The sequence below is a fragment of the Salmo salar genome, chromosome ssa06 (genome assembly GCF_905237065.1).
Source record: "Salmo salar chromosome ssa06, Ssal_v3.1, whole genome shotgun sequence".
Lineage (NCBI taxonomy): Eukaryota > Metazoa > Chordata > Actinopteri > Salmoniformes > Salmonidae > Salmo > Salmo salar.
The window spans coordinates 45,866,890-45,938,978 of NC_059447.1; the positions used below are offsets into that span (position 1 = coordinate 45,866,890).

A 72,089-nucleotide genomic window follows, 5' to 3' on the forward strand; every position below is an offset into this window, starting at 1 on the left:
AGTTTGTGTTTCTTACATCTGGAAACAGCTAGTTTGTCTTTTCTTAGCCTAAATCTTGTTAGCCGCTTAATGCTAATCGCTAGCTAGCTAATAAAAGTACTGAGTCAGAGCAAACATAATTAGCAATACAGCCTGATAATACCAGCCACACAATACTCATGAAGCACATTTACAACTTGTATTATTCAAAAACATACAATACTGTCAAATGCCATACAATTGTTTTTATACCTTGATATGATCTTTTTGGCCATGTCGCCCAACCCTACTTCTACAATCGGCAAATACCTAGGCCAAGATACATTTTCGTTCAAATCAAAAGGGGTGTAGTCAAAAAGTGATTGAAATCATGTGGAACGACCCAGAGAGGAAGGGAAGCAAGTAGTTGTGTGCACTTTTAATTGGGCCATTAGGCCATCAGGGAGCACAGGCCACAGCACACTGAACTTTAGACTATTGGTCGGGTTCAACCCGTGGGTATACTCACTCCTCTCCTCATACACAGTACAGCGCACCTGGTTTTGTAAACACTGTGCCAGTGGTTTCTGCCTTTGAAGTCTCTTAATCGTTCAGGTTTCTCCACGAGAAGGGGAAAAAAGCTATAGAAATACACAACAGAAAATGGGAAAAACACAATTGGGTCTGAAAAGAATTCAGAGTTTCCTCTGTTCCTCTAATCTCAAACGAGATTTCAACCAGCTGTCTGAGGTACTACCAAGCTGGGGCAATTAGTTGACCCTAGGGTTAAAAAAAAAAACACAAAAATAAAATCTAGTGTCTGAATAGGCTAACTGGCATAGAGAGAAGTAACTCTGAGGAACCAGAAAAACAGTGGTGTGTTTCTGTGTTCCACAATTCACCCAATGATATATGATGCATATGGTTCCACTTCTAGACTGGTTTGGTGGCTTCAGCACAGGAGCGAATGGGGGCCCGTGTGTCAGTCGAGCCACTCCCTGCTGAGCCTACCAGTGGTCAGGCTTCCTCTCGACCCTGTCCTGACCTCTAGGATCTGGGCAACTCACTTGTCTGAAGTTAGGCCTGGAGGGATGAAACACGTTGGCCTTTAACATCCTACTGAGGAGCCATGACAAGTTCAGGCAGGAGTCTGGTAAATTAGCCCATTGCCCTTGTCCTTAGCCCATCTTTTTTTCATCAAAGTTTATTTGGGGATTTGTAAGTACTTTTCTCCTCTGGTTTCTCTTCAGGACATGTACATTGTTGAATGGGGTTGATTTATTTTTCATGCCTCTCCCACATGGCTGGCTGGTCCATGTTTCTCTTATGTGAGGGGGCAGGAAGGTAAAAATACTTTCAGGAATGGAGCATTCTGGGAGGAGAGTGAACGAAGGGATTGTTTCAGGTGTGTTCCGAGCAAGGTTAAGTTCAGAGGGAGGCACTGCCCCTTGGTTTGAGATGGGGGAGAGATGGATTGAGGTGGAGGGAGGGGATGTTGGCTTGAGGGCATGAAACGGGAGGGTGGGTGCGTTTGAGTGTACTTGGCCTTGGCAGACTAGGCTTGCACTATCAAAACAGCCAGCAACGGTGTTGTTTTAGTGAGCCAAATGTCACCCTTCAGCTCTTCCTCCAGTCAGGATTCCAGGAAAGAGACTAGTGTGTGTCCACATAAGCGACAGCTCAAGTATATGCCAAACCAAGTTGTACAATACCTGCAACCCAAAAACATGAGCGACAACAACTGCTTCTACAGAAAACCACAATAGCAGATCATTTAGAAGTATGAATAAAGCTGTGATTGCTCAGACAAATTTCAAGTGTCTGACTGGAGCAGATTAATTCATCATGAGCTGAAGTCTTCAGAGAAGCCAGACATTAACCGCCTGAGGGGGTCTGAACAATACCAAGTAATAACATCAGTAATACCAACAGGTTCTGCTTTCAACTCGCCAACTCGATAGTCTGACAGGATAAATCCCAAACTCAGTCCACCTATGAAAACACACCGCAGATCCGAACATATAGATTTGCATAATCATCAGAAATAGGCCTACATTTAGGCCTAACCAGAGAAACAGATGTTTCTTTATGCACATTATGGTCTGTAGCCTACAGCAGTAACCAGCCATACCTCTATTGGTTGTTTCCTGGTTTCCTGGCAACTTGGCCTCTATATTGATTGGTTAGATGCAAAATTAGGACATAGAAGGATCTAGAATATTGGCTGAGGAAATTGCCATATGCTCCAAGTGGCTAGGTACTAGGATAGCCTAAATCAAGGCCAAGAATGTATACACATATCTTTGTAATAACTTACAGCAGGACTATTTCTTAGTCCACAATATGCTCTTGCACAATGCAACATTTCTTACTTAAAATGCAAACAGCAAACCATAATCATTTCATACTTTCAGTTGGTACTGGCAGTATCTAACATTTGCAACAATGAGCCAATTTTCTTGGAGTGGAATGCCCTGGAAAACTGATTAAAGTGGGGCACTGTGCCCCTAAAATAAGGATATCATTTCTGGGAAGGACAAAAGCTAAGTGGGTGGCTTTTATCCATGCTGTTTTCCATTCATGTTATTGAGTACCCTCCTCTGGGTCAACCAACGGCCTCCAAATTCATAAACTAGATACTTGTTGTGTTAGCCTCCTAGGGTTGCTCCAATACCACACACATACGTCTGGAAGAGGGCTGATAGGATTCCACCCAGATCTACAGGGTCAATGGAGGGGGGGGGTCTTGCTTTGTCAAGTGTATGGCATATCAAAACAAATAAGAGTGAAAACAGGCAGTGAGGACTCACTTTCAGCAGCACATTCTCCCAGTCCTACACCATATTATACAGGCTAGGGAGGGGCCATGTAATCTGAGTGAACGGCTCTCCATTAAATTGGGTATAACATGGAGCCAGGCCTGAGCTTGCCGAGCCATCGGTCCAACTCGGCAGCAGGCAAGGCACTCATCACCCTCTATTCATAAAATGTCTCTTTGACTCCAACATGTGGGCTGCAATGGGGACAGGGGCGTGGGGGACCCTGTCTGGCCAATATGTGTAATCAGTAGGCTTTTTTCCCTCTATGCTCCAGTCAGGGCTAGTCCCACTTATGTGTATTTAACCTCCTGAAACCATTTCCCAAAAAGCACGTCACCCAGACCCCGAGCTCTCTTGAAATTCAGTCAATGGATTTGCAATCTGCAGAGGCCCCAGTACAGCAGCAGAGCACAACAGTCAAGGCCTCACTATCTCAGCTACACCAAGAGTGTACTGTAGTGTAGAATACCCACCCATATTGACAGCAAACAATCATCAGGAAGATAAACTCCCCCCCACCACAAGATGAACATTGGTGAGATTATTTGATCTTGGAGCAAGTTCACACATCAGAAAATGACAGCATTGAAGTGCTGAGATCACATAAGTTGCATATCCTTGCATCATAACACATTATATAATAGAAAACCTACAGATCTTGTAACAGACTAACCAGGGATTGAGCAGGTTAGTGTGCAATTAAAGGGATTCACATGAACACAGTTCCTGGTTGATAAAGGGATGGGACAAAATGACAGTATCTGCACTGACGTTAGACAGTATACAAGCACATAGGAGACGGTTGAGCTCATATATGGCAAAACCTTGATGTGTTGATAATGAATACAATGATTATATTGTTCATAGTTTTTTCTAGCGGCTTGTGTATATCGCTAAATCACAATTTAGGCGAAATTGAAATTTTACAATTATTAGCAAACTAGCTTGGTTGGTTTCTGCTAAAGAAATGAATTTTTTTTTGTCAAATAATTAGTAGAAAACGTGGCGCCTGCAACTGCCAGTGGCTGCGCCATTATGAAAACCTCGCCATAAATTACTAAATTGGAAATGTATCCAACATTATTACAATGTAATCTATGCGACAACGCATTTTCTAGGTTAACGTTGAAGGATTGCGAAAATGGTTCCCCTCTCACACCATTGCGATCATTCGATAGAATTGCCTGGGTGTGTACATTATGCACGATTAAGTTTAGAATGCGGTGGCGCAGAGATGCATTATATAGTGTGCAATACAGCAAGCTTGCAAACTACGTTTTTAGACGGCCTATGCCAGTAGACTGACTAGGGGTAATTTGGATACATAATCAAGAGCTTCGGTGAATAAGGGTTGACATTGACACAATTCTATCTGGTACAGTTAAATGTTATTACCAAGGTTTTATGATTATGTCTCGCCAGCTGTATTTTCCCTCGCACGCTCCCATCATTTACGAATATCATGGCTCATCTTGACTGGCTAGTTGTAGATTACTATAATGGTGTACCCTTGGCAGCAGAACATTCAGCTAATGCAGTAAAAGAGTAACAAACCTAGCGTTACCTACACTGTCTGTAACTAACGTTAGAACTTTGATTTGAAATTAAGGTAGACCCGGCTATGGAACATTAAAAAAAAATATCACAAAAATGTTGTGCATTACTATGACTGCGAGATGACTGGTGTGTAGGTTACCTAACAAGTTAAATGCTAAATGATGTTGCATGACTTCAAAGTTATTTTTTACTACGGAGTTAAAAGTAACAAAGAAAAAAAGGAGGAACCTACCACGTGATGAGGAGCCGAGTCCGGGGCAAAAATTTTTTAGAAACAAATCCCGCACTTTGATAGTAATTTCATCAAGGAAACAAAATATGTGGGAAAACAAATAATTCGAGAATGCCCCTTCACAAAATCCGTCTCGTGCGTTCCAAATTGGGTAACCCCGTGTTGCTCCCGGAATCACGAAATGGGCGAAACAACGAGTAGTTGAGGAACCGAGTCAGCTTGCTCTCTTCTCTTTGCAATTATTAATGCTCAACCTAGTTTATTGCAAAGGCGGTTTAATTCAAATCGAATTGGTCTTGTCATATTTCCCAACGCCATTTATCGACGACTTGTTATGTATTTTCCCCGGTAATCCGTTTTTATTGTTGCCGTTTTAGGGAGAGCGTCACACAGAAAATGGCGGCTCGCTCCTCTCCCTCGGATTTCAAGTCTGACAAACAGAACCCGAGAGCAAAGCAGCGGCGGGAGACATTCCTCACACTTGCCACTAGTGGAACTTCATCCTGTCTCCGCTTGAGGGAGCCAAAGTCAAGCGTTCCATTTTGTACATGTCTGAAACTGGATTGCTGTGTCTTCCATCATGGCTCAATTAAATCGTGACTTGCAGTTATTACATTTCACGCAAGAGCCGGAATGGATACAGTTTCATTATAACCCCGAATCAAAACATGTGGTTCTGAAGGATTGGAGAAAGTGAATGGTAATGGGATCATAACCAGGACATGGACACACAGTTAGTTATAAATATCTATGATGCTACCCTGCAATATGATAGCATGTGTGTCAAAGAATTCCCCTATGGGAAACACTCTTTTCACACCAATTCGATACCAAAGTGACTTTCATAGCAAGTTAGGAGAACGTACACAGCAGGTTAGGATAATTAATGTAGCAGGTTAGGAGATTGAGGTTAAGAAAATAGTTTGAGAAAATGGTTTCCTAACCTGCTACGTAAATCACCTTGTATCTAAGTGTCATTAAAAGAGTGTGTCCCATTCCCCCCATAGAGGAAATATATGGGTTTGTATAGAATTCTAATGTAAGGCCAGGGGGAACCGAAGAACACAACACCATTTCTGCAATGCAACAGAGAGCACAGATGGGCAACATAGGCGATTCTGAAATTGTTTGCTCCAAACGAAAACTAGAGTTTCTTCTAGAAAAATTCAGGTAAGTCTCTCCCCGTTTGGTTCTGTTTGCTTCCGTTTGGTTCTTAAACAGTAAACAATTTTTGTTGCAAGACAATGAATACACCCCTGCCTTCTCAACAAAGCCCAATATGAAGAAAAAAACCTTCCCCTGGCCCTATACAATTTTTGTGTGCAGATCTGAAGGTAACAGATTGGTTACAGTTACACGCGTAGCCTATAGAGAGCAATAGTTTTGGTGTCACTTTGTAGGCACTAACTCTGCCATGGTTCATTGGACAAATCTAATTACAATCCTTCACTATATTACTTACAAATCCCGTTACTTTCATTTGGCAAACGAAAAACTACTTACGGTTTCAGACAACAATCAACATCTATATATGGATGTCACATCCCCTGCCTTATGATCCCTGCCATTGATATTCCACCTGTTCTGCAACTGTTCACTCTACTAATGTGATATTCTGCCATCTAGTGGTCTTTAGTAGAGTTAACACCCCCTATATTGGATAAACCACCCCTCCACCTGTGTCAGCATCTGACTCCAGCACCATATTTCTGTAGCAGTCTTTAGGTTGCTATGCCAGACAGTGACACAATATTATAGTGATACATCATTTCAGATTATAGTGAAATGTCAACCATAGTCATTTATGGAACAATGCACTTTGGCAATCTGTCCAAAGTTATTAAACCAAGCTCTATGCATGATAATGACACATAATCAATACTGTATCATGAAACACATGTTGTGTATACATACCTTGCAACAGCAAAGCTCACCTCCCACCAAATCCATCCTTAGGGGAAAAATATCCACTGTGTATTCCAGGTACAGTGCATTCAGAAAGTATTCAGACCCCTTCACTTTTTCCACATTTTGTTGCATTACAGTCTTATTCTAAAATGTATTAAATCGTCCCGTCCCCCCCTCAATCTACACACAATACTACATAATGACAAAGCAAAAAAATTTTTTAAAAACTCTATTTTTTGTACGTTTATTTTTTATTTTTATACATTTGCAAACATTTCTAAAAATCAGTTTTCGCTTTGTCATTATGGGGTATTGTGTGTAGATTGAGAGGAAAAAATGATTTAATACATTTTAGAACAAGGCATAACAAACGTAACAAAATGTGGAAAAAGTGAAGGGGTCTGAATACTTTTCAAATGCACTGTAACTTCCACAAGGTAATCAATCCCTCCAGTTCTTTGTCCAAAGGACCTGTACACACACAAACAAACTGTATTATAAATCAATAATATACCTATAAATCATATGACTGATATAGGCCTACTTGGTATGGCACTACAAAGAATATCTAAAAACACTTTGTACAGAACATTGATTTATTTTTGTTGTTCTGAGTCTATATGACAATCATACTTTATTTATAGAATGACCTGGCATTGTGCCATATTCTAAAATTATTCTGCAAATTATCTTGTTGAATTTTGGTGAACATTTACGTGCAGCTACAGTAACACTAGACTAGGGCACAATCTCCCACAGTTTTTTAAATTAAGAATAAACTGTATTGATTTCAGACTCAATACTCTGTTAGCTTGACTGATTTTATTGTGGAAATGGGCTGTAGCCCATAATCAACTATGTTGGCTAGCTAATAGCTAGCGAACTGGCTAACAAACTCCACGGCCCTTGTTCTAAGTAAGTTAGCTAGCGCGGCTAGCATAACTTGCTAGCAATCCTTGCGCTAAAATCTATTACTACTTTATAAACGTAGCAAACCATACACAATATCACACACTGACTTACTGTGCGAAATTATACTGTAAATATTTCAATGTTATCACAATTATTATTTACTATATAGTGTATATAATTTTGCAAGTGTGTGCGCCTACTGTACGACACCCGAAGAACGATAGCTAGCTAACGTTAGCTAGATACACTATTTGGCCTGTTGACTGCAACCCCACAGTAACGTTCGCAGTTTTACCTTTGCATTTCAAACTGGATCATTAAATAAATAAATAACATACAAGATAACACACTTCAATCCCATCTCTATTCATTTTATCTTCTAATATAATCCGTTTGTAAAATTACCTGAGATAAACTGAGTTTTAACATGACAGAGTCAAGACTTCATGTTCACTTACCTGCACAACTCAACCAGTCTTGAACCGGAATTACCCGCCTGCCTAGCCCTGTGATTCGTCAATTTGGTTATGCAGCGATGGCGATTGGTTTATTTATCTTTTAGTCTGCACGGATGGTCGTCCAGTTGAAAGTAAATAAATGGAAGTTTACCAGTTGTTGTCGTCATTAATATACAAGCTCAATAACTGTGCAATACTTTAAAATAAAATTATTTGGTTAGACTAAATTGTTGGCCAATTACTCTTCAACGTCAATTTGACCAAATGATCCCGGTCTCCACCAAATCATTTGCCACAAATTACTTTGTATTTAGTCTCCAAATTTGAACCCATTAATTGGCTAAACGGAGCATAATTTGTACCTAGTAATAGCCACTGAGAACAGTCGAATCTTTTTAAGCAACCTAATACGGTGTTAGATGTGTTGACAAGCCGATGCTGGGTCACAATTGAATCACTGTCATTTGAAAGGGCTTTTCTTCAGGCTGCTGTAGTGTAATATTACATTGCTGGACTAAAATGGCATTATCCAGAGATAATGGTGTGTATGTGGAGTGGCCCAGTTGTTGAGGACCTGAAACCTGACTAGGTGTATTGTCAGTTAGTCATCCCCCACTCGCAGAGGTCTTTCTGTCCTACATGATAAGACTAACCTTAAAATAACCTTCCTAACCTCCATACACTGGTTCCAAGTTCCTGCTTGTATCAGATGCAATGTCCTGCTATGGCAGTGAGGGCAAGGATACATCAGATGCAATGTCCTGGTATGTCAGTGAGGGCAAGGATACAGCAGATGCTCATCCCAGTTCTTCTCTGTTCCAGGTCCTCAATTGTGAAAATATCCTCCCACTGCTGTCAGAACCACTGAGTCATCTTCCTTCATCTCCTGTCCTGAAACAATCTTGGTTTCCCCCACTTATAAACCATTAACTAATCATTAGTGTTCTCAATGCAATTAATTGAGACTTGTGATATAAATCCATACTTCAAATTTTAACTAGGCTATAATCTGTTGTTCAGTCCCCCAGTCATTAGCCAATTTGCTCTGATCAGCATCTACTAAGATACATTGTCTTATCAGGTCTTTGTAAAGGTAGATGCAGCCAACAAGTCTTACATTTACTGACATTCACAGTTTGTGGGAGTACATGGCAGTCAAATAGAGCACATGTTTAAAGTAGTTTATTCTATCATTTCAAATATCCTTAAAATGAATAGCATATATATATATATATATATATACACATACACACACACACGAACAGACATTATCCCCAAAGACAGAACACATTTTAAATTAAGACCCCAACGCACTTGCAAAATGAGAACATAATATTTTGACCTGGCTGTGCAGAGGACACATTTTAAGTTACTTGTATCCATACACTATGCCTTAGAAAAAATGATCAGAACTTTAGGAAAGGCATTTCAACTCCTTGATATGGGGCAAAATTTCTGAATGTGGCATTGAGATATTTGCCTTTCCCAACTGTACGTTAAGAAGCACATCAAGAAACATTGTGTACATACACACAGAATCAATGTGAAATTCCCCAAACACACTGGATATTTGTGTGATTAATTCTAGGGGATCACATGCATCCAAATATTGAAACTGTGCATTTAATCCCCATCATCATACCTTGTATTAATGTGGTCAGTGAGAACCAACCTGTGTTAGCCTTGTCCCAGATCAGTTTGTGCTCTTTCCAACTCCATTACTGTCATTGTCAAGCCAAACATGTTTGGCACGACGATGAATGAAAAGTAGTTGGCATGATAGACAGACTGGCACTCATTCTAAACCTGTGGATGATTATCATATTTTAGCACATTTGTTTCTAAAAGTATTTCATGATGAACCACATCAAAAGAACTGCACATCGAATCTTGTTGACAGGTTGGATGAACCAGTGGCTTTTCACATCGTTGTCAATAAGAGGCACTTCTAAAACAAACATGGTTAAATATGTCACTTTTATTTATTTATCTGTGATCGAGACATCGATCATTGCTAGATCTCAATGAGACTCGACGGGGCCATAGCCATGGTTGGATCACCTTGGACGTCCCAACGCCTCGGAGAAAAGGCGAGAAATGTGCTTGTCCTCAATCCTCTCCCATACATTTACTCACGGACCAATCAGCAGAGAGGAACCAAAGAGTTACAGGCTATAACACAAGTGTTTATTCAGGGAAAAGCTGCTAAAAAGAACATTAAAAAAACTAAACATTAAGACATGAACGTCCATGAATGTTGTTTATTTTTCTTCCGTGGGCATGAACGCAGCGCTCCAAACCTAAAAGAAGCGAAAATGATGTCTTTCAATGATGAGGGGCGGGACATTCAAAATCAGCACTGATGGGGCGATGTGGTGCTGATGAGGTATTCTAGGAAAAACAAACCAAAGAAATAAAAAAATAAAACGCATCCACACATGGCTGCATGGGACCTGACGATAATGATAAGCCAGTGAGGACTAAGGCATGACAGGAGAAGGACGAGGATGGTGGGAGTTGGGGGTAGAAGAAAACGAAACCAAGAAATAGCAGATGATAAAAAAAAATATTTAAAAATCGGAGGTACTGTATTAGCAGCAGTTTGTTTTCCTTTTTTTCCCTCTTCCTCTTTAATACTGGAGTCCAGAGGTTGGCTCCAGGTTGGCATGGTTTTTAAGTCCAAAGGAGGGGCCTGTGTGAAGGGGTAGGGTCTGGGGGGGTTACAGGACCTCATCGCTCTCAGCGGTGTGGAGCTGCGTGTCGTCTGCGTTGGTCATACTGCTCTCCTGCGACTCCTCCACCTCAGCTGCTGGGGACAAGGTGGAGGTCAGAGGTCAAAGCATGGCTCCTGACAGTGACTTTTCAGCTTCCTTCTTGACCATATTGGCATTCTCGCCCTAAAATATGTACTTTAATGGTAGACCACTTGGCTACACCTTTCTGGAGTGTTTCACATATACTATTCAAATTCAGAAGTATATTAACTCAAAATGACTTACTACTAGTACTCAATGTTTAATTTTAATTCTGTCAAATAATTTGCATTCCTAAATGATCATGTAACTCATAACAAATGTACAGGTCATTGCCGTCATTAACAGGGAACTAAATGGTCATAGCTATGCATCAGTCTGTCATGGCAGTCACAGTGGTTGTACCTGAGTCATATGGGTAGTCCTCAGTGACAGGCTCCTCGTCGTCAGGGAGGTACCTCTTGTCTATGGCCTCTTTGATCTGATTGTTGGCTCCTTTGGGATCCAGGTCCATGGCCCAGGAGAAGTTCATCAATGCCAAGTGTGTCTGGCCCAGCTTTTTATACACCTGAGGGGAGCAATAGGGAGGAAAGCATATGATTAGAGCAGGACACACCATCCATATGAATACATTCGTAAACTGCCTCAATTACCTCAACTTACCCATACCCCTGCACATTGACTCGGTACCCCTTGTATATAGCCTCGTTATTGTTATTTAATTGTGTTACTGTCTCTTCTTTATTTAACACATTTCTTACTTTTTTAAAACTCTGCATTGTTGGTTAAGGGCTTGCAAGTAAGCATTTCATTTCGTATTCGGGGCGTGACATAAAATTTGATGTAAAAAACATAGCTATTTAGTGCATTGCACAAAGTCAGACTGTATGATATGAGAGGTGAGTGTAAAGTGGTCTATTATTGAGTACAAATATCAAAGTGACAGTAAATTCTTCACTTATAGTCGACTCCTTTCCTCGTAATCCCCACAAAGAAAATAAAGTTTACCTTTCCTATTAAAAAGTAAACAAGGGACTCTTTGGGCACTATTTGTTTCAGCTCTTCAAGCTCTTGTAGAGCCGCCTGAAAAGGGAACACACAAAAAACAGTTTTCTTAGACTTAACCAGTAGAAAATGCAGTGAATAATGATAATATTAATATGGAAGAAGAGGAATTGTGCTGAAAAGTAGGCTAGTCAGTGTTCGCTTGTGAAATGCCATACGGACCTACCTTGTACTTTTCATTTGCGAAGAGGATGGAGGCCCTGTGGAATTTGCATAGAGGGTTCTTGGGGTCTAAGTTGATCGCTCTATTCAGGGTTTCCAAAGCATGGTCAGACTTCTTCAATGCATGCTGAACCTGTGTGGAAACAGGCAACATGGAGCGAGTTAGTGTGCCATAAAGAACATTGGAAATATGACTCAAGTACCAAATGTAAAATACTACAGGCTTTGAAAATAGTAACAATAATAATACATATAATTGAATAAGTATTTTTGTAAGTAATCTGACTGAGTGAGCTGAAATAGACTGAGTGTAGCAGGCCACTCACCACTCCGATGTGGCAGAGGAGCACAGAGCTCTGAGGGTTGATGCTAAGTGCCTTCTTGAAGTGAATCTCTGCCAGGTTGAATTTCTCCTGCTTATAGTAGATCATCCCCAAGCCATACCTGGAGATGGAGGGATGGAGAGGAAAACGAGATAAAGGTGAAGTAAGTGTCTCCCATAATAAATTAGTCAATATCATCAAAATATTACTTTAGCTTTAATTCCTTAGAGACTTTAGATTATTAAGGTAATACAGTGTTGTGTTCGGGAAAACCTAAAGCGAGACCAATTCAAGACCAACACCAGATCGAGTCCGAGTCAAGACCGGAGGGGGTCCGAGACAGAGTCAAGACCAGAAAAATGTGAGTCTAATTCAAGACCATGATTGTAATTGTCAAATCACCACCATAAGAGGTCAAAATGTCCAGTATTTTGGGGTTCATATTTCAGAACATATGGATTCTTTAGACATTCAGAATAGTGAAAAAATGCATGCTGAGGGAAAATAGAGCCACTCTACAAATTATTACTAACCCAAACACAGTGGGGAACAACGGGCCTTCTACACCTTCAGAGAAAGGCTAAGGATTAATAAAATAATTATAATAATTTCAATGGTGTTCTGATTTAATAGCTTCAGTTTTTGTTGTAAAGAAAAGGGTTAACGCTGCAGAGAAAAAAAAAGATCCAACCAGGATTTTTCTTTGCTGGTCTCTGCGGAGATAAATCTAGCTAACTAAGTCAGCCATTGGCTAGGCCATCAGAAGCTAGATAAATGCATCTGCCATTCAACTGTAATAGGGCAAAATGTGGAGAGACAGTGAAATCAACCAATCACATTGGCTTATTAATGAGTGGGACCGTTTTTACAAAAACGTATAGAAACTGCAATTTTTTTTAAGGCCAACAGGTCACTGCGCAATAGCGAGCAGTAGATTTCCCACGGTCTAGCTAGCTAGCTTTTGTTGTCGTCTAGTTTGCAGCAGCAGGTGTTATATAAGAGGATGTTGTTGCTAATTTGTTAGCTTCTCCCTTTTCAAGAATAACTTTCAACAAGTTACGTTTCAAATAATCATCCTCTGATGAGTGGAACTGTTTATTGCAGTGCGCTTGCTGTTAGCCAACTCTATGAAAATTGTTTTTTATTTATTTATTTTTATTTAACCAGGTAGGGTAGTTGAGAACAAGTTCTCATTTACAACTGCTACCTGGCCAAGATAAAGCAAAGCAGTGCGACACAAACAAGAGTTACATATGGAATAAACAAACCTACAGTCAATAACACAATAGAAAAAAAGTCTATGTACAGTGTGTGCAAATGAGGTAAGATAAACGAGGTAAGGCAATAAATAGGCCATAGTGGCAAAATAATTACAATTTAGCAATTAAACACTGGAGTGATATATGTGCAGAAGATGAATGTGCAAGTAGAGATACTGGGGTGCAAAGGAGCAAAACAATAAAATAAGTAACAGTATGGGGATGAGGTATTTAGATGGGCTATTTACAAATGGGCTATGTTCAGGTGCAGTGATCTGTGAGCTGCTCTGACAGCTGGTGCTTAAAGTTAGTGAAGGAGATAGCTGGAGACTCCAGCTTCAGTGATTTTTGCAATTCGTTCCAGTCATTGGCAGCAGAGAACTGTACGGAAAGGCAGCCAAAGGAGGAATTGGCATTAGGGGTGACCAGTGAAATATACCTGCTGGAGCGCGTGCTATGGGTGGATGCTGTTATGGTGACCAATGAGCTGAGATAAGGCGGGGCTTTACCTAGCAAAGATTTATAGATGATCTGGAGCCAGTGGGTTTGGCGACGAATATGAAGCGAGGGCCAGCCAACGAGAGCATACAGGTCGCAGTGGTGGGTAGTATATGGGGCTTTGGTGACAAAACGGATGGCACTGTGATAGACTGCATCCAATTTGCTGAGTAGAGTGTTGGAGGCCATTTTGTAAATTACATCACCAAAGTCAAGGATCGGCAAGATAGTCAGTTTTACGAGGGTAAGGATGCTTCGTTGCGAAATAGGAAGTCGATTCTAGATTTAATTTTGGATTGGAGATGCTTAATGTGATTCTGGAAGGAGAGTTTACAGTCTAACCAGACATTCTAAGTCAGAGTAGTGATGCTGGACGGGCGGGCAGCGATCGGTTGACGAGCATGCATTTAGTTTTACTTGCATTTAAGAGCAGTTGGAGGCCACGGAAGGAGACTGTGTGAAACAGTGTTGCATTTAAAGTGGAACTGACAGCATTTTAGCAATATGAAATCTTATACACATCTGTTCATATACACACCAGGAAGAATGACACTTATAAAAAATAAAAATTAAACTATTCTGACAAATTATTAGAATGTTTTATTAGAACGTATACTAAGGCATTTGTGAAAATTATATAGCAATATAAAGTGGGAAAGCGGCCGTGCGTTTAGACAGACCGGTGCGCAATAGCCAATCAGAACTACAGTAGACCTTTATACAAACAAGCCATTTGCCACATGGGCCTGCAATCCTTCACTTTGAACTGGTCTGTGTTTACAGGCAGTTGTAACAGCGCAATTTTAGATCATTAGAACACATTCGCCAAAAAATACACCTGAATGGATTTCTGCAAATATGTAAAACATCACGGTCATAACGTGGCATTTGGGAACTTTAAATTTCTATTGATCAAACAACCATGAAAAGGTAGGCTCTCTCTACCTCAGTTATGCACATCAACAAGATCAACAACTACTGCTAGCCAGAGCAAGATAAAATCTAACGAAGGAACATTAGATAAACACTCAAACGTTTTCAGCTAAACAATGGGGAATTGTGCTCTCGTCCTTCTGCAGCTTGCCTGCCAATGCATGCTTGTACCAACCAAGCACCTAAGCACACCTCACTGACCATTTTACTCGACATAGCAGAGCTAGTTACATGTTATCTAGAGTGTTCTTGACTAACTATGACTTTTTGCCTACGTTTACTGACACGTTCATATTCAGCAGGTGTTGTGCGTTCGTAAATTCAGTTCCACGCTCTGGCACACTCAGACGAGAGTGCTCTGAAATCGGAGTAGAAAGCCAGGGTGAATTTGCGAATGCAAGAGATATGGTAACTATGCTAAGTCGTTCAAGTTCTTGCTAGCTAACCAAATGACACCTGCATCTCTAGCTTTGTATAGCCACGCAAAAACGATATTAATGGAAAATATTGTCACTCACTCCTCCGATGGCATGACATCCTGCTAGCTGTGTTCGGCTCCATGTTTTTAGCTTGCTACATAAATAGATACGCTAGCCTATTCGCCACGTTATGACTGACTTGTGATCCTTGCTGGTTTGATTATATTGACATTCCCTACCTTAGTTACATTCATCCATTTTTATATTGAGTCATTGAAACAATGCATCCCAAATGGAGGCAGCAAACAATGTACCAGGACAGCTGTGATTTACTGCCTGATAAATATTTTTGGGATTACCACGAAATGCATTGGTGAATTATATGAATCATGCATTGAACTGTATCCAACTATTCTGCCAACAATGCCTTATTTGACTTGACATTCCATGACGTAAACTATAAGACATTTTTTAAAACCTCTTATACAGTTGGTTTTGTAGCATAAACTGGGAATTAGATTTTTTTTTACTGATATGATTGTTTCATATCTGCAAAGTAGTTAAAACGCTTTTAGTCCCCTTTAAAAACTTTAGGTTACCGGTTGGTTACTTTGTGTGCTAAACGTGAAATGTTTTTTGCAGTGAGAAATAGTTGTAGTAAATTTTGATTGAGAAAAGCTTAATGGTTGTGTTTTTGTATTCTAATGATTGGGACCTACTGGCTTATTATGGCCGAGTTTATCCTTTAACATCATGTTGCGTGACTGCTGTCTTTCCATCAGCCCTATGCAGTGTGGTAGTGGTGCCTGGAGAAGTCAGTATACTCAAATTTTGCCAAAACGTTCCCAAATGGCCCGCCCAGTGAAGGAAAGGCTCCCTTTGTGAAAAATCTTGTTTTCCTATAGATTTCAGATTCTCTCTCAAAAATCACACTTTTTTTGTTTGTTGAAAAAACAAACAAAAATATGATGTCTAAGTCCACAACAATGCTTAAACCACATCAATCTGATTGGATGGGCCTGTCAGGGCCTGGCTCCCCAGTGGGTGGGCCTCTGACAACCCAAGCTCATCCATGTCTACACCCCGATGCAAACAATTGCGCATCACAAATAGCCAACTAACCAACACTTCAGACTAAACCTTTTCAATACCTGGTTTGCATACCTATTGTTGCCTTAGTTAGCATGGTTTGCATACCCATTGTTGCCTTAGTTAGCATTTACTAGTAGATATGTTGAAACGTCTGTCCTACCCTACCAGCTACCAATGTCATTCTTCTGTGAGCTACTCCATGCCAAAACCAGTTGACAGCTTCACACTCTTGCTGCCTGCAGATGATATTCCTCTGAAACTAGGCATGTGCGGCGCGCATGTGAATATATTTCACGTGCTTTGCGATTGTGTAGGCTACTTTTTACATGATTTCTCTATTGTACTATATAATTGATAAGTCTTAAAATCGCCACTACACTACTTTGATAGGCATCAGTAGGGATTAAGTAGTGAGTATAAGCAATGCCCACTGAAAAACAACTGGGTATAGGGTTTAAACCTGCCTATACCCTCCACTACACCACTGGCCCTTTGTGTGTACAAAGACTGCTATAGTATTACAGTTGCTGTCCTTTCAGAATCACGAACCTGTCACACACTGAAGGCCTATAAGTCCGCCACTGCTCAAACATGTCTATAATAGATATAAAGGCTGTTAAGATATTAATGTTGGCCTGGCGAAGCGGTTTTATGCGCTGGCTGAACGGAAGCTGATAATTATGAGTGTTTTACTCTGCTGGTCTTGGGAAAAAATTACAGGTCCTCACTGTCCGAGACAAGACCGAGTACAAATGTATCCGACACAAGAACTCAATATGTGGTCTCGAGATCGGACTGGAGTACTACGACATGGAGGTAATAAAATAACATAGTATGGTAATATAATAAACATGAGCATTTTCATCTATTACGATTGTAGTTCAGATTTTGTCACATCCACTATCACTCCAAGGTTGTCCACTAACTTACCAGGCATTGTAGTGGCGTGTGTTGACTCTGATGGCGTTACGGAAGCAGGCCAGAGCCTTCTCCAGCTCCTCTGTGAGGACAAACTCATGGCCTAGCAGCGTGTAGGCGTAGGCAAAGCCCGGATTCACCTGGATGGCACGCTGGAAGAACTTAATGGCTATGTCATGCTCCCTCTGCAGACTGAAACAGTTACCAGCCACGCACCACGCCTAAGGGGACAGAGAGAGTGCGTTGGGGAGGAGGGAGGGAATATAAGGAGAGAAAAGGGTATGAGTAATGATAGAAATAGGAGCAAAAGAAACAAAAATAGAATCACTTGTAAGCATTTCCCAATGGAAAAGTCTCAATTGAACATACTTTTTAGTCCAGGACTAGACATGTGGATACAGTACATGCAACTGTTTGTCCCAGTGTGTTATTTAACTACGTACCTCTGGTGAATTCTTGTCCATGTCGGTGAGGTCTTTGGACAGGGCCGACAGGGCCACGTCCTTCTGCAAGTGCCACAGTGTGGTGGAGTAAATCTCCATGCCCTCCACCCGGTAGCTCTCGATGCGCCGCACCTCCGAGAAGATCCTCTCCGCCTGCAGGAAGGGGAAAGGAGGCAAAGAGTGAGAAGTTTCTAATCGAGCCATTGAGAAGTAGCAAAAGCCACCATACACAGCCATCGACCACTCTTTGCATCCAATTGACAATCTTCACCCTGTGAAATTGTAGTAAGGATAGGAGTACATCTAGCTTCAGATGCCCACAATCCGTTTTAGGTATAATAAGGAGATGGCTGCCGTATTTTTTTTTTGCGTCATTTGTAACTTATTTTGTACATAATGTTTTTGCCACCGTGTCTTATGACCGAAAAGAGCTTCTAGATATCAGGACAGCGATTACTCACCCCGTACTGGAGGAATATTTTTTCTTCAACAAGTCGGACAGGAAGGATTTACTTCAGACGCCCGACAAGGCCCTCGTCCCAGTCATTTGCAGGAGAAAGAGACGGAGGTATCAAGGACGAAGGTCCGGATGCCTTGTTAGGATCCGTCGCCGAGAGGGTAATCTACCTTTACCATCAGTCCTATTAGCCAACGTACAATCAATCGATAATAAAATAGACGAACTACAATCACGTATATCCTACCAACGGGACATTCAAAACTAATATCTTATGTTTCACCGAGTAGTGGCTGAACAACGACATAAATAACATACAGCGGGTGGGTTTTACGCTTTTCGGCAGGATAGAACAGTGGCCTCTGGTAAGACAAGGGGTGGCGGTCTATGTATATTTGTAAACAACAGCTGGTGCACGAAATCTAAGGAAGTCTCAAGGTTTTGCTCGCCTGAGTTAGAGCATCTCATGATAAGCTGTAGACCACACTATTTACCAAGAGAGTTTATCTGTATTTTTCGTAGTTGTCTATATACCACCACAAAACAATGCTGGCACTAAAACCGCACTCAATGAGTTGTATACCGCCATAAGCAAACAGGAAAATGTTCATCCAGAGATGGCGCTCCTAGTGGCCGGGGACTTTAATGCAGGGAAACTTAAATCTTACCTCATTTCTACCAGCATGTTAAATGCGCAACCAGAGGGAATTTGTATTTTTTAATAACTCTACACCACCTTTACTCCACACACAGAGACACGTACAAAGCTCTCCCTTGCCCTCCACTTGGCAAATCTGACCATAATTCTATCCTCCTGATTCCTGCTTACAAGCAAAAACTAAAGCAGGAAGCACCAGTGACTGCAATAAGAAAGTGGTCAGATGAAGCAGATGCTAAGCTCCAGAACCGTTTTGCTAGCACAGACTGGAATATGTTCTGGGATTCTTCCGATGGCATTGAAGAGTACACCACATCAGTCAATAAGTGCATCGATGACGTCGTCCCCACAGTAACTGTACCCCACCAAGAAGCCATGGATTAAAGGGAAACATCCACACTGAGCTAACGGGTTGAGCTTCCGCTTTCAAGAAGCGGGATTCTAACCCAGAAACTTATAAGAAACCCCGCTATGCCCTACGATGAACCATAAAACAGGCAAAGCGTCAATATAGGACTAAGAAAGGCTTCTTGACAGCTTCTACCCCCAAGCCATAAGACTCCTGAACAGCTAATCAAAGGACTACCCAGACCCCTCTTTTACACTGCTGCTGCTCTCTGTTATTATCTATGCATAGTCACTAACTCTACCTACATGTACATATAACCTCGACTAACCGGTGCCCCGTACATTGAGTCTGTACCGGTACCCGCTGTATATAGCCACACTATTGTTATTTTACTGTTGCTGTTTTATTATTTGTTACTTTTATATATAAAAGTATATTTTTTACTGAACACTTTTTTCTTAAAGCATTTCACTGTAAGGTCTTCACCTGTTGTATTCGGCGCATGTGACAAATAAAATGTGATTTGATTTGAAAAGGTGAACCTAGCAAAAGAAGGTCCTCCCTTACCTGCATGTATTCGGCCAGCTCAAAGTGGGCCCTGCCGATCTGTCCCAGGACCCACCCTGTGTTGTAGTGATGGGAGGGCAGCTGGCTCAGGATGCTAATGGCCTCTTTACAGTTGTAAGAGCAGAGGGCCAGGTACCCCCGGCCGATGTCTCGCATCAGCGACATCAGGCCATCTGGAACACAGAGGGGAAAGAGGGGTTGGAGATGTGAAGGCATCTTTGTAAGGACATTGTTCCATTGTGTTTGTCATAGCTAAAGTATGACAAGGTGGCTAAGACTATAGAAATGTATTACTATTATAACAGCAAATCAAGAAAAGTCAGAAAACTACTGCATTACTTTGACATAATTTGTTTAATGGCAGTGTCACTGCTGCTGAGCTACGTCTCAGCGTCTGAGCTCAACATCTTGATATGGTCAGGTAAAGACTCATTGAATTGAAAGTCAATGTCTGAGAATTCATTCTAACAGTGTCCCAAACTCACCTGCAGCAGCCTTCTGCAGACTGAAGGCTTGGAACTGAGGAGAGCCCATACTGACTTTCCCCTCTGTCATGGACGAGTCCAGCTTGAGGATCTCAATGCTCTCGTTCAGGTTGGATGGGGTGATGCCTCCCTTGCCCGTTTTTGACTTGGTCTTCCGGTTGGGGATTTTGGTGGGGAACTTCATTTTCAGCTTCTTGCTGTTCTCCTGTTGAGGAATGCATGTTTGTTTGTGTTTAGCATCTCAAAGACCTCTGCTAACGTCAGATACATGTCTGCCCCCCCCTCGCTTTTGATATTTGGTACTGACAGAGTACTAGGAAAAATAACGTCTTTGCCAAGAATCTCAGCAGCACAGCCCAGTGCCAGTCTGTTTTGTGCCAAACTATTCTATATAGAACAAAATAATACATAACTGCAATCTCTGCTCATAAATATCATTACACTACTTAAATGCTAGACTTGAGAGCGAACTGAGGTTTTTGTTTTCCTGGTTAAAAAGATGCACCACAAATCCTACTGTCCATCTCAATCCCAGTATTTGGTTATTTGTTTAAAGTAAAAATCCACTCAAACTATATTTTGGTATTTGTTTCATTAGTCCACTGTTGATAATACCATAATAGTCCCATAATGTTTTGAATATCAGCAGTCAAGTTTTCAAGATATTGGAAAGTGTCACTTGTCAGATCATCATGATGCATTTTGAATTAAAAAAATTCCCAAAGGAGTCTCTGCTACGTTACCTTGGCAGTAGAGCTGGCACTGGTGAAGAGTCTGGAGCTCCGTCTGGGCTGCACGTTGGGGGGAGCAGCGATGGTGGGGCTCAGCACTTGAGGCGTAGTACTACAGTAGGCACAGAAAAACGGTTATCAGGCCTTCATACTTAGACAACCATAAGCACAGAGAACACTAACGCCATGAGTGACATTTCAAGTTTAAAGCACAACACTTAACTCAAAACAAGTATGGATCACAATTTCATAACATTAACACAATTTCACCTTGCATGAATTCTCACTGAAAATGAACAAGTATTGTGAGTACAGCTGTCTTTTTTGGCAACATCTCTGCATTTCCATACTGTAAACATGGGCCTTGTAATGAGCACATACCTGGTCTGTGGGGGGGCAGTGGTCTGAGTCTGGTTGAAGGGGATAGGGATGACCTCCCTGCTGTTACCGCTCTGTGCAAACACTGACTTCGTCCCCACCTGACTGATTCTCGCGACAGACTGAAGAGAGAAAAGTGGGAACAAGCTGTTAAAAAAAATGTCCAACAAAACATCTGACCGCCTTCATTGTTCAATCCATCACTGAAATTAAAAGGAATCTCCTCTGAAGTTAAAATGTTTTCTACTCAGATTGCATAGATCCATTTTTACACACAGCATGTTGCTCTTCGATCAACACTCCAAATAGGAGAGCCACATAACAGTTGGCATGTTGTCTTCATTATAGCGATGACATGTGCATACCTTCTTTGGTGGGACTCCGGGAGGGGGCGGCTCCATCCCCGAGCCACTGTGAGAGTAGTTCTGAAGATATAAGGGTTCCCCTGGGCTGGGCTCCAGGGGCAAGATTCCAAAACTGGGAATAAGATCAAATGGATTCTCAGTATAAAAATATACATTGTTGACTTATTCAGCTCTGTATAATTTTGCATATCATCCAGAAGTCCCCATGGACGCCATTTACATCCAGTTATAGTACCAGAGAAGCCTGTAACGGAGGTAGAAAAGACCACACAGAACAAAGCCGTCGTAGAGGACAAAGGCTGGAAAGCAGTAACCAACAAGTCCTCTGAAGCCAGTTATCATTACAGTCTCCCTAATTACAGACTAGTGGACAATGGAGCTGGAGGATGAATGAATGAGAGACCAAAACGCATGTTTCTATCATAATCCATTCAAAAAAGTTATTGGAGTTTTCACCCTTGTAGGTTGGCCAAAATTAGGGTGACTAAAACAATGGAGGCCAGAGAAGAAGTGGTCAAAATACAAGAAAATAGCATTGCGTCAGCTAGGCTGGATGCTGTGAGAATGAAGGCAAACTGAAAGACCCCACTGAAAGATTCAGAACATTAATAATCATATTTGTCTTGGTAAAATGTATTTTATATCAAGTGAAATTTCATCATCAAAGCACCTTTTTCACCCCACTCGACACCCTACATAATGACACTGTAAATGTAGTCGAAGAAGGAAACATGTGGGAGTGCCTCAACACAAAGGGAATACACGCCACACTCAAAATACTGTGCCACACGACACGTATGAGCAGATTGACACAGGCACGCGTCATCTAGCCACTTATGATAAAAACAGCCCAACACAATCGAGCCTCTACTGAGAAAAAACACCTCATATGTGAGTGTACGGGGTGAGACCAGTACCTGGGTGTGAGGGGGCTGAGTGCTGCCGGTCCTCCCAGTAGACTGCGCCCACTCTTGGGTTTGTTCTGCACTTGTTTGGACAGCAGGGAGCCCCCTGTCCCCAGAGGCCCTACGGTGTCCGGGGAGATGAGGGACGAGTCGATGTAGGACATGGTGGAGTCTGTGTTCAGAGACGAGTACTTGGAGTTGGAAGACTCCAGGTTCAGTCTGTTTAATTCCTACAGGGGAGGGAAAGGGAACGAGACAAGGGTTGTCAGTTCTTCTGTGCACACATTTGGTTAGACAGGTTATGGGGGGGTTTAATTGGCTCATCGCGCTCTAGCGATTCCTTGTGGCAGGCCGGGCGCCTGCAGGCTGACCTCGGTCATCAGGTGAGCGGTGTTTCCTCCGACACATTGGTGTGGCTGGCTTCCGGGTTAAGCGGGTGGAAGACACATGACTCGACCTTCGCCTCCCGAGCCGTTGGGGAGTTGCAGCGATGAGACAAGATCGAAATTGGAGAGAAACACACACACACACACAATACAAATAAGAATTGGAGGTCCACAACAATGCTTAAACATCAGGAGACATGGTAGAATAATAGTAAAGACATGAAAACTATGAAATAACACATGTTGAATCATGTAGTAACCAAAAACATTTTCAACAAATCTAAATATATTTTAGGTTCTTCAAACTAGTCACCCTTTGCGTTGACAGCTTTGCACACTCTTGACATTCTCTCAACCAGCTTCACCTGGAATGCTTTTCCAACAGTCTTGAAGGAGTTCCCACATATGCTGAGCACTTGTTGGCTGCTTTTCCTTCACTGTTCAGTCCAACTCATCCCAATTGGGTTGAGGTCGGGTGATTGTGGGGGCCAGGTCATCTGATGCAGCACTCCATCACTCTCCTTCTTGGTCAAATTGCCCTTACACAGCCTGAGGGTGTGTTTTGAGTCATTGTCCTATTGAAAACAAATTATAGTCCCACTAAGCGTATCGCTGCAGAATGCTGTGGTAGCAATGCTGGTTAAGTGTGCCTTGAATTCTAAAATCACTGACAGTGTCATCAGCAAAGCCCACACATGGCGGTTGGAACCAAAAATCTCAAATTTGGACTCATCAGACCAAAAGGACAGATTTCCACTGGTCTAATGTCCATTGCTCGTGTTTCTTGGCCCAAGCAAGTCTCTTCTTATTATTGTTTTCCTTTAGTAGTGGTTTCTTTGCAGCAATTCGACCATGAAAGCCTGATTCACACAGTCTCCTCTGAACAGTTGATGTTGAGATGTGTTACTTGAAAATGTGAAGTATTTGTTTGGGCTGCAATTTCTGAGGCTGGTAACTCTAATGAACTTATCCTCTGCAGCAGAGGTAACTCTGGGTCTTCCTTTCCTGTGGTGGTCCTCATGAGTCAGTTTCATCATAGCGCTTGATGGTTTTTGCGAATACACTTGAGAAACTTTCAAAGTTAATAATTTTCTGGATTGACTGACAACTGAAATGCATACCAGGTGACTACCTCATGAAGCTGGTTGAGAGAATGCCAATAGTGTGCAATGCTGTCATCAAGGCAAAAGGTTTGTTGAACAATTTTTTGGTTACTACATGATTTCATGTGTTATTTCATGGTTTGATGTCTTCACTATTATTCTACAATGTAGAAAATAGTACAAATAAAAGAAAAACCCATGAATGGAGTAGGTGTTCAAATTTGACAGGTCCCCATAAGAATAAGTTTACCGTTACACCCAGAGTGTTCACAGATCACATTCTTCCACAGTTCCAACCCCTGACCAAAAACCAGATCAAACACTCATCTTGATACCAATGCAATCCAAGCCATCATTATAAAGAGAGCCAAACCTGGCTGTAGATAAAATATGGATGACAGGAATACTGGGTTTAAATGGACAGGGGGAGGGAGAGTCGAAGGGACGTACTAAGGTGTCCTGGGGCGTCTCCATGAGCACCGTGTCCACCTGGCGGTGGGGCATGTTGTGGCCTGGCGTGTGGGCGGGGCTGATGGGGAGCAGGGAAGGGGCTCCACTCCCGCCGCTGAAGCACTGCAGGGACGTTAGTCTGAAGATCTGCTCCGGGTCCGGACGATCGCCTGACAAAGATACAGGGTAATATAATCAACTTAAGAACAGGGGGAGGGAATAGAGAGTGGATTTGAGCCTGAGCACTGGTCAGGGAATTAGATTTGGTTCTGCCATCATGCATGGGATTAGGAACCGTGTAAATTTCCCTTTTTTGTCTTACTATGACAAGTGAATCAAACTATTGTTCATGCAAATACATATTCTATCATCTTCACATGCATTATATAACTAACTACCCCCACCCACCCACCCACCCACCCACCCTAGCTGATTGACTGACTCACCGATATGACAGAGGGACTCAAAGGGAGACCACAGGAAAGGATTCATACTCAGGCTCTTCTGATAACATTCCGAACCTTTGGCCAGACGATCTGTTTTGCTGCACACAGAAGAAAATTATTCTCGATATTGACTGATGCATGTGGGTGACAGGCACACACGTGCAATCACACAACAAAACACATTGCACCTGGTCACGTTAATCTAATTTAAAACATTCCAGCTAATATCTTTGCCAGGATTAGCTTGTTTCTGTACCTCAAATCTAATGTATAAGAGGAAGTAACCACTCACTGGGCATTTATGGTTCTATTACAGTTACACATGTTAGATACCAGAGCAATTACTTTTGCTTAAACGCTACACTGGTTTTCTTGACATCACACAGTAATAATGCAACAGCACTGTGAAATATACCAGAATACTACGTTGTTGTTTAGAGTCTGATTTCTGAGATGGATACACTTTAGAAATTGAGACAACAGCAATTTGATTGTGATTCATGCATGTCTAAATTGTAACATGATGTTCATGACTAAGTGATAAATGCTCAGACATTCTAGCCCACTGGCTGAGCTTACATCATGTTCTAAATACAGTATCTCTGTAGAAAGGGACACATCCTCTGCTTAGGAGGCTGCTGCAGCCCCTTGCTGCATTCAAATAGTCCATTTGAATTGACCAAGGTAACATCCAAATATCATTAACAGACATGCCTCCTCTCCAATTCATTAGCAACACCATGGGAAGCTGAATAAACAAAGTTTTCTTCGGGATACAATAAATGTGTCCATCTCAACAAACAAACATCAAGGCACTGCTACGCCTAACCCTCTTCACTAGGGTACAATGTCTATCACTCAGTTGCATAGTAAAACATTAGGTATTGCTATGTGATAGCTAGCACACAAGTAATCAGCTCTCAATTGAAAACATTCCCAGAACATGCTTTAGATTGTTAACCAATGAAGTAATGAACATGGTCATCCTACCAATAAATTTGCCCCAACAGGGATAATGTGAAACAGGCAGAGTCTCCAAACTCTGTGACGATATCCTCCTGGCTCTTCTGTTTGTTCAGGACCCCCCCTGTCAGGATCTGCTCTCCCTCTGCAAGCCTGGGAAGAGAAGAGGACCGGACCACTGATGTGAGCATACGGGGGTCAAAGAGGAGGGGAACTATCCAGGCCTCTTGTCCTCGGACTGGCCCTCTTTAATCCTTGTTTGAGGAAATATTGTATTCAATTCTTGCATGACAGAAGAGCAAGACCCTAAATCCATTTGGCTGCAGTATGCAGCATGGCCAAGAAAATAATATGTTGGCACTCTGGATTCAAAGCATGCACAATGTCATAGCTAGGAGGCCTAAAACATCAGAAACAAAATAACATCATTACTTGCTCAGTTCTACACAGCACTTGGCGAGGAGGTATTTGCATTGTGGCGTTGTGCAGCTGTGCCCCTTGAGAAGGCGGTATGCCTTGTAGGCCTTTCCCGAACGATAGTAGCATGTGGCTAACAGAAAGAGGGCCTCCTCCGAATGCACTGTGAGGAGGATAAGAGATGCATCCAAATAATGCATAATTTAAATGAACATGCATACATACAGATACATACCCTGACACACACAATCTCATTCCCAGATGACTAGGAGTTATAAATATAAATGTTATTCATTTGGCTCTGACATTTTCAGACTTGCACTGACAGCATTAGATTCCTTTTGGCATGTGACGAAGGTTCATACCTGATGTGTTATTTTGAACGACTCATGTCTACGCTATAGCCTAATAGTCCACTGCAGTGTTGTGCGTTCCACATTAAAGCAACATCAGCCTACAGGCTATTCTATAAGAAATGACAATGTCTTCTAAAACCTGTTTTGCATGTGTCAGTCAGGCCCCACAAGCCACCATCATGTCAAACCCTTTTAGGAGTATCTGTATGGATTAAAGGAATCAGATGGAACTGTACAGCTGTCAGCACAGCAAGCTGGAACAGGAGGTGCTCAGGTCTGCTGCAGCATGGACAGGATCTTCTCAAGACAAGATGGATAGATTTCATTACCTTCAGCATAGAGTCTCTCAGCCAGGAACACGGCATCTCGGTAGGCATAGTGGTTTAGTGCATGCCAAACAGCAGCCTAGACACAGGGAGAAAAACAAACACATAATGCCATGTCTCCCATTTCCCCTATCTGCATCTCTACATATTGCCACATAGCCTACTGTGATTGTCTGATCTGGTGGTGGCCTAATCAGTCATTAAGCACATGCGTTGATAACATTCTTTGAATACAAAGCTTGCAGCTTATTATAGCAGACTATTCCATATTATGGCTGGCTGTTAGCTAGATGGCTATGAAATGTTGACACAGCAAATAACCATTAGCTAGCTACATTCGACTGGCAGGCAATGCTAGTGAAAAAAAAAATGTGTCCAGGGTTTAGGAGAAATCCAGTTTTTCGTGGTAAGTGTCAAACATTTAGCTAACGTTATTTCATCGTTCGAAATCAATACCAACATATGTGGCCATAGGATAACGTAGCAATGTAACTAACTATGTTAGTTGCGGTAACGTTACTTGGCTAGGTCAGATCTGAATATTTAAGGTTAAGGTAGCTGGCAAGTGGCTAACGTTAGCTGCATCAAATGTTCAACAAACGCCATGTCAATGCCGGCAGCAGTTATCCATGTAGCTAGCTTTAGCTAACTACTCAGTTCAGCTGTCAAATGACCATTTACTATACAACCTGAAATAACTGTTACACCTTGGATGACATGTTAGCTAACTTACTAGTATCTAACTTAGCTTAACGACTTTAGCGTTAGCTAATGTTATGTTGCAGAGAAAGAACGACATTGGAATAATGTTAAACATCAATCTGATCAGCTGTAATGTTTAGCTAACTAACTTAATTTAGATAACGCTATCTGGAAAAACTCACTTTACTGTCATAGTTTAAGTTAGTAATTAGCTAACGTTAGCAAGTTATTATGTCTAACCATCTAATAGAGTTTGCCAGTAGCTAACTAGTTTGCTAAAATTAACCAGATAATTCAAGACAAGCCTTGCATAACTAACGTTAACTCACTAACGTTAACGTAGCTAGTTAGCTAAATATGGCTAATGACTGAGCACCTACTTCAGTTAAGTTACCTGGCACCTACCGCTATCTAATTTCGGATACCTGGCTGACAGTGGCAGTTCGAAAGAGTACCCCCTGTGTAGTAACGTTATATATTGAATAACAGGTACTAGTTTTTGACAACGAAGCAACTATTCGGGGAATGCTAACTGGCTAGGCCAAACATTTGTTTTCAGGCCTCGGTGTAGCAGTAGTGAATCTTTCTGGTAGGGAGGGAACAGTGCAAGCCACAATACATCCCTCTTGTCCTGCATGTGACAGTTTTCTTGGTATAGCAAACTGCTTCGTTACCTGAACAGGTTCCTGCAGCACCGTCATTCCGTTGTCAGGCTCCTTCTCTCGTCCACTGTTTTTTGTTTCTCTCTTTCTTCAGTTCCTTTCTTAGTTCAGTATCCAGGCCAGAAGTAGCTCTGAAGATTTGAACACAACGACCGTTACCGACCATGCCGAAAGTTCCCGAACATATCCGAAACAGATGCGAAAGTATCAGCATACGAATAGAATCGAAGACTAGCGTAAATAACCGAAACAGTCCTCGTGTATAAACCATAGAGACAGATAGGACTCATCTTTATAGCTGTGCCATTGCAACCTTGTGTCAGATAATTTCGTATAATTCTGTAAGTAAAACCGAGACACTACATTTAGTATGATATGTTACGTTTCATATGGTATGTATTAATTTGTGATGTCATGTTACGAAATGCAATTCCTATAATATGTCACTAATTTTGTAAACGTATGGTATGTTACACATTCCAATTTGTTGTTGCTAACGTTAGCTAGGCTAGGGGTTGGGGTTAGGGTTAAGGTTAGGAGTTAGTTAAAAGGGTTAGCTAACATGCTAAGTAGTTGCAAAGTAGCTAAAAAGTAATAAGTAGTTGCGAAGTTGCTAAAATTCTAAAGTTGTCCATGATGAGAATCGATCACACAACCTCAAATCAAATGTTATTTGTCACATACACGTGTTTAGCAGATGTTAATGTGGGTGTAGCGAAATGCTTGTACCTTTGGGTTGCTAGACATTCACGTTTACCAATCACACCCCTTTCATTTTTGCCTTAACAGGGCTTGACATTAACTTTTTTAGCCACTTGTAAGTAGGACAGATTTTATACTTGTCTGAATGCTCAATTCAAAAAAGTTATGTAATACCATGGGCCAAAAAGGTGACTGGAAATTGTGTTGTATGATGCAAGGAACCACTTCACAAAATAACCTTCATTGTTGTCACTGGTATTGATAATGGAAGGCTTCTGGTGTATGATACTATGTATTATATTTTCTGCTGTTGTGGCCTTGAGCAGCAAGGCATATAAACCCCCACAAAGTCAAATACTGCACGGATAGGCTACTGTATAAAACACGTGGTCCTTCAACCCTCCATCTGGAGAGCTACTTGATGTGCAGGATTTTTATCCAACCCTGATCAAACACACCAGAATTAGCTTTTCAAGGTACCCGTTTTTAAAAGTAAAAAAAAAAAAAAGTGGTGTGTTCGAGCAGGGCTGGAGCAAAAGCCTGCACACCCAGTAGCTCTCGTGGACTCCAGGAGGAGGGTTGACCACCTTGCAACATTACAATTACAACCAAATACTTCTTATGTTTTTATAAAATAATTCCCTCATTCAATGAACCAGGGATCAAATTGCTAAAGTGGGTGAAGTAGCTAACTAAGATGATTATCTATTTGTAAGGTTAAAATATTCAGCGTTCAGGGGAGATCTTGACTAGAGGTCGACCAATTATGATTTTTACAGCGATACCGATTATTGGAGGTCCAAAAATAGCCGATACCGATTAATCTGCAGATATATATATATATATATATACACACACACAGTTGAAGTCGGAAGTTTACATACACCTTAGCCAAATATATTTAAACTCAGTTTCACAATTCCTGACAATTAATCCTAGTAAAAATTCCCTGTCTTAGGTCAGTTAGGATCACCACTTTATTTTAAGAATGTGAAATGTCAGAATAATAGTAGAGAATTTTTTATTTCAGCTTTTATTTCTTTCATCACATTCCCAGTGGGTCAGAAGTTCACATACTCAATTAGTATTTGCTAGCATTGCCGTTTCGGGTAGCCTTCCACAAGCTTCCAACAATAAGTTGGGTGAATTGTGGCCCATTCCTCCTGACAGAGCTGGTGTAACTGAGTTAGGTTTGTAGGCCTCCTTGCTCACACACGCTTTTTCAGTTCTGCCCACCAATTTTCTATAGGATTGAGGTCAGGGCTTTGTGATGGCCACTCCAATACCTTGACTTTGTTGTCCTTAATCTATTTTGCCACAACTTTGGAAGTATGCTTGGGGTCATTGTCCATTTGGAAGACCCATTTGTGACCAAGCTTTAACTTCCTGTCTGATGTCTTGATGTTGCTTCAATATATCCACATAATTTTCCTGCCTCGTGATGCCATCTATTTTGTGAAGTGGACCAGTCCACTCCTGCAGCAAAGCACCCCCACAACATGATGCTGCCACCCCCATGCTTCACGGTTGGGATGGTGTTCTTCAGCTTGCAAGCCTCCCCCTTTTTCCTCCAAACATAACATTTACATTACATTTAAGTAATTTAGCAGACGCTCTTAACCAGAGCGACTTACAAATTGGTGCATTCACCTTATGATATCCAGTGGAACAACCACTTTACAATAGTGCATCTAAATCTTTTAAGGGGGGGGGTTAGAAGGATTACTTTATCCTATCCTAGGTATTCCTTAAAGAGGTGGGGTTTCGGGTGTCTCCGGAAGGTGGTGATTGACTCCGCTGTCCTGGCGTCGTGAGGGAGCATGTTCCACCATTGGAGTGCCAGAGCAGCGAACAGTTTTGACTGGGCTGAGCGGGAACTGTGCTTCCTCAGAGGTAGGGGGGCCAGCAGGCCAGAGGTGGATGAACGCAGTGCCCTTGTTTGGGTGTAGGGCCTGATCAGAGCCTGAAGGTATGGAGGTGCCGTTCCCTTCACAGCTCCGTAGGCAATCACCATGGTCTTGTAGCGGATGCGAGCTTCAACTGGAAGCCAGTGGAGAGAGCGGAGGAGCGGGGTGACGTGAGAGAACTTGGGAAGGTTGAACACCAGACAGGCTGCGGCGTTCTGGATGAGTTGTAGGGGTTTAATGGCACAGGCAAGGAGCCCAGCCAACAGCGAGTTGCAGTAATCCAGACGGGAGATGACAAGTGCCTGGATTAGGACCTGCGCCGCTTCCTGTGTGAGGCAGGGTCGTACTCTGCGAATGTTGTAGAGCATGAACCTACAGGATCGGGTCACCGCCTTGATGTTAGTGGAGAACGACAGGGTGTTGTCCAGGATCACGCCAAGGTTCTTAGCACTCTGGGAGGAGGGGACAAGGGAGTTGTCAACCGTGATGGCGAGATCATGGAACGGGCAGTCCTTCCCCGGGAGGAAGAGCAGCTCCGTCTTGCCGAGGTTCAGCTTGAGCTGGTGATCCGTCATCCACACTGATATGTCTGACAGACATGCAGAGATGCGATTCGCCGCCTGGTTATCAGAAGGGGGAAAGGAGAAGATTAATTGTGTGTCGTCTGCATAGCAATGATAGGAGAGACCATGTGAGGATATGACAGAGCCAAGTGACTTGGTGTATAGCGAGAATAGGAGAGGGCCTAGAACAGAGCCCTGGGGGACACCAGTGGTGAGAGCGCATGGTGCGGAGACAGATTCTCGCCACGCCACCTGGTAGGAGCGACCTGTCAGGTAGGACGCAATCCAAGCGTGGGCCGCGCCGGAGATGCCCAACTCGGAGAGGAGGATCTGATGGTTCACAGTATCAAAGGCAGCAGAAAGGTCTAGAAGGATGAGAGCAGAGGAGAGAGAGTTAGCTTTAGCAGTGCGGAGAGCCTCCGTGACAAAGAGAAGAGCAGTCTCAGTTGAATGCCCAGTCTTGAAACCTGACTGATTAGGATCAAGAAGGTCATTCTGAGAGAGATAGCAGGAGAGCTGGCCAAGGACGGCACGTTCAAGAGTTTTGGAGAGAAAAGAAAGAAGGGATACTGGTCTGTAGTTGTTGACATCGGAGGGATCGAGTGTAGGTTTTTTCAGAAGGGGTGCAACTCTCGCTCTCTTGAAGACGGAAGGGACGTAGCCAGCGGTCAAGGATGAGTTGATGAGCGAGGTGAGGAAGGGGAGAAGGTCTCCGGAAATGGTCTGGAGAAGAGAGGAGGGGATAGGGTCAAGTGGGCAGGTTGTTGGGCGGCCGGCCGTCACAAGACGCGAGATTTCATCTGGAGAGAGAGGGGAGAAAGAGGTCAAAGCACAGGGTAGGGCAGTGTGAGCAGGACCAGCGATGTCGTTTGACTTAGCAAACGAGGATCGGATATCGTCAACCTTCTTTTCAAAATGGTTGACGAAGTCATCTGCAGAGAGGGAGGAGGGGGGGAGGGGGAGGAGGATTCAGGAGGGAGGAGAAGGTAGCAAAGAGCTTCCTAGGGTTAGAGGCAGATGCTTGGAATTTAGAGTGGTAGAAAGTGGCTTTAGCAGCAGAGACAGAAGAGGAGAATGTAGAGAGGAGGGAGTGAAAGGATGCCAGGTCCGCAGGGGAGGCGAGTTTTCCTCCATTTCCGCTCGGCTGCCCGGAGCCCTGTTCTGTGAGCTCGTAGTGAGTCGTCGAGCCACGGAGCAGGAGGGGAGGACCGAGCCGGCCTGGAGGATAGGGGACAGAGAAAATCAAAGGATGCAGAAAGGGAGGAGAGGAGGGTTGAGGAGGCAGAATCAGGAGATAGGTTGGAGAAGGTTTGAGCAGAGGGAAGAGATGATAGGATGGAAGAGGAGAGAGTAGCGGGAGAGAGAGAGCGAAGGTTGGGACGGCGCAATACCATCCGAGTAGGGGCAGAGTGAGAAGTGTTGGATGAGAGCGAGAGGGAAAAGGATACAAGGTAGTGGTCGGAGATTTGGAGGGGAGTTGCAATGAGATTAGTGGAAGAACAGCATCTAGTAAAAATGAGGTCAAGCGTATTGCCTGCCTTGTGAGTAGGGGGGAAGGTGAGAGGGTGAGGTCAAAAGAGGAGAGGAGTGGAAAGAAGGAGGCAGAGAGGAATGAGTCAAAGGTAGACGTGGGGAGGTTAAAGTCACCCAGAACTGTGAGAGGTGAGCCATCCTCAGGAAAGGAACTTATCAAGGCGTCAAGCTCATTGATGAACTCTCCAAGGGAACCTGGAGGGCGATAAATGATAAGGATGTTAAGCTTGAAAGGGCTGGTAACTGTGACAGCATGGAATTCAAATGAGGAGATAGACAGATGGGTCAGGGGAGAAAGAGAGAATGTCCACTTGGGAGAGATGAGGATTCCAGTGCCACCACCCCGTTGGCTCGATGCTCTAGGGGTATGCGAGAACACGTGGGCAGACGAAGAGAGAGCAGTAGGAGTAGCAGTGTTATCTGTGGTAATCCATGTTTCCGTCAGCGCCAGGAAGTCTAGGGACTGGAGGGTAGCATAGGCTGAGATGAACTCAGCCTTGTTGGCTGCAGACCGGCAGTTCCAGAGGCTGCCGGAGACCTGGAACTCCACGTGGGTCGTGCGCGCTGGGACCACCAGGTTAGAGTGGCAGCGGCCACGCGGTGTGAAGCGTTTGTATGGCCTGTGCAGAGAGGAGAGAACAGGGATAGACAGACACATAGTTGACAAGCTACAGAAGTGTTGTTTCTTGTATTATTGTCTCTTGTGTCTTTAGAGAACTGTTTCACTTTGATATCCTTTTTCTTCTGTCCTGATTTTCTATTTCTTTTCTTCTGTTAACTAGATATTCTTTGTTGTTCTTTGTTAGCTAGCTAGCTTCTTCCAAAAGAGTCCCTAGCAACTGCTTAGCAACTGGTAAACAATTCAGCTAGCTAAGATAACTACAATTTTATGAAAAATAGTTATTTTTCAAAAGCCTATCTTCTTTGTTTGTTGCTTGTTTTTTCTCCTATTCAGTCCTATGCAGTTTTCTTTTGCTTTTTTCCGATGTACTTCAACTCTAAAAACCATGTAAATTTCAATATTTGTAGGAGCTCATTTTTCAGCTGCTGCTGCTCAAATTGGAGTTCTGGAAACGATGGTCGTTATGGCCAAACAGTTCTATTTGTTTCATCAGACCAGAGGACATTTCTCCAAAAATGATCTTTGTCTCCATGTGCAGTTGCAAACCGTAGTCTGGCTTTTTTATGGCAGTTTTGGAGCAGTGGCTTCTTCCTTGCTGAGAGGCCTTTCAGGTTATGTCGATATAGGACTCGTTTTACTGTAGATATAGACACTTTTGTACCGGTTTCCTCCAGCATCTTCGCAAGGTCCTTTGCTCTTGTTCTGGGGTTGATTTGCACTTCTCGCACAAAAGTATGTTCATCTCTAGAAGACAGAATGTGTCTCCTTCCTGAGCGGTATGATGGCTGCGTGGTACCACGGTGTTTATACTTGCGTAATAGTGTTTGTACAGATGAACGTGGTACCTTCAGGCATTTGGAAATTGCTCCCAAGGATGAACCAGACTTGTGGGGATCTACAATATTTTTTCTGAGGTCTTGGCTGATTTCTTTTGATTTTTCCATGATGTCAAGCAAAGAAGCACTCAGTTTGAAGGTAGGCCTTGAAATACATCCACAGGTACACCTCCAATTGACTCAAATTATGTCAATTAGCCTATCAGAAGCTTCTAAAGCCATGACATCATTTTCTGCAATTTTCCAAGCTGTTTAAAGGCACAGTCAACTTAGTGTATGTAAACTTCTGACCCACTGGAATTGTGATACAGTGAGTTATATGTGAAATAATCTGTCTATAAACACATTTTGGAAGAATGTCTTGTGTCATGCACAAAGTAGATGTCCTAAATGACTTGCCAAAACTATAGTTTGATAACAAGAAATTTGTGGAGTGGTTGAAAAACAACTTTTAATGACTCCAAACTAAGTGTATGTAAACTTCTGACTTCAACTGTGTGTATATATATATATATATATACACACACACACACATATATACATATATATATACACACACACACACACACACACACATATATATATATACATACACACACACACACACACACACACACACACATCTATACACACACACACACACATAAATACACATATATACACTGCTCAAAAAAATAAAGGGAACACTTAAACAACACAATGTAACTCCAAGTCAATCACACTTCTGTGAAATCAAACTCTCCACTTAGGAAGCAACACTGATTAACAATAAATTTCACATGCTGTTGTGCAAATGGAATAGACAACAGGTGGAAATTATAGGCAATTAGCAAGACACCCCCAATAAAGGAGTGGTTCGGCAGGTGGGGACCACAGACCACTTCTCAGTTCTTATGCTTCCTGGCTGATGTTTTGGTCACTTTTGAATGCTGGCGGTGCTTTCACTCTAGTGGTAGCATGAGACGGAGTCTACAACCCACACAAGTGGCTCAGGTAGTGCAGCTCATCCAGGATGGCACATCAATGCGAGCTGTGGCAAGAAGGTTTGCTGTGTCTGTCAGCGTAGTGTCCAGAGCATGGAGGCGCTACCAGGAGACAGGCCAGTACATCAGGAGACGTGGAGGAGGCCGTAGGAGGGCAACAACCCAGCAGCAGGACCGCTACCTCCGCCTTTGTGCAAGGAGGAGCAGGAGAAGCACTGCCAGAGCCCTGAAAATTACCTCCAGCAGGCCACAAATGTGCATGTGTCTGCTCAAACGGTCAGAAACAGACTCCATGAGGGTGGTATGAGGGCCCGACGTCAACAGGACGTTTGGCATTTGCCAGAGAACACCAAGATTGGCAAATTCGCCACTGGCGCCCTGTGCTCTTCACAGATGAAAGCAGGTTCACACTGAGCACATGTGACAGACGGGACAGAGTCTGGAGACGCCGTGGAGAACGTTCTGCTGCCTGCAACATCCTCCAGCATGACCGGTTTGGCGGTGGGTCAGTCATGGTGTGGGGTGGCATTTCTTTGGGGGGCCGCACAGCCCTCCATGTGCTCGCCAGAGGTAGCCTGACTGCCATTAGGTACCGAGATGAGATCCTCAGACCCCTTGTGAGACCATATGCTGGTGCGGTTGGCCCTGGGTTCCTCCTAATGCAAGACAATGCTAGACCTCATGTGGCTGGAGTGTGTCAGCAGTTCCTGCAAGAGGAAGGCATTGATGCTATGGACTGGCCCGCCCGTTCCCCAGACCTGAATCCAATTGAGCACATCTGGGACATCATGTCTCGCTCCATCCACCAACGCCACGTTGCACCACAGACTGTCCAGGAGTTGGCGGATGCTTTAGTCCAGGTCTGGGAGGAGATCCCTCAGGAGACCATCCGCCACCTCATCAGGAGCATGCCCAGGCATTGTAGGGAGGTCATACAGGCACGTGGAGGCCACACACTACTGAGCCTCATTTTGACTTGTTTTAAGGACATTACATCAAAGTTGGATCAGCCTGTAGTGTGGTTTTCCACTTTAATTTTGAGTGTGACTCCAAATCCAGACCTCCATGGGTTGATAAATTGGATTTCCATTGATTATTTTTGTGTGATTTTGTTGTCAGCACATTCAACTATGTAAAGAAAAAAGTATTTAATAAGATAATTTCTCTCATTCAGATCTAGGATGTGTTGTTTAAGTGTTCCCTTTATTTTTTTGAGCAGTATATATATATATATATATATATATATATATATATATATATATATATATATATATATATATATATATATATACACACACACATATACAGAATGAACAATGAACACTTATTTTAACTTAATATAATACATAAATAAAATCTATTTAGTCTCAAATAAATAATGAAACATGTTCAATTTGGTTGAAATAATGCAAAAACACAGTTATGGAGAAGAAAGTAAAAGTGCAATATGTGCCATGTAAAAAAGCTAACGTTTAACATGAGAACAAGTAAAAGTAGGTGGTTCAATATTCCCTGTTCTTCAATATTCTCAGTTAAGAAGTTTCAGGTTGTAGTTATTATAGGAATTATGACTTTGACTATTTCTCTCTCTACCATTTGTATTTAATATACCTTTGACTATTGGATGTTCTTATAGGCACTTTAGTATTGCCAGCCTAATCTCGGGAGTTGATAGGCTTGAAGTCATAAACAGCGCTGTGCTTCAAGCATTGCTAAGAGCTGCTGGCAAAATGTGTCAGAATTACATGGCCAGTATTCAAGAGGAGAATTCTAGCCAATTTTTAACGCTTGAGAGTTGGTTTTACAACCGGTGTATGCAGCATTGGTTTCATCAACTGTGTGTTGGCCATTTGCGGTTATACACGAGTGCCAGCGGAAAAGTTATTTCAGGACATCAGACATGACAATTACATTAATGCATGCTAATAGCTAAATAGTTAAACTAGCGATATAACTAGCTCAATATGTTTAGAGTTGGCTATCTATTTAGTCTGTTGTACATCATTATTTTACCTGCTGTGAAAATGTCTCTCTCTCCTCTGGCAACCACCCACTGGCACACACGCAGGTGATGGACACACCATGACTTTCCAAGATTTTCATTGCTTACCAAAAATTTGCTATAGCTGGTCAAATAACTGGCAATTATTATCAACTAATGTGCAAACGCAACAAGGCTCGCTTTGATGTCAAAAACGCATCTTGCGACTGCATGATTGAAAGAGCGCTCATGCCTACAATAATTATACTCCGATGAGCTCTGCAGAGACTGGGAGGACAGTGAGCAAAACATTGCATCTGGAGGACGCAATGATCCAATTCTGATTGGAGTAGCCTAATTGTTTGATATTGTGATTTTTGCTTCATTAACTTATACCTATAATCTGCTTGTTCTACATTTTTGTTTTAACTTGCCCTGAGGAAGCGGACAAGCGTTTATGTCAAGCCCTGCTTAAGTAACCTGCTGTCTTATGTACTGTAATCATACAAAATGTAACATATACTAATTTGGAGTGTCACAGATTAAAATGTACTATGCTACGTCTAGTCTATGAGACCAGGCTGGCCGTTATAGTGTCTGTGACAGCATGGGCAATAATACCATTGAGGCTATAACCCATAGGAATCCTCACTCAGTTGACTACTTTGACTACTTTAAAATGGTGGAAGCTCTCAATGCCGCTACCCATGCTAAAACAGACTTTTTGGCCACTAGAGGCATTTATCATTCTCTATGGTACCAATGTTTCATATAGTCCAACACAGTGGACGCATCATAACATCCATAATCCCTAGTAGTAAAACCAGGTAATGGTTCCAATCATTTTTTCCCCATTAATTTTTGCATCTTGAATTTTAGAACTACTTCATACTAGGTCTGTGTTTCGAGTAGACTTACCCTGGCGTGATCCTTTGATAGCCATGTAATTCTCTCTCGGACAAGGTGAGTTTTATCAATATATTCTCATCAATTTACTCTCACAAAATTTTAAATGCTAAATAGCAACTGAGAAGACCTCAGCCAGACAACAAAATTCCTGCAGGAAACTCCTACACCATCTCTAGCCCACATTGTCGGCTACCGTTCACCAACGCGATCAGAGACTTGTGTCCAATCGATTAACTTCTTCCGTCCCCTTTCTCGGTATTAGCTAGCCACTGACTATACTTTAGTTAGCAGAGCAGTATATTTTAAAAAACAACATGGTTTTACTTAACTGCACAAACAATTGTCTAGGCTTTGTCGGCGTTGGTGTCTATTTCAGACCTTATGGCATTTTTCAAGGATGATTATAAGAGCATTAAAAGGGAAGTCTGGCCATGTGGAGAAGTGCAGCTAAATTGAGGAGTAATTTACTTACATGTTTGGTCAACATGAGGGATAGTTTATCCTGTGTCAGTGAGTGTAGCTATTAAGTTAAATTTGAGCATCTTAGCAATACAATGTTTTCTATACAGCTGTCAACATTCTACAAGGAAAGAGCCACGTAATCAATTATATAATCATTAACTAGTTTACCCCGGATACCAGACGCAGAATGTAGTCATTGAGGAGAATTAATCTAAAAATCTATTGACTTTCAGAATGGACTTTGTTTAGACATCCAGCTTTTATTGTAGTTTCATCACCAGAGACAAGTCTTCAAATGCACAGTATTAATTTATTTGGGGTGGTACATGCATTCACACAGTCTTGATTTATAGGATCCTTCCCACTATATGGTTGATATGTCAAGTGATCAAATCCCAAATTATCAATTAAAAGTTTATTGAAAAACTGCACTTGTCCTCAAGTGAAAATGACAGTTTATTAAATATTCTACAGCTGTAATGTCAATCAAATCAAAGTTTATATTTATATAGCACATTTCTTACAACAACTGCATTTCAAGGTGTTCAAAGTCATGCATTGAAAGGCATGTGGCACTTAACATCCTTCCTCTTGACAGGTCTCTATAGGTAACCAGGGGATTCTCTCTACCACATGTGAATGCCCTCCATGCGGCTGCATTGGCTATTTTTGCGGTTCACAATATTGGTTGTACAGATGTGGAATGTGAGTGGAGGAAGCCAGCCATGCCCAACCAGGTGCAGTCATTGTAGGACCTGTACCCAGCCGAAGACTACAACCCTTTGTCCCGAGAGACCACAGAGGAGGCTCTTCAGTGGCAAAGGAACCGTCTCTGGGGCAGGTTCAGTTTAATGGCATGGCTCTTCGAACCTGAGACAGAACAACCGCTACCCTCCCTGTCATCCCGGTCGGTACCAGACATTTATAAAAAAACAAGGGCACCTGGGGCATGCAGGCATCCTGGCTGGCATGGCGCTGTTGGTTTTACAGCAGGAGGCTATACTTCAGGCAACAGTTGGACAGCGCACCAACCCAAATGGCACACCATGAGGAGAGGGAGGTTGATGGCCAGCAATTTTGGAGCAGTGGTTAGGGCCAAGCGTGTTACTCCGTCGCTGCTTAAAAGGGTCCTCAGATCAATCGTTGGTTGGCGCGTTGTATGTAAAGTGGGGCACAGAAGAGGGCAACAGATGGTCTAGTCGGCACTACAGCAGTGGTGGAGGTCAAGTGTCCCTATAGTGCAAGGGACCTTACCATTGAGAAGGCAGTGAAGTCGAAGGATTTCTATATCCAGGAGGAGGCCGGGTCTTACCACCTCCGTGAAGACCATCCTTACTGGCACCAGGTCCAAGGGCAGCTCCACATCCCTGGAAGGGACACTTGTTTATTCGTTGTGTGGACCACCAGAGGCTCCATCACCATCTACATCCAGCGTGACGACCTCTGGCAGACACATATTGCTGGACTAGAGGACCACATGCTCCCAAAGTTGGCACTGCAACAGTGAACATCTGTAAATATTTTTGTAAATATTTTTGTTCTTATTCTAACTAGGTGGCTAATGTTAGCAAGAGTGCTCGTTTTAGCTAGGCTACGGTTTAGGGTTAGGGTTAAGTTTAGAATTTAGGTTAAAGGGTTAAGGTTAGGGGAAGGGTTAGCTGCAATGCACCCTGGACTGAAGAGGCATACAAATAGGAGAAATGTGGTGGACCGTCTTTTAAATTACACATTTCTTGATGTAGGTATATTGCAAAAATATGATCAATGGCTCATTCAACAGAAGACAACCTCCCACGTTATGACATCGGCCAGTTTTGAAATCTAACTTGTATGATACACGTTTTTGCAATCTAAAAGTCACGTTTTTGCAATCTAAAAAGTGAGAGCAGCTTTAATCGCAGTACTACGTCATACCAGCCACATTTCTGCCTGCTTGAACGACAATAGCTCAGATACACATGAAAGCATGAAATGACCCCAGCAATCAATAGAACATCGCTCAGAGATGCACAAAAACAATATAACATTAAAAATGGGTGAATCTTTCCTTTAAGTACTTTACACCACTTAATGTTTGGGCACCCATTCTAATATCAATTAATACATCCCAAAGAGCTTCTCTACCAAATTGTCTATCTACTGCGTAACGGTTTCATCACTTTTTGATGCTAAGGCCCTGGATAGATGGTTAGCTAAAAGAGTTAAGGTTAGGGGAAGGGTTAGCTAACATGCTAAGTAGTTGCAAAGTAGCTAAAAAGTACTTCAAGTTGCTATTTAGCTGAACAGCTAAAGTTGTCCGTGATGAGATTCAAACCTTTGGGTTGCTAGACGTTTGCGTTATACATCCACCCTGACCTACCACCTGTTTTTCCCTGAAAGGTTATGACCCTTTTTTTTCAATTTTTGCCTAAAATGACATACCCAAATCTAACTGCCTGTATGTTGCTCAGGACCTGAAGCAAGGATATGCATATTCTTGATACCATTAGAAAGGAAACACTTTGAAGTTTGTGGAAATGTGAAATTAATGTAGGAGAATAACACATTAGATCTGGTAAAATATAATAAAGAAAAAAGTGTTAAAATATCTTTGTCCCATCTTTGAAATGGAAGAGAAAGGCCATAATGTACTATTCCAGGTTAGGCGCAATTTAGGTTTTGGACACAAGATGGCAGCAGTGTATGTGCAAAGTTTTAGACTGTTTCAACGAACCATTATATTTCTGTTCAAAATGTTGTATCAAGACTGCCCAAATGTGACTAATTGATTGATTAAATACATTTAAAAGTTCATAACTGTGCACTCTCCTCAAACAATAGCATGGTATTATTTCACTGTAATAGCTACTGTAAATTGAACAGTGCAGTTAGATTAACAAGAATATGAGCTTTCTGCCCATATCAGATATGTCTATGTCCTGGGAATTGTTCTTGTTACTTACAACCTCATGCTAATCACATTAGCCTACGTTAACTCAAGTGTCCCGGGGGGGGATGTTTTCATATAACCTGAGGAGTGTTTGTACCAAATTTCATGTTTTTATCCTCTTTGTAACGTCATTTTTTTTCCCTCGCTAAGGCCCCGGACTTATCAATACATGTATTTATTTTTGATGACCATTAACCAAACTTATTGATAAAGTAAAGGATGGACTATTTATAAACATTTTGTATGGCACTGATATGTTAATGTAACATCTAAACAATGTAAGCATAGAAAGCCAGGATGTACAGTTGTGCTGTTTTCTAGAGGAGAGTGAAGAAATGTATAAAGATGCGTTCATTGCAGCACAATGCCATTCATTTCATCCACGAGGCAGTGTATCAGTCATGAAACACTAGATGGTGCCAAAAGACTGTCGAGATTAGAGCAATGACTACTACTGTACCTCTCTCCACTCAACATATGCAACTTGTATTTCCATGTAGCATTCCTATAGACCTGATTTGACCCCCTGCTGCTATACGCTTTTTTCATATCCAGATAACCACACCCTTGCTCTTCACGTACAAACATAATATCCACATAACAGCAACATACATATTATTCTTGCCGTCGTAACTTCTTAACCTCTCTAGGGTATGTACCTACTCAACAGCCAGTGGAATCCCGTGGCACAATATTCAAATACCTTAGAAATGCTATTACTTCAATTTCTCAAACATATGACTATTTTACACCATTTTAAAGACAAGACTCTCGTTAATCTAACCACACTGTCCAATTTCAAAAAGGCTTTACAACGAAAGCAAAACATTAGATTATGTCATCAAAGTACCCAGCCAGAAATAATCAGACACCCATTTTTCAAGCTAGCATATAATGTCACAAAAAACAAAACCACAGCTAAATGCAGCACTAACCTTTGATGATCTTCATCAGATGACACTCCTAGGACATTATGTTATACAATACATGCATGTTTTGTTCAATCAAGTTCATATTTATATCAAAAACCAGCTTTTTACATTAGCATGTGACGTTCAGAACTAGCATACCCACCGCAAACTTCCGGTGAATTTACTAAATTACTCACGATAAACGTTCACAAAAAACATAAATTATTTTAAGAATTATAGATACAGAACTCCTTTATGCAATCGCGGTGTCCGATTTTAAAATAGCTTTTCGGCAAAAGCACATTTTGCAATATTCTGAGTAGATAGCTCGCCATCACGGGCTAGCTATTTTGACACCCACCAAGTTTGGCACTCACCAAACTCCGATTTACTATTAGAAAAATTTGATTACCTTTGCTGTTCTTCGTCAGAATGCACTCCCAGGACTTCTACTTCATCTACAAATGTTGTTTTGGTTCAAAATAATCCATAGTTATGTTCAAATATCCTCTGTTTTGTTCTTGCGTTCAAGACACTATCCGAACGGTGACGCGCAGATGCGTATCGTGACAAAAAAATTCTAAATATTCCATTACCGTACTTCGAAGCATGTCAAACGCTGTTTAAAATCAATTTTTATGCGATTTTTCTCGTAAAAAAAGCGATAATATTCCGACCGGGAAACCCTGTTTTCGTTCAAAGACTCAATCTAAAATGGACTCTTCGCGTGCACGCGCGTAGCCGTCTCATTGTTCTCAGATCGACAACTTACCAAATGCGCTACTGTTTTTCAGTCTGGGGCTGCAAAGTCATCATTCAACGTTCTGGCGCCTTCTGAGAGCCTATGGGAGCCTTAGGAAGTGTCACGTTACAGCAGAGATCCTTTGTTTTCAATAAAGAGAGTGTAGAAGGCCAAGAAATGGTCAGAGAGGGCACTTCCTGTACAGAATCTTCTCAGGTTTTTGCCTGCCATATGAGTTCTGTTATACTCACAGACACCATTTAAACAGTTTTAGAAACTTTAGGGTGTTTTCTATCCAAATCAAACTATATGCATATTCTAGTTTCTGGGCAGTAGTAATAACCAGATTAAATCAGGTACGTTTTTTATCCGGATGTGAAAGTACTGCCCCCTACCCTAGAGAGGTTAATGTGCTAATGACATTCAAAATAGAGTGATCAGGCCAGAAGAGCAGGATCCATTGCTCTCTTAGCCATCTTGCAGTTATCCCCCAGAGATAACATAACACAAACGTCACGACATATAGCACACATCAGGCCCATCATATCCTGGCAACATATACTTTCTTCACAGCTGCTCGAGAATGATGCTATAGGGGAATGAGGAATGTTTTTAAATGATTGTCCAGTGTCACAGAGTGAAAAGGGTAGCCGAATAATAATCCCACTAAGCGTGAGAGGCATATACGCTACTGCTGGACATGTTTTGCTGAAATATATTCTAATGTATGTCATCTAGATGGTAGAGGAGAGCTATTGCTGTTCAGTTTGAAAATCCAAGTCTGAAATTATTCATGCATGTTTGACGAAATGAAGAGTCACACATTACATTGTTTCCTATCAATCCACATTGTAGGGAAAACACAGCACTAAACTAGGATGATTAACATGCCCCAGGTTCATGTTTATTCTGCCGAGAGACATTTCAACAACAACACTTACATCTATGAATTATGAATAGATTGACCAGATGTCATCATAAAAAAAGCCCATTAATCTGTAATCAAATACAATCTCCAGAATAGATTCAAATGTTCTAGCTTACACCACATCTAAAAAAAAAAAGTGTTGTTCCCAACTAAAAACTGGGTCATTGTGTGTGCATGCTTCTGGATATTTGTTTACCAGTAATACCGTAAAAATCGACAGACAATCCTTACATGGGAACGAGCTTGTCTTTTAATCACAAATCCATTTGCTGTTGGTACAGGGCAGGCTATTTCTGAGGTTCATAAAACTATCCCCAGTTTTCCCACGGGGTGTGGCTATAACACTATAATACCAGCACCAGCAGAGCCACATGGCCTATTAGCTTCTGTTAGTCTCAGACCAGTTAAGGTTCCACAATGTGACATAATACTCCCTCAATGGGCCAGAAGGTTGTTGAATGAGTGAAATGTTGCAGCAAGTGAAGACTGCCGGATGGTACAGTGTTATGACACAGGCTGTCTCAGTATGTTAGACAATGTACAGTATCTGATGCTGTCTGGACCAAAAGAGTATGGCGTGTCATACTATTTCTGTCCAGACAGCAGATACATGGCTGACATATAGAGGGGGCGGCAGGTAGCCTAGTGGTTAAAGCGTTGGACTAGTAACCGAAAGGTTGCAAGATCAAATCCTCGAGCTGACAAGGTAAAAAATCTGTCGTTCTGCCCCTGAACAAGGCAGTTAACTTGTTATGGATAGGGGGCAGTATTTTCACGTCCGGATAAAAAACGTACCCGATTTAATCTGATTATTACTCCTGCCCAGAAACTAGAATATGCATATAATTATTAGCTTTGGATAGAAACACTCCAAAGTTTCTAAAACTGTTTGAATGGTGTCTGTGAGTATAACAGAACTCATATGGCAGGCCAAAACCTGAGAAGATTCCAAACAGGAAGCGCCCTCTCTGACCATTTCTTGGCCTTCTTGATCATCTCTATCCAAAACAGGGGATCTCTGCTGTAACGTGACATTTTCTAACGCTCTCAGAAGGCGCCAGAACGTTGAATGATGACTTTGCAGGCCATGGCTGAAAAACAGTAGCGCATTTGGATAGTGGTCGATCTGAGAACAATGAGACTGGGGGCGCGTCCACGAGACGACTCCATGTTTACATTTTCTGTCTTTGAATGAAAACAACGACTCCCGGTCAGAATATTATCGCTTTTTTACGAGAAAAATCGCATAAAAATTGATTTTAAACAGCGTTTGACATGCTTCGAAGTACGGTAATGGAATATTTTGAATTTTTTTGTCACGAAACGCACCGGGCGCGTCACCCTTCTTTACCCTTCGGATAGTGTCTTGAACGCACAACAAAACGCCGCTATTTGGATATAACTATGGATTATTTGGAACCAAACCAACATTTGTTATTGAAGTAGAAGTCCTGGGAGTGCATTCTGACGAAGAACAGCAAAGGTAATCCAATTTTTCTTATAGTAAATCTGAGTTTGGTGAGTACCAAACTTGGTGGGTGTCAAAATAGCTAGCCCGTGATGGCGAGCTATCTACTCAGAATATTGCAAAATGTGCTTTCACCGAAAAGCTATTTTAAAATCGGACACCGCGATTGCATAAAGGAGTTCTGTATCTATAATTCTTTAAATAATTTGTTTTTTGTGAACGTTTATCGTGAGTAATTTTGTAAATTCACCGGAAGTTTCTGTGGGTATGCTAGTTCTGAACGTCACTTGCTAATGTAAAAAGCTTTTTTTTATATAAATATGAACTTGATTGAACAAAACATGCATGTATTGTATAACATAATGTCCTAGGAGTGTCATCTGATGAAGATCATCAAAGGTTAGTGCTGCATTTAGCTGTGGTTTTGTTTTTTGTGACATTATATGCTAGCTTGAAAAATGGGTGTCTGATTATTTCTGGCTGGGTACTTTGCTGACATAATCTAATGTTTTGCTTTCGCTGTAAAGCCTTTTTGAAATCGGACAGTGTGGTTAGATAAAGTTTTCGGATTTTCGAGGACTTTGTATTTCGCGCCACGCCCATCATTGGATATTGGAGCAGGTGTTCCGCTAGCGGAACGTCTAGATGTAAGAGGTTTGTTCCTAGGACATCATTGAAAATAATCATTTGTTCTTAACTGACTTGCTTAGTTAAATAAAGGTAAAAAGAAATGTATAGGGATGCTGTTTTGCTCGCTCGGGTTCTCCGGTGATATATTTTCTGCAGAGAGGAAAAGGCAAAGTGAGAGGGCTCACTTGTCACCTGCCTTCGGGACAAAGACTCCTATTGTTTGGGTGGAGACATGAGCATCTCGTCATTATATACATATCTCTGGTTTCAGCCTCTTGGGAATTGGAAAGGAAAGTTGGCAGGTGCACAACGCACTGTAAGGATGCTGAATTTCCTGAAAGTAAATTGAAGTTTCGCCAAAATGATATAATTACTGCCGTCTAAATAAACCCATTCAAAATACTTCACCAGGGAGCTTGACTTAGCCACAGAGGATAATTTTTTGCTGTGAATTGTTTCAAATCACAAGTGTGTTTGGGAAGCCCGCAATTTGGGTAGTGCATGTAGACATTTTATTTTGATTTAACTAGGCAAGTTAGTTACATAAATTCTTACTTACAATGACGGCCTCCCAAAAGGCCTCCTGCGGGGACGGGAGCTGGGATTATAAAAAAATATATATAGGACAAAACACACATCACGACAGAGAGACACCACAACACTACATAAAGAGAGACCTAAGACAACACAGCATGGTAGCAACACCTCATGACAACATGGTAGCATCCTTCTAGACCTATCTGCTGCCTTTCGAAACTGTGAACCATCAGATCCTCCTCTCCACCCTCTCCGAGTTGGGTATCACTCTTGGATTGCGTCCTACCTGACAGGTCGCTCCTACCAGGTGGCGTGGCGAGAATCCGTCTCCGCACCACGTGCTCTCGCCACTGGCGTCCCCCAGGGCTCAGTTCTAGGCCCTCTCTTATTCTCACTATACACCAAGTCACTTGGCTCTGTCATATCCTCACATGGTCTCTCCTATCATTGCTACGCAGACGACACACAATTAATCTTCTCCTTTCCCCCTTCTGATAACCAGGTGGCGAATCGCATCTCTGCATGTCTGGCAGACATATCAGTGTGGATGACGGATCACCACCTCAAGCTGAACCTCGGAAAGACGGAGCTGCTCTTCGTCCCGGGGAAGGACTGCCCTTTCCATGATCTCGCCATCACGGTGGACAACTCCATTGTGTCCTCCTCCCAGAGTGCTAAGAGCCTCGGCGTGACCCTGGACAACACCCTGTCGTTCTCCGCTAACATCAAGGCGGTGACCCGATCCTGTAGGTTCATGCTATACAACATTCGCAGAGTACGACCCTGCCTTACACAGGAAGCGGCGCAGGTCCTAATCCAGGCACTTGTCATCTCCCGTCTGATTTACTGCAACTCCCTGTTGGCGGGGCTCCCTGCCTGTGCCATTAAACCCCTACAACTCATCCAGAACGCCGCAGCCCGTCTGGTGTTCAACCTTCCCAAGTTCTCCCACGTCACCCCGCTCCTCCGCACACTCCACTGGCTTCCAGTTGAAGCTCGCATCTGATACAAGACCATGGTGATTGCCTACGGAGCTGTGAGGGGAACGGCACCGCCGTACCTTCAGGCTCTGATCAGGCCCTACACCCAAACAAGGGCACTGCGTTCATCCACCTCTGGCCTGCTGGCACCCCTACCTCTGCGGAAGCACAGTTCCCGCTCAGCCCAGTCAAAACTGTTCGCTGCTCTGGCACCCCAATGGTGGAACAAGCTCCCTCACGACGCCAGGACAGCGGAGTCAATCACCACCTTCCGTAGACACCTGAAACCCCACCTCTTTAAGGAATACCTGGGATAGGATATAGTAATCCTTCTAACCCCCCACCCCAAAAAAAAGATATAGATGTACTATTGTAAAGTGGTTGTTCCACTGGATATCTTAAGGTGAATGCACCAATTTGTAAGTCACTCTGGATAAGAGCGTCTGCTAAATGACGTAAATGTAAATGTAAATGTAGCAACACAACATGGCAGCAGGGATCTCAGATAGGGGGGAGTGAGGCCTAAAAGTATTTTTTTTTTTAAAGCATCAACCGGCGGGTCTTGCAACAGGTATACAGAGATGACCAGTTTACAGAGGAGTATAGAGTGCAGTGATGTGTCCTATAAGGAGCATTGGTGGCAAATCTGATGGCCGAATGGTAAAGAACATCTAGCCACAAGAGAGCACACTTACCTGCCAATCTATAAATTACGTCTCCTTAATATAGCATGGTTATATAGCCTATACTGTAGCGTCATTTCCGGTCACAACTTGCAGACTTGTTTACGTGCTGCTGTGCGTTTTGTTGCTAACCTTACTTTGCTACCTGACAACTTTACGGTTTTTACTTTTTATATTTTTTGTTTTTCCCCTCGCCCAACTTTTTTTCATTCAACTTTTTCACTCCGGACGCTTTATCTGGACGTGGTTCGTCAGGACCTCCACCAGCCGAAGCTAAGTAGTAACATTAACATGAGGCCTTCTAATTGCAGTCACTGTTCTCATAATATACAGGAGAACGATCGCCTTACGGCGAGGATAGCTGTGCTGCAAGCCCAGCTTCAGACGCAATCGTTAGGCAAGGGTAATTTCAGTGTAGGAAAGCATGAAACAGCGTCTGTACCACCAGTAAGTACAGATAGTAGTATAAATCCCCTCGCACAGTCCCCACAGCCGGACAACTTTCTCATGACTTCTGGAGGGAAATGCTGTAGGAATGCTCAACCGGTGTCGCTCATTCAGCCGACAGAAACTTTCAACCGGTTCTCCCCATTAAGCAGCGAGTCGGAGTCAGAGGCCGAGCCTTCTCTGGTCTCTACTCCTCCCGTTACGGGGTCTGAGACGCCGAAGCCTCCCACCATTAGCTCTGACAAATTGAAAACCCTAGTCATTGGCGATTCTATTACCCATAGTATTAGACTTAAAACGGATCATACACTGTTTACCAGGGGACAGGGCCACCAACAATGTTAGAATGAAACAGTTAGAAGTCAGCAAGCGCAACATAGCTTCAGCGTGTAAATCAGCTAGAAAGATGTGTCGGCATCGAGTAATTGCCTCTGGCCCCCTCCCAGTTAGGGGGAGTGATGAGCTCAATCACTGGTTGAAAACTTTTCTGCCCCTCCCAAAAGATAGAATTTGTAGATAATTGGCCCTCTTTCTTGGACTCACCCACAAACAGGACCAAGCCTGGCCTGTTGAGGAGTGACAGACTCCATCCTAGCTGGAGGGGTGCTCTCATCTTATCTACGAACATAGACAGGGCTCTAACTCCCCTAGCTCCACAATGAGATAGGGTGTAGGCCAGGCAGCAGTCTGTTAGCCAGCCTGCCAGCTTAGTGGAGTCTGCCACTAGCACAGTCAGTGTAGTCAGCTCAGCTATCCCCATTAAGACCGTGTCTGTGCCTCGACCTAGGTTGGGCAAAACTAAACATGGTGGTGTTCGCCTTAGCAATCTCACTGGAATAAAGACCTCCTCCATTCCTGCTATTATTGAAAGAGATTGTGATACCTCACATCTCAAAATAGGGCTACTTAATGTTAGATCCCTCACTTCCAAGGCAGTTATAGTCTAATGAACTAATCACTGATCATAATCTTGATGTGATTGGCCTGACTGAAACATGGCTTAAGGCTGATTAATTTATTATGTTAAATGAGGCCTCACCTTCTGGTTACACTGGTGACCATATCCCCCGCGCATCCCGCAAAGGCGGAGGTGTTGCTAACATTTATGATAGCAAATTTCAATTTACAAAAAGAAAACGACATTTTCGTCTTTTGAGTTTCTAGTCATGAAATCCATGCAGCCGCCTCAATCACTTTTTATAGCTACTGTTTACAGGCCTCCTGGGCCATATACAGCGTTCCTCACTGAGTTCCCAGAATCGGACCTTGACATACCCCAAGTGACTTACAGCTGTAATCGCAGCAAAAGGTGGCGCTACAAAGTATTAACTTAAGGGGGCTGAATAATTTTGCACGGCCAACTTTTCAGTTTTTTATTTGTTAAAAAAGTTTGAAATATCCAATACATTTTGTTTCACTTCATAATTGTGTCCCACTTGTTGTTGATTCTTCACAAAAAATTACAGTTTTATATCTTTATGTTTGAAGCCTGAAATGTGGCAAAAGGTCGAAAAGTTCAAGGGGGCCGAATACTTTCGCAAGGCACTGTAAACTGTATTATTTTAATTTTATATACTTTACCTTTTCAAAAGGCTGCTGTTTTATTGCACTCTGTCTGTTGCCCAGATAAGGGGGAAAAGAGAAGAGGATTGTATTGTATTATTGAGGATTGAAAAGGACTGCATTTTATTTCCATGGGGAGGTCCGAAATTACAGGAGGCCTATTATGCACGTTGCACATTTTGTTGTTGTTTTTTTCGAATCCTAAAATAAAAATGACATCAAAAATCTGATTTCTGTATTGTATTTCTATAATTTCATCAATGCAATGAAACATAATACATTAATATTATAATGGAAGTTAAACTGAAAGCACCATCGTACAGCAGAGTAGTCACGTGGTGCGTCATTCTCTCCAGGATGCGCTGCAGGTAAAATAAACGTTTAATCATGAATGCTCATTATGTATTTGTAGCCTACTTATCATTTTGATAGTAGGCTAATATAGCTAATATAGACACTTACAGCATGTGTTGCCTTCATTATAAGGCTTATATAAGGCTTTTAATTTTTTGCGGCTCCAGACAGATTTGTTTTTTGTTTTTTTGGTCCAATATGGCTCTTTCAACATTTTGGGTTGCCGACCCCTGTCCTAGACCTTAGTGCTGCTTTTGATACCATCGATCACCACATTATTTTGGAGAGATTGGAAACCCAAATTAGATCTTATCTGTCGGAAAGATATCAGTTTGTCTCTGTGGATTGTTTGTCCTCTGACAAATCAACTACATTTTGGTGTTCCTCAAGGTTCCGTTTTAGGACCACTATTGTTTTCACTATATATTTTACCTCTTGGTGATGTCATTCGGAAACATAATGCTAACTTTCACTGCTATGCAGATGACACACAGCTGTACATTTCGATGAAACATGGTGAAGCCCCAAAATTGCCCTCGCTGGAAGCCTATGTTTCAGACATAAGGAAGTGGATGGTTGCAAATGTTCTACTTTTAAACTCGGACAAAACAGAAATGCTTGTTCTAGGTCCCAAGAAACAAAGAGATCTTCTGTTGAATCTGACAATTAATCTTGATGGTTGTACAGTCATCTCAAATAAAACTGAAGGACCTCGGCGTTACTCTGGACCCTGATCTCTCTTTTGACGAACATGTCAAGACTGTTTCAAGGACAGCTTTTTTCCATCTACATAACATTGCAAAAATCAGAAACCTTCTGTCCAAAAATGATGCAGAAAAATGAATCCATTCTTTTGTCACTTCTAGGTTAGACTACTGCAATGCTCTACTTTCCAGCTACCCGGATAAAGCACTAAATAAACTTCAGTTAGTGCTAAACACAGCTGCTAGAATCTTGACTAGGACCAACAATTTGATCATATTGCTCCAGTGCTAGCCTCTCTACACTGGCTTCCTGTTAACCTGTTATGGCTAGGGGGCAGTATTTTCACGGCCGGATAAAAAACGTACCCGATTTAATCTGATTATTACTCCTGCCTAGAATATGCATATAATTATTGGCTTTGGATAGAAAACACCCTAACGTTTCTAAAACTGTTTGAATGGTGTCTGTGAGTATAACAGAACGCAGGCAAAAACCTGAGAAGATTCCAAACAGGAAGTACCCTCTCTGACCATTCCTTGGGCTTCTTGGCTCTGTTTAAAGAAAATTGTGGATCTTTGCTGTAACGTGACACTTCCTACGGCTCCCATAGGCTCTCAGAACCCGGGACAAGCTGAATGATGTAATTCCAGCCGCTGGCTGAAAAACTTTAGCGCGTTTGGATGGTGGTCGATCAGAGGGCCATCAGACTGAGGCTCGTGCACGAGGGGATCCCATGCTTTTACTTTCTCTCTCTTTGAACGTAAACACGCTTTCCCGGTCGGAATATTATTGCTTTTTTACGAGAGAAATTGCATAAAAATTGATTTTAAACAGCGGTTGACATGCTTCGAAGTACGGTAATGGAATATTTAGAATTTTTTTGTCACAAACGCGTCGGGCGCGTAACCCTTATTTACCCTTTCGGATAGTGTCTTGAACGCACGAACAAAACGCCGCTATTTGGATATAACTATGGATTATTTGGGACCAAACCAACATTTGTTATTGAAGTAGAAGTCCTGGGAGTGCATTCTGACGAAGAACAGCAAAGGTAATAACATTTTTCTTATAGTAAATCTGACTTTGGTGAGTGCTAAACTTGCTGGGTGTCTAAATAGCTAGCCCTGTGATGCCGGGCTACTACTTAGAATATTGCAAAATGTGCTTTCACCGAAAAGCTATTTTAAAATCGGACATAGCGAGTGCATAGAGGAGTTCTGTATCTATAATTCTTAAAATAATTTGTTTTTTGTGAACGTTTATCGTGAGTAATTTAGTAAATTCACCGGAAGTTTGCGGGGGGTATGCGAGTTCTGAACGTCACATGCTAATGTAAAAAGCTGGTTTTTGATATAAATATGAACTTGATTGAACAAAACATGCATGTATTGTATAACATAATGTCCTAGGGGTGTCATCTGATGAAGATCATCAAAGGTTAGTGCTGCATTTAGCTGTGGTTTGGATTTATGTGACATTATATGCTAGCTTGAAAAATGGGTGTCTGATTATTTCTGGCTGGGTACTCTGCTGACATAATCTAATGTTTTGCTTTCGTTGTAAAGCCTTTTTGAAATCGGACAGTGTGCTTAGATAAAGGAGAGTCTTGTCTTTAAAATGGTGTAAAATAGTCATATGTTTGAAAAATTGAAGTTTTTGTATTTTTGAGGAATTTGTAATTCGCGCCACGCCCATCATTGGCTATTGGAGCAGGTGTTCCGCTAGCGGAACGTCTAGATGTAAGAGGTTTAAGGCACGGGCTGATAAAGGTTTTACTGCTAACCTACAAAGCATTACATGTGCTTGTTCCTACCTATCTTTCCGATTTGGTCCTGCCGTACATACCTACACGTATGCTACGGTCACAAGATGCAGGCCTCCTAACTGTCCCTAGAATTTCTAAGCAAACAGCTGGAGGCAGGGCTTTCTCCTATAGAGCTCCATTTTTATGGAATGGTCTGCCTACCCATGTGAGAGACGCAGACTCGGTCTCAACTTTTAAGTCTGTATTGAAGACTCATCTCTTCAGTAGGTCCTATGATTGAGTGTAGTCTGGCCCAGGAGTGTGAAGGTGAACGGAAAGGCACTGGAGCAACGAACCGCTCTTGCTGTTTCTGCCTGGCCGGCTCCCCTCTCTCCACTGGGATTCTTTGCCTCTAACCCTATTACAGGGGCTGAGTTACTGGCTTACTGGTGCTCTTCCATGCCGTCCCTAGGAGGGGTGCATTACTTGAGTGGGTTGAGTCACTGACGCAATCTTTCTGTCCGGGTTGGCGCCCCCTCTTGGGTTGTGCCGTGGCAGAGATCTTTGTGGGCTATACTCGGCCTTGTCTCAGGATGGTAAGTTGGTGGATGAAGTTATCCCTCTAGTGCTGTGGGGGCTGTGCTTTGGCAAAGTGGGTGGGGTTATATCCTGGCTGTTTGGCCCTGTCCGGGGGTATTGTCGGACGGGGCCACAGTGTCTCCCGACCCCTCCTGTCTCAGCCTCCAGTATTTATGCTGCAGTAGTTCATGTGTCGGGGGGCTAGGGTCAGTCTGTTATATCTGGAGTATTTCTCCTGTTTTATCCGGTGTCCTGTGTGAATTTAAGTATGCTCTCTCTAATTCTTGCTTTCTCTCGGAGGACCTGAGCCCTTGGACCATGCCTCAGGACTACCTGGCCTGATGACTCCTTGATGTCCCCAGTCCACCTGGCCGGGCTGCTGCTCCAGTTTCAACTCTTCTGCCTGCGGCTATGGAACCCTGACCTGTTCACCGGATGTGCTACCTGTCCCAGACCTGCGGTTTTCAACTCTCTAGAGACAGCAGGAACGGTAGAGATACTCTGAATGATCAGCTATGAAAAGCCAACTGACATTTACTCCTGAGGTGCTGACTTGTTGCACTCTCGACAACCACTGTGATTATTATTGTTTGACCCTGCTGGTCATCTATGAACATTTGAACATCTTGGCCATGTTTTGTTATAATATCCACCCGGCACAGCCAGAAGAGGACTGGCCACCACTCATAGCCTGTTCCTCTCAAGGTTTCTTCCTAGGTTCTGGCCTTTCTAGGGAGTTTTTCCTAGCCACCATGCTTCTACACCTGCATTGCTTGCTTTTTGGGGTTTTAGGCTGGGTTTCTGTACAGCACTTTGAGATATCAGCTGATGTAAGAAGGGCTTTATAAATGCATTTGATTTGGGTAGGATGGTCACCTGAATCAGGGTTAGTTTGGCAGCTGGGGTGTTAGAGGAGTGCTTACAACAGAGGAAACCAAGTCTAGATTTAACCTTAGCCTGCAGCTTTGATATGTGCTGAGAGAAGGACAGTGTACCATCTAGCAATACTCCCAAGTACTTGTATGAGGTGACTACCTCAAGCTCTAATCCCTCAGAGGTAGTAATCACACTTGTGGGGAGAGAGGCATTCTTCTTAGCAAACCACATGACCTTTGTTTTGGATGTGTTCAGAATAAGGTTAAGGGCAGAGAAAGCTTGTTGGAAACTAAGAATGCTTTATTGTAGTGTGTTAAACACAAAATCGGGAGAGGGGCTAGCTGAGAATAAGACTGTATCATCTGCATATAAATGGATGAGAGAGCTTCCTACTGCCTGAGCTTTGTTGCTGATGTAAATTGAGTAGAGCGTGTGGCCTAGGATCGAGCATTGGGGTTCTCCCTTGGTGACAGGCAGTGGCTGAGACATCAGATGTTCTGACTTTATATACACTACACTCTTTGAAAGAGGTAGTTAGCAAACCAGGCCAAAAGACCCCTCAGAGACACCAATACACCTTAGCTGGCTCACAATAATGGATTGGTCTATCGAATCAAAAGCTTTGGCCAAGTCAATAAAAATAGCAGCACAACATTGCTTAGAATCAAGGGCAATGATGACATCATTTAGGACCTTTAAGGTTGCAGTGACACATCCATAACCTGAGTGGAAACCAGATTGCATACCAGAGAGAATACTATAGACATCAAGAAAACCAGTCAGTTGATTATTGGCAAGTTTTTCCAACAGTTTTGTTAAACTTGGCCAAATAGAAAATTGGCCTTGATCTCCCGTTTGATTAAAGGGTGCACTGTGGCTGCCTTCCAAGAAATGGAAACCTCCCCAGAGAGGACAGACAGGTTAAAAAGGTCAGAGATAGGCTTGGCGATGATAGTGGCTGCAACCTTAAAGGAGAAAGGATAGGGGCCTCCCGGGTGGCGCTGTGGTCTAAGGCACTGCATCGCAGTGCTAGCTGTACCACCAGAGATTCTAGGTTTGAGCCCAGGCTCTGTCGCAGCCGGCCGCGACCGGGAGTCCAATGGGGCGGCGCACAATTGGCCCAGCGTCGTCTGGGTTAGGGAGGGTTTGGCCGGGATATCCTTGTCTCATCGCGCACTAGCGACTCCTGTGGCGAGCAGTGCACGCTGACCAGGTCGCTAGGTGTACGGTGTTTCCTCCGACACATTGGTGCGGCTGGCTTCCGGGTTGGATATGCGTTGTGTCAAGAAGCAGTGCGGCTTGGTTGGGTTGTGTTTCGGAGGATGCATGGCTCTCGACCTTCGCCTCTCCCGAGTCCGTACGGGAGTTGCAGCGATGAGACAAGACAGTAACAACTACCAATTGGATACCACGAAATTGGGGAGAATTAAAAAATAATAATAATACATTTAAAAATGAAGGATCATAAAACATCTGACCCAGATGTTTTTTGGGGGTCAAGTTTAAGGAGCTCCTTTAGCACCTCAGACTCAGTGATGGCCTGCAGGGAGAAAATTTGTATTGGTGCAGGGGGGAAAGAGGGAGGAGCATCGGGCCTTATCACATTAGAAGGGGTGGGAGATGAGGAACTGGTGGACAGGCAATGAGGCATGGCTGAGTCAAATAGGAATCCTGCCATTTGCTCAGTAGCAACCACATCATCAACATTAAGGGACATGGGAAGCTGGGTTTATTCTCCAGGTCTTTTACCATTTTCAAGAAATTCTTGACGTTAGACCCATAGAGAGAACTGCTCCTTAAAGTAACTCACTTTGGCCTTCCAGATAGCCTGAGTGCACTTATTTCTAATTTGCCTGAACGAGAGCCAGTCAGCCTGAGTGTACGTGTGCCAAGCCTTTCGCCAAATGGAATTCTTGAGGTGGAGTAACTGCCAGATCACGGTCGAACCAGGGGCTGAACCTGTTTTTAATTATAATTTTCTTTATGGTGGTGTGTTTGTTAACAATACCACTGAAAATATTTTTTAAAAGAAGGTCCAAGTGTCTTCGACAGAGGGGATCAAACTGATTCTATACCAGTTTACAGAGACCAGGTCATGAAGGAAGGCTTGCTCATTAAAGTTTTTTTTAGCAAGCGTCTATGACAAATCAGGAAAGGTCATTTCACTGGGCAGCCATTACGAACACAGGCTATAAAACAGTGATCACTAAGGTCATTACAGAAAACACCAGACTGATACCTATCATGATTATTTGTGAGGATAACATCAAGGAGAGTAGCCTTTTCTGGGTGTTTGGAGTCATAATTTGTGGGATTGGTAATAAATCAGAGAAAGATTTAGGGAGTCCCATTGCTTTAGGACTTGGTCAGGTGGTTTAAGCATGTCCCAGTTTAGGTCACCTAGCAGGACAAATTCAGACTTAGTGTAAGGGGCCAGGAGAGAGCTTTTTGGTAGGGTATAGGCCGGTGCTGATGGTGGACGATAACACCCAGCAACAGTCAACAAAGAGCTATTTGAAAGTTTAATGCTTCAAACCAGCAAATCAAATTGTTTGGGGACAGACTTGGTGGAGACAACCGAGCAATGAAGGTGTTCCTTGGTAAAGACTGCCACTCCACCTCCTTTGAAAGATCTGTCTTGCCGAAAAAGGTTATAACCAGAAAGGTTAACATCAGTGTTCAAAACACTCTTCCTTAACCACGTCTCAGTAATGACCAACATATCTGGATTGGAGCTGTGAACCCACACTTTCAATTGATACATTTTAGGTAATAAGCTTCTAGTGTTAACGTGGAGAAAAACCAGGCTTTTACAAGAGCAGTACAAGTCAGAGTTGGGGCTAGCAACAGTAGATGGGCCAGGGTGTACATGCACATTTACAGATATCATCAGCAGTAATACTGTGCATCAGGTGGCAACAAGATCATATTGTACAGCAATTTAACATGTAACATGAACACAAAGCCGGCAAGAGGTGGTTAGAATAGGATGGGAGGCAGAGAGCCAGTGTAGCCAATCGAGAGTCAGAGTCCTGAGTGTGGGAACAAACAGTCTGTCCCATGGTTGGGTAAACAAGCAAGTTCATAGTCAACAAAACACGCAGAAGTCATGAGGCAAATAGCATAAAGTACAAGAAAAAAATACAACGACTTGGGGCTAGCCAATGTAAGTTCAAAGAGTCACTCGCCCCAACAAGATAAAAGTAAGAGATAAAATACATACTAGTTTATCAAAGCATTTCTGAGTAAGCTCACATAATAAGCTTCACAAGTTAAATAGCTCACCTAAAATTCAGATCAGTCCAAAGTCTGCAGTGTGTGTGTGTGTAAGTGCCTTTTGTGCTGGAGGCGAGCGAAAGCTCGGGAGAGAGGGGGCAGTGTGGCGGGGGTACCTGTACCAGACAGGGGGAGACAGGCCAGGGCAGACGGTGAACAGATCGCCAGGTGGAATCCAAGCAGCAGCGCAGCAGGCAACAGGAGTAGGTGTCACACCTTGGGAGAAGTTTTTTCAGAAAGCAGATTCCTTGTAGAAAATCCCAGCTAGCTAACGTAGCTAGCAAGTATCTGCCTACCGTTTTTTTCCACGTGCAAAAGGAGGTCATTGGCTAAATATATCGCATCAGTTTCGGCAAATGGTCCTTTACAACGTCCAAACAAAGTTGTCCTGGGGCTGTTGTATTTTGGAGATTGCGAGGAGGATACGCGCATTGAAGGATCACTTTTGATTCCATCCAGACGTTAATTTGTGTAACACCAAGAAGCAACGTTCATTTATTATGGAAGTAAACTTGAGATGCATCTAATATGTTACGCAGGTAAATAGTCATGTACAGTTTCCTTTCAAGGTAAGTACTATGGTGCATTAGTGCATATACTCCAAAGTAGTTAGCTAGATGACAACTGATGCTAGCTACATTCACCGAAACTAGCTGATTGAGTTGAGGCTGTTAGTAAAAAGCGTCTATAATATGTGTGAAGATAATGTGTCTTGAGTATATAATTTAAAATGTTGTGTCAAGAAGGGGGGGTGTGGCAAAGATATGGTGAGTCTCCAGAATGCATGCATATGTAGGAAAATGCCCATTTGGCAATGTCTTGTTTCTGATTGTCTTAACTCTCCACGTACACGACACGTTTTCTTTGCCTCACACAAGTCAACAAAGTCTGCTTTTGAAACATCCATTGAATGAAAAAATTGTGAATGTAACATTGTGAATGTAACATCCATTGCCTATTTGAAAAATCATTCCAACACTCCCAGCCTTGATAATCAACAAGCCTTGGTGTCAAAGAGCAAAATATCATGATCTGATGATCCCATATATCCAGTGGAAACGTCCAGTGGAAACGTCCCACCTGGGCGAGCCTGAGGGGCCGGCCGAGGCACGGGCGCTGGACAAGCCGGGTGTGCGTAACATCCCGACGAACCGGCAGAGGCGTGGGAGCCTGGAGATCCGTCAGAGGCATGAAAGCCTGTCTGTCCCGTTGAGGTGTGGGAGCCCGATGAGCCGGCTGAGGCGTAGACACCTGACGAGCCGGCTGACGTGGGAGGGGCGCCTGCCGAGCCAACCGGGGCAAGGAAACTTCTCGAGCAGCTAGGGCGTGGAAGCCTGACGAGCCAGCTGAGGCACCCCCGGTTCCATCGGCGGCAGCGCCCGGATCTGACATCACCACCAACCGAAAAGCCAGCACTCCCCGATGTTTCACTTGGTGGCTTCTGCATTCTGTAAGAACCGACGCTGGAGATGAGAAGCAGGTACAGGGAGTGAACATTTAATGAATGGACAGAACAGGAACAGCGTCAGAACAGGGGAAACAAAACGACATGACTACAAATGCAGAACCGGGGAACAGAGCTGGGGACAGAGAGATATAGGGAGGTAATAACACAGGAGATTGAGTCCAGGTGAGTCCATTGAGTCGCTGATGCGCGTGACGAGGGAAGCAGGAGTGCGTAATGCTGGGCAGCCTGGCGCCCTTGAGCGCCAGGGAGGGAGAGCGGGAGCAGGCGTGACAGGACTGGACTCTGTGATATTTTGATACAATGTTGAACTTCACTAGCAATAGCTCAAGTCAAGACAGATGGAAAGGGAGGGAGACAGGTGGAGAAGAGAGATGAATGTGATTGAAAGAACCAGAATTTCATCAGGATATTTTTTACTGTTTTTATTTGTCAGCTTTAGGCCTATGTATTTTACTTAGTTGATGATGGAAGGTATAGGCCTACTGCTGTATTGGCCATCTCTGAGTTCTATATGCTCTTTTCTTTAGCCGCCAATGGACCAAAGTGTATTAATGTGTCCATATGGCAGTCGCTAGTGCTCTCACCACAGTTTAATTTTCACTTAAGATTTGACTTCTGATTTTTATGATTAACCATGTGACTGTCATGTTGTTGTATAATGATCGGAGAGAGGCGCAGGAATATATCTAAAGATTACACGGGATGAGAGCCGAAATAACAAGTGTACAATGCTACAAGGGACGAGACCCATAATAACGAGTACACAATACACGCAGCACGAAAGCCGGAACAACAAATCACAGGTACTCACGAGACCGAGGGACATGTAAACAATAACTGATCAGACAATGGTGAACAGAGGGCACATATATACAATTACTAATCAGGGGAATGGGAATCAGGTGTGCGTAATGAGACAGTTCAGTGACGTCTAGAGGCCTGTGACGTAGACCTCCGGAACTGGTGCACGGAATGAGCAGCAGTACCTTGGGAATCCGTGATAGTGACAATGATTGAGAAACTAAAGCATTTATTATTTAACTGAAATTATAGACTGGGTGGGTCAAGCCCTGAATGCTGATTGGCTGGCAGCCATGGTATATCAGACCGTATACCACAGGTATGACAACATGTATTTTTACTGCTCTAATTACATTGGTAACCAGTTTATAATAGCAATAAGGCATCCTCAGGGGTTTGTGATATATGGCCAATATACCACAGATAAGGGCTGTGTCCAGGCACTCCGTGTTGCGTCATGGGTAAGAACAGCCCTTAGCCGTGGTATATTGGCCATATACCACACCTCCTCAGGCCTTATTGCTTAACTGTTCCCACAAAAATGTGCATAGCTTATATAAATATTCATAACTGGCATGCAGAACGGTAGCAATGGTAGGATAAATTGTAAGCTTCCCCAAACTTGAAATGCACGAGCTGCGTATGGCCTTTACTATTACTATTATTTAAACAATGCGTGCAGGCGCATGCACACAGGAGGTCCCGCCTACGGAAATCAACTGCCCATCCAACTGATTTGTTCTGGCGCGGGGTCTGAGGTTACAACAACCAAACAAGCAAAATAACGGAGAACCAATCTGCATTTAAAATTGCTTTTTAAATCAACAGTTTTAATCAGTGACTCATTTTACTTTGATGGAATTATTCAGACATGGACATCAGCTCCATGACATCCTCCCAGTTTCAATCCATTTTCTTCTATGGTAATGAACATGACTGATTTTCTTTGCAATATGTTTTACTCTGGGGTGTCCTCCTGAACAGGCCCAGGTATTTGTTTGTCATATGTTTACCCTTCCCTAAGCCTCTCCCCACTTGTTTTTATGTTGACTCTAACTAGATTCCAATGAAACACTATGAAGCGTTTTCCCCCTCCAGTCAGAGCTAGTTGTCCACAGTCTACCTGGACTTTAGAACATCACACACACACAAAGGAAATCTAAACATTGCTTCCAGGATATGAGTTCTACTGGATTCAAGATCTGGCACATGTGGGGAATGGTTAGGTTTAGGGTTAGGGTTGAGCCATTGTGTGGACATAAAACTAGGGTTAGGGTTTTGGCAAGGTTCAGAGGTGGAGCTAGGGTTTAACCTACTGCTGATATCCAGCATTGAGCCACAAATACAAACATACACTTTGGCCTATAGCCTGGTCCCAGTGGAATTGGCTGACTGCACAAACAAATAGGACAAGGCTTACTTTCACCTTCCAAATCTAATGTTGTGTAAGGTAAAGGGGATACCTGCACAACTAACTACATTCAACTGAAATGTGTCTTTTGCGGCTAACAAAACCCCTCTGAATCTGAGATGTGTGTGGGGGGTAATCGACATCATCAGCGCCCAAGGGCAGTTGTTGGGTGTAAACTGCCTTGCTCAAGGGCAGAACAGCAGATCTTTCCACCTTGCCAGTTTGGGGATTCGAACCAGCAAACTTTTGGTTACTGGGCCAACGCACTTAACCGCTAAGCTACCTGCCGCTCTACTCTAGATGGCTGACCAATAAATGTGTCACTACACACTCACACAAATGACAAGTTTGACAATGACACTCATTGCTTTCCTGTCAACCTTCATGTAGCAAGGACACTTCTATTCAATGTCTCACTTCACCTTACGTTAGCTACAGCAGGACATGTTCAAGTGTTTTTTTTTATTATCTCCCCCACAGATAGTAATCTCATTCAGCACTGTGCATGACATTGGGATCTTGTTGAATATGGTTGAAGTGATTGAGATGAGGGAGATGTAGGACTGAGTGGGTACCCTCTAGCCTGGGTACATTGTCATCAAGTGTCCTCGAATGTCAACACTGTGTCACTCAAGAGGAGAGAGAGAGCATCAGCTCTCTGTCATGCATACACTGAAATTCAACTCACCTCAGACCCCACCCCAGGGCTCACTTCAGTGCCCCCTTATGTTTTTGTATTGGAGGCCAGCGATACCAGCTACCCCTTGTCTGCAGAGCAGGGGCCCGCTTGCCAGATAGTATCTGGTGTGTCAATGGCTGTAGGTCTTTTCACCCCCACACAAACAACCCAGATAGAAAAATACCTCAGGCATGTTAGAGTTGTTTTGACGATGCTATGGTCACTATGCTTATTAGGACAATAAGGGTGGTGGCAAGAGAGGCTTCCTTAAGTAAGACACTAAATGGATCATCTCCCGCTCTCCTTCCCTCTCCCTCCATATTTTCCCATTAGTTGAAGTTATCTTCCCATCTTTCTTTCTCTACATGTTTTTTGTTCTTAGTTCTTGTACCCCCATCTTTTGAGATAAGGTGAAATACTCACTGGAAGCACCACAGCATAATGGCTAATGATGTTTTACCACAACTCATTCATAATACACATAATACATAATAGCCTTCCCTGTGGCTCAGTTGGTAGAGCATGGTGTGTGCAACACCAGGGTTGTGGGTTCGATACCCACGGGGGGCCAGTACAATTTTTTATTTTTTTTAAATGCATAAAATGAAATGTATGTATTCACTACTGTAAGTCGCTCTGGATAAGAGTGTCTGCTAAATGACAAAAATGTAAAATGTAATACACTGAACTAAAATATAAACACAACATGTAAAGTGCTGGTCCCATGATTCATGAGCTGAAATGCATTTCTCTTTTGCCAAGATAATCCATCCACCTGACAGGTGTGACATATCAAGAAGCTAATTAAACAGCATGATCATTACACAGGTGCAACTTGTGCTGGGGACAATACAACGCCACTTTAAAATGTGCAGTTTTGTTGCACAACACAATGACACAGATGTGTCTAGTTGAAGGATCTGCTGACTGCAGGAATGTCCACCAGAGTTGTTTCCAGAGAATTCTATGTTAAAACCTCTCTGGGGTATGTGGGACGGTAGCGTCCCACCTCGCCAACAGCCAGTGAAATAGCAGAGCGCCAAATTCAAAACAACAAAAATCTCATAATTCAAATTTCTCAAACATACAAGTATTATACACCATTTTAAAGATAATCTTCTCCTTAATCCAACCACAGTTTCCGATTTCAAAAAGGCTTTACAGCGAAAGCATAGCATTAGATTATGTTAGGACAGCACCTAGACAAGAAAAACCACACAGCCATTTTCCAAGCAAGGAGAGGCGTCACAAAAACCAGAAATACAGCTAAAATGAATCACTAACCTTTGATGAACTTCATCAGATGGCACTCATAGGACTTCATGTTATACAATACATGTATGTTTTGCTCGTTAAAATTCATATTTATATCCAAAAACCCCATTTTACATTGGCGTGTAATGTTCAGAAATGTTTTGCCTCCAAAACCGCCGGTGAATGAGCACATCAATTTACAGAAATACTCACCATAAACTTTGATAAAAGACACAAGTGTTATGCACAGAATTATAGATAAACTTCTCCTTAACCTCTCTAGGGTCGGCGGGACGAAATCGTCCCACCTATTCAACAGCCAGTTGAATCCCGTGGCGCGTTATTCAAATACCTTAGAAATGCTATTACTTCAATTTCTCAAACATATTACTATTTTACACCATTTTAAAGACAAGACTCTCGTTAATCTAACCACACTGTCCGATTTCAAAAAGGCTTTACAACGAAAGCAAAACATTAGATTATGTCAGCAGAGTACCCAGCCAGAAATAATCAGACACCCATTTTTCAAGCTAGCATATAATGTCACATGAACCCAGAAGACAGCTAAATGCAGCACTAACCTTTGATGATCTTCATCAGATGACAACCCTAGGACATTATGTTATACAATACATGCATGTTTTGTTCAATCAAGTTCATATTTATATCAAAAACCAGCTTTTTACATTAGCATGTGACGTTCAGAACTAGCATACCCACCGCAAACTTCCGGTGAATTTACTAAATTACTCACGATAAACGTTCACAAAAAACATAAATTATTTTAAGAATTATAGATACAGAACTCCTTTATGCAATCGCGGTGTCCGATTTTAAAATAGCTTTTCAGTGAAAGCACATTTTGCAATATTCTCAGTAGATAGCCCGGCATCACAGGGCTAACCATTTAGACACCGACCAAGTTTAGCCCTGACCAAAGTCAGATTTACTATAAGAAAAATGTTATTACCTTTGCTGTCTTCGTCAGAATGCACTCTCAGGACTTCTACTTCAATAACAAATGTTGGTTTGGTCCCAAATAATCCATAGTTATATCCAAATAGCGGCGTTTTGTTCGTGCGTTCAAGACACTATCCGAAAGGGTAAATAAGGGTTACGAGCACGACGCATTTCGTGACAAAAAAATTCTAAATATTCCATTACCGTACTTCGAAGCATGTCAACCGCTGTTTAAAATCAATTTTTATGCCATTTTTCTCGTAAAAAAGCGATAATATTCCGACCGGGAAAGCGTGTTTAGGTTCACAGACGAAAGAAAATAAAAGCATGGGGTCGACTCGTGCACGCGCCTCAGCCCATTGTCCTCTGATAGAGCACTTGCCAAAAGCGCTAATGTGTTTCAGCCTGGGGCTGGAATTACATCATTCAGCTTTTTCCCGCCTTCTGAGAGCCTATGGGAGCAGTAGGAAGTGTCACGTTACAGCAAAGATCCTCAGTCTTCAATAAACAGAGTCAAGAAGCTCAAGGAATGGTCAGACAGGCCACTTCCTGTAAGGAATCTTCTCAGGTTTTTGCCTGCCATATGAGTTATGTTATACTCACAGACACCATTCAAACAGTTTTAGAAACTTTAGGGTGTTTTCTATCCAAAGCCAATAATTATATGCATATTCTAGTTACTGGGCAGGAGTAGTAACCAGATTAAATCGGGTACGTTTTTTATCCGGCCGTGCAAATACTGCCCCCTATTCCCAACAGGTTAATGCAACCGCTGTGTCAGATTTCAAAAAAGCTTTACGGCGAAAGCAAACTTTGCAATAATCTGAGTACAGCGCTCAGACATCAAAACAAGCCATACAGATACCCGCCATTTTGGAGTCAACAGAAATCACAAATAGCATTCTAAATATTCACTTACCTTTGATGATCTTCATTGGAATGCACTCCCAGGAATCCCAGTTCCACAATAAATGTTTGTTTTGTTTCGATAAAGTCCATATTTATGTCCAAATACCTCCTTTTTGTTCGCGCGTTCAGTCGAGTAATCCAATTGCACTGTGCTCGTGCAGTAAGTTCAGACATAAAGTCCAAAAAGTTCTATTACAGTTCGTAGAAACATGTCAAACTATGTATAGAATCAATCTTTAGGATGTTTTTATCATAAATCTTCCATAATATTCCAACCGGACGATTCCTTTGTCTTCAGAAATGAAAAGGAACACACCTAACTCTCACGGGTGTGCGCATGATTGAGCTCATGTCATTTTCTCAGTCATCAGATTCCAAGAGCTCTTATTCTCTCCCCATTCACAGTAGAAGCATGAAACAATGTTCTAAAGACTGACATCTAGTGGAAGCCTTAGGAAGTGCAAAATGACCCCACAGACATTGTATATTAGATAGGCAATCACTTGAAAAACTACAAACCTCAGATTTCCACACTTCCTGTTTGGATTCTTTCTCAGGTTTTTGCCTGCCATATGAGTTCTGTTATACTCACAGACATCATTCAAACAGTTTTAGAAACTTCAGAGTGTTTTCTATCCAAATCTAACATGCATAATAATATGCATATCTTAGCTTCTGGGCCTGAGTAGCAGGCAGTTTACTATGGGCACGCTTTTCATCCAGACATCAAAATACTGCCCCCTACCCAAGAGAGGTTAATTTCTCTACCCTAAGCTGCCTCCAATGTCGTTTCAGAGAATTTGTCAATACGTCCAACCGGCCTCACAACCGCAGACCACGTGTAACCACTCCAGCCCAGGACCTCCACATCCGGCTTCTTCCCCTGTGGGATCGTCTGAGGGGGTGCTGAGGAGTGTTTCTGTCTATAATAAAGCCCTTTTGTGGGGAAAAACTAATTCTGGTTGGCTTGGCCTGGCTCCCCAGTGTGTGGGCCTATGCCCTCCCAGGCCCACCTATGGCTGCACCCCTGTCCAGTCATGTGAAATCCATAGATTAGGGCCTAGTGAATTTATTTGAGTTGACTGATTTCCAATTTATGAACTGTAACTCAGTAAAGTATTTCACATTTTTGGATGTTACATTTATATTTTTGTTCAATATAGAATCAAATGCCTGTAGCAGCTCAGGGTTGTATATTACTGTGTAATTCTCTATACAGTACTATACAATACTGTTATTAGAACAGAGACAATTACTACTCAATGTCTTCCTACAGGATAGAACAGCAGCCTCCGGTAAGACACGGGGCGGGGGCCTATGCATATATGTACAGCTGGTGCACAATATCTAAGGAAGTCTCTAAAACCACACTAAAACAGCACTCAATGAGCTGTATCCCGCCATAAGCAAACAGGAAAACGCTCATCCAGATGCAGCGCTCCTAGTGGCCGGGGACTTTAATGCAGGGAAACTTAAATCAGTTTGACCTAATTTCTGTTAGCATGTTAAATGTGCAACCAGAGGGCAAAATAATTCTAGACCACCTTTACTCCACACACAGAGATGCGTACAAAGCTCTCCCTCGCCCTCCATTTGGTAAATCCGACCACAACTCTATCCTCCTGATTCCTGCTTACAAGCAAACATTTAAGCAGGAAGCATCTGTGACTCGGTCTATAAAAAAGTGGTCAGGTGAAGCAGATGCAAAACTATAGGACTGTTTTGTTAGCCCAGACTGGAATATGTTCCCGGGATGTGATCACGCTCTCCGTAGCCAATGTGAGTAAGACCTTTAAACAGGTCAACATTCACAAGGCTGCAGGGCCAGACGAATAACAGGACGTGTACTCCGAGCATGCGCTGACCAACTGGCAAGTGTCTTCACTGACATTTTCAACCTCTCCCTGTCTGAGTCTGTAATACCAACATGTTTCAAGCAGACCATCATAGTCTCTGTCCCCAAGAACACTAACGTAACCTGCCTAAATGACTACCGACCCGCAGCACTCACATCTGTAATCATGAAATGCTGGTCACGGCTCACATCAACACCATTATCCCAGAAACCCTAGACCCACTCCAATTTGCATACCACACCAACAGATCACAGATGATGCAATCTCTATTGCACTCCACACTACCCTTTCACACCTGGACAAAAGGAACACCTATGTGAGAATGCTATTCATTGACTACAGCTCAGCGTTCAACACCATAGTGCCCTCAAAGGTCATCACTAAGCTAAGGACCTTGGGACTAAACACCTCCCTCTGCAACTGGATCCTGGACTTCCTGACGGGCCGCCCACAGGTGGTAAGGTTAGGTAACAACACATCTGCCACACTGATCCTCAACACGGGGGCCCCTCAGGTGTACGTGCTCAGTTCCCTCCTGTATTCCCTGTTCACTCATGACTGCACGGCCAGGCACGACTCCAACACCAAATCAAATCAAAGTTTATTTGTCACGTGTGCCGAATGCAACAGGTGTAGACCTTACAGTGAAATGCTTACTTACAGGCTCTAACCAATAGTGCAAAAAAGGTGTTAGGTGAACAATAGGTAAGTAAAGAAATAAAACAACAGTAAAAAGACAGGCTATATATAGTAGCGAGGCTACATACAGAACCGGTTAGTCAGGCTGATTGAGGTAGTATGTACATGTAGATATGGTTAAAGTGACTATGCTGTCATGATGTTGGCCTGTTGGGGGAGGTTTATGACCCCCATAAATACCTTTCCCCTTTTCTCTCACTCTACTTTATAGAGTTGACTCTTGTAAAGCCTTTGTAACATAGAGAGTCTGGTAACATTGAAAGGTGGGAAACGGAACCATATTTCAATAATCTAACCAGTTGAAAATATGCGTTGGTACTTAATGAATATGATCTCAGATCAGTTGTTGTCTGAGACATTACTACTAATGACAGGATGACAAACTGTATCTTGGAAAGTCGACACATTCTAGTTATCAGATTCACATGGAATTGTTGTGCCACTTAAATGTTGAAATATGAAACTATTTGTGAAAAGATTAAATGTCATTTTAGCTTCTTAAATGAGAGAACGGTTTGTCATAGAGAAACTCTGCTCACTCAGAGGCCCCGCCCAAGTGAACAGACTTTGGTTGTAAACTATGAAACGCCCTTCTTTCACCACTATATAAACCCGTTGACGAAAATTCAACTTTCTGTTCCGAGGACGACGGTACTACATTAAAAGGGCTCAGATAATAATCTAACGAAATTAGCATCATGTTCAATGTGAAGGTGACGATCGACACGCCGAAAGGATAAATTTCGACTATACCAGCCAGAATATAGCATGAGCTTAAAAGTATGGCAACTTGGTATGAACTTTGAACTCTCACTCCAGAAGTGATACCTCCTAGCCGTTGAGTTAGCAGCAGCCGCTGTAAACGTGGGCTAGGAAAGGACGGACGACGTACCCAGTCTAACACACCCAACAATACTACAACTTATCAAGTTTACCACCAGAGACATTCTTCAGAGGACAAGAGATCCATGCTGGACAACCCGGCTTTCTATCTACGACCAATCTACCAAAGGGGCAGCTCAGAATAAATATTTATTGCATTTTCCTTTTTCAAATGGGCGGTTATTTAGAATGCATAAGATACTGTATTTACAATAGCATAGCTTCCTACGGCCCGATAGAGACACAAAATCTTTTTGTTCCTCAGTCTTCCCGCACTTTCATTCAAAACCCACCCCCCTTTCTTTGTGTAACCAGGCGTCATATCTGTTCCGTCCGCTAGGGACGTTTTCCTTTATGACATAATTTGTAATCAATGTATGATCCATTCTGTGTAGATGTAATTCTGTGTGATTATTTAGGTATTTAGTAAATTAATAATTAAACCAAATTTTGTATTGCTTATTCAACTTGTTAGCCAGGGTTCGTGAAGATAACCAAGAATTTACAACTTTCAGATGAGACTGAATAAAGTCACGATTAAATATTGACTGCTACTGATGTAAAAGATTACTAGGTCTTTAAGAGTTTATTCAGAAGATAACAAACAGCTCTATAAACATTATTTCGTGGTGCCCCGACTTTCTAGTTAATTACATTTACCTGATTAGCTCCAATAAAGGAGTGGTTCTGCAGGTGGAGACCACAGACCACTTCTCAGTTCCTATGCTTCCTGGCTGATGTTTTGGTCACTTTTGAATGCTGGCGGTGTTTCACTCTAGTGGTAGCATGAGACAGAGTCTACAACCCACACAAGTGGCTCAGGTAGGAGGAAACCATAGCCTCTGAAGTTGATTGGAGAGTTAGATTTCACTGTTTCCTGTTTCCGGTCACAACTTGCAGACTTGTTTACGCTGCTGTGCGTTTTGTTGCCGATCTTACTTTGCTACCTGACGGTTTTTACTTTTTCATTACCGTATATTTTTACTTTTTCCCCTCACTCAACTTTTTTCATTCAACTTTTTCACCCCGGAGGTTTTATCTGGACATGGTTCGTCAGGACTTCAAACAGCCGAAGCTAAGTAACATTAACATGATGCCTTCTAATTGCAGTCGTTGTACTTATAATATACAGGAGAACGATCGCCTTACGGCAAGGATAGCTGTGCTGCAAGCCCAGCTTCAGACGCAATCGTTAGGCAAGGGCAATTTCAGTGTAGGAAAGGATGAAACAGCGTCTGTGCCACCAGTAAGTACAGATAGTAACGTTAGTATAAACCCCCTCGCACGGTCCCCGCAGCCGGACAACTTTCTCATGGCTTCTGGAGGGAAACGCTGTAGGAATGCTCAACCGGTGTCGCTTATTCAGCCGACAGAAACTTTCAACCGGTTCTCCCCATTAAGCGAGTCGGAGGCCGAGACTTCTCTGGTCTCTACTCCTCCCGTTGTGGGGTCTGAGACGCCGACGGCTCCCACCATTAGCTCTGACAAATTGAAAACCCTAGTCATTGGCGACTCCATTACCCGCTGTATTAGACTTAAAACTAATCATCCAGCGATCATACACTGTTTACCAGGGGGCAGGGCTACCGACGTTAAGGCTAATCTAAAGACGGTGCTGGCTAAAGCTAAAACTGGCGAGTGTAGAGAGTATAGAGATATTGTTATCCACGTCGGCACCAACGATGTTAGGATGAAACAGTCAGAGGTCACAAAGCGCAACATAGCTTCAGCGTGTAAATCAGCTAGAAAGATGTGTCGGCATCGATTCATTGTCTCTGGCCCCCTCCCAGTTAGGGGGAGTGATGAGCTCTACAGCAGAGTCTCACAACTTAATCGCTGGTTGAAAACTGTTTTCTGCCCCTCCCTAAAGATAGAATTTGTAGATAATTGGCCCTCTTTCTGGGACTCACCCACAAACAGGACCAAGCCTGGCCTGTTGAGGAGTGACGGACTCCATCCTAGCTGGAGGGGTGCTCTCATCTTATCTACGAACATAGACAGGGCTCTAACTCCTCTAGCTCCACAATGAAATAGGGTGCAGGCCAGGCAGCAGGCTGTTAGCCAGCCTGCCAGCTTAGTGGAGTCTGCCACTAGCACAGTCAGCGTAGTCAGCTCAGCTTTCCCCATTGAGACCGTGTCTGTGCCTCGATCTAGGTTGGGCAAAATAAAAAATGGCGGTGTTCGCTTTAGCAATCTCACTAGTATAAAGACCTCCTCCATTCCTGCCATTATTGAAAGAGATTGTGATACCTCACATCTCAAAATTGGGTTACTTAATGTTAGATCCCTCACTTCCAAGGCAGTTATAGTCAATGAACTAATCACTGATCATAATCTTGATGTGATTGGCCTGACTGAAACATGGCTTAAGCCTGATGAATTTACTGTGTTAAATGAGGCCTCACCCCCTGGTTACACTAGTGACCATAGCCCCCGTGCATCCGGCAAAGGCGGAGGTGTTGCTAACATTTACGATAGCAAATTTCAATTTACAAAAAAAAACCAATGACGTTTTCGTCTTTTGAGCTTCTAGTCATGAAATCTATGCAGCCTACTCACTCACTTTTTATAGCTACTGTTTACAGGCCTCCTGGGCCATATGCAGTGTTCCTCACTGAGTTCCTATCGGATCTTGTAGTCATAGCAGATAATATTCTAATTTTTGGTGACTTTAACATTCACATGGAAAAGTCCACAGACCCACTCCAAAAGGCTTTCGGAGCCATCATCGACTCAGTGGGTTTTGTCCAACATGTCTCTGGACCTACTCACTGCCACAGTCATACTCTGGACCTAGTTTTGTCCCATGGAATAAATGTTGTGGATCTTAATGTTTTTCCTCATAATCCTGGATTATCGGACCACCATTTTATTGCGTTTGCAATCGCAACAAATAATCTGC

General features: G+C 42.7%; 2 protein-coding genes across 6 annotated transcripts in view; both read right to left on the reverse strand.

Annotated features, from left to right (window-relative positions):
* Positions 1 to 6,782, reverse strand: part of LOC106607458 (KAT8 regulatory NSL complex subunit 1) — an 85,664-nt gene extending 78,882 nt beyond the window's left edge. Inside the window, exon 1 of one of the 2 annotated variants that reach the window (XM_014204420.2) lies at positions 6,481 to 6,782. The gene's annotated coding sequence lies outside the window, so the exon portion shown is untranslated. Of the gene's footprint in view, positions 1 to 4,566; positions 5,011 to 6,480 lie in introns of those variants that run through there. The other variant, XM_014204421.2, reaches the window with a different exon arrangement.
* Positions 6,783 to 9,802: 3,020 nt separating this feature from the next.
* Positions 9,803 to 38,479, reverse strand: LOC100194929 (cell division cycle 27). 4 transcript variants are annotated; one of them, XM_045719444.1, is made up of 20 exons: positions 38,461 to 38,479; positions 28,428 to 28,546; positions 27,055 to 27,130; positions 26,385 to 26,532; positions 25,980 to 26,105; positions 24,990 to 25,087; positions 24,544 to 24,713; positions 22,617 to 22,834; positions 21,700 to 21,811; positions 21,338 to 21,456; positions 20,969 to 21,068; positions 20,226 to 20,430; positions 19,741 to 19,913; positions 17,710 to 17,862; positions 17,279 to 17,487; positions 12,151 to 12,268; positions 11,829 to 11,957; positions 11,606 to 11,680; positions 11,003 to 11,165; positions 9,803 to 10,653 (listed from the first exon to the last, which is right to left on the reverse strand). In XM_045719444.1, exons 2-20 carry the CDS (start codon positions 28,452 to 28,454, stop codon positions 10,565 to 10,567), a joined length of 2,508 nt encoding a protein of 835 aa, XP_045575400.1. In that variant the 5' UTR covers positions 28,455 to 28,546; positions 38,461 to 38,479; the 3' UTR covers positions 9,803 to 10,564.
* Between the last annotated feature and the right edge of the window lie 33,610 nt (positions 38,480 to 72,089).

Coding starts and splice junctions, on each gene's coding strand:
- LOC100194929 (XM_045719444.1), bottom strand. CDS start 28,454: ATGACGGTGCTGCAGGAACCTGTTCAG. Junction 26,106..26,384: donor TGCTGTGTAGAACTGAGCAA/GTAATGATGTTA, acceptor TTCTCTTCCCAG/GCTTGCAGAGGGAGAGCAGA. Junction 17,863..19,740: donor AGCTGGCCGAATACATGCAG/GTAAGGGAGGAC, acceptor CCCTTCCTGCAG/GCGGAGAGGATCTTCTCGGA.